The following is a 72,089-nucleotide window of genomic DNA, read 5'->3' as shown; positions in this document are numbered from 1 at the left end:
ACAGCTAACGTAGTGTAAAATTATTTTAATTCCATGACTCTGTCCCTTGGAATCCTAGGATTTGTTGTTTGGTCAGGTACAGAGAGAGTTCTGGATATCTCAATCATGTATAAACCTCAGGATTCCATAGGATGTGTCAGCATGGCAGTCAAAGTGATATTAATTTCAATTCCTCAAAAAACAACCAAACCAAACAAAACTCCAATTTATGAATGTGGGATATTGTGCTTCTGTATCTATACATAATTCAAGATGCCAGGAAACCCATGATTCAAAATGCCATCATCAACATTCAGGCTGCTCTTGGCTACATAAAGTGTGGTATCCCTTTTTCCTGCTAGCAATGAAGGCATGATATGTGTAGCAATATCATGCCTTCATTGCTAGCAGGGAAAAGGATACCAAACTTTGCGTAGCCAAGAGCAGCCTAAATGTTGATGATGACACTCATGTCAGCAGTCAAGATGGTCCACAGGATATCCTCTTGTGCTCACTGCCATTCACAAAGAGACATCAAGGAAGGGAAAATCCCAGAACCTGTCTCTTTTTTCACATGTTAACTTCTCACACAAATGCAAAACAATTGTCTGGATTGTTCTTCCACATGTTCTCTAGCATTTCCAGTGCTAGAGGATCCCAGAAGATAATCACATGATCTTTAATGTGGTTGCTGGGGAACGGAAGAAGTAAGAACATCTGGGATGTGGTTGCAGCCCCTCTGTGCCAAAATATTTTAAGTGCTTCTTTGGACTTAATGAAACGGCACAGTAGGACCATCCCCAGACACAAAGCAAAAAAAACACCAGTTTTGTAGCTTAAACAAGTGTGCTTCTGAATATTTGTTCTGCATTCATTTTTAAAATATATACAGTCGTGCCCCGCTTTACGATTACCCCGTTTAATGATGAATTGGCTTGATGGTGAGGCTTTTGCAATCGCAAAACAATGGTTTGAATGAGTTTTTTCCGCTTTGTGATGATCGGTTCCCTGCTTCGGGAACCGATTTTCGCTTTATGATGATCAAAAACAGCTGATCGTCGGGTTTCAAAATGGCCACCGGCTGAAGAAAATGGCCCCCCTCTGTGCTTAGGGACGGATTCCTCACTGCACAGGCACCGAAAATGGCCGCCCCCTATGGAGGATCTTCACTGGACGATAAGTTTTCAGCCCATTAGAATGCATTGAACAGGTTTCAATGTATTTCAATGGGCTTTTTTATTTCACTTTAAATCGTTTTCGCTCTAAAGGGATTTTGCTGGAACGAATTAATGTCGTAAAGCGAGGCACCACTGTATTTAAAATATTTTCCATGATGGTATTTTTTTAAAAAAAAAATATTGTCATGCCTCCATTTTTATTGGATACCTTTCCATTTGTGGGTATTTTTGTTTTTTTCCTACCTGGCAGGTTTGGTGTGCAAGCTGAAGTGTGCAACCATGTGAGTTTCTGTATTTCCTGGAGCGCTCAGTAGCCAGGGTGGCTCAGAATGTTGAGAAGACAGCCGACAGGAAGATTTTCACCAGCTGTAGCACACTGACACCCTGGAAGCTACCCATGCCAGAGAAGTCAAGAGTAGTAGAGCTGAATGTTTTATGTTGACCTCTCTGTCCTGGCCATAATCTTGACAATGAGTCATACCTTTGGTCTGTTTAGCCTGGCATTGTCGGAACTAATTGGCATTGTCTGTTCAGGTTTGCAGGCACAATTCTTTCCTAACTTTAGTGGGAGATCCCTGGCCCCACTCTGTGCTCACACCAGAGCACAGGTTGCTGTCCTCTGAAGATGCCGGCCACAGAGACTGGCGAAACGTTAGGAAGAACAACCTTCAGAACACGGCCAAAGAGCCAGGAAAACCCACAACAACCATCAGATCCCCGCCGTGAAAGCATTCGCAAATACATCCCTGGCATTGCTTGGTGATTCTCTAACCAGGATGTAACTGAAACTAGTGCTACCTAACCTCTAAAATCAGATACGATCAGGTATCTACAGGACAATATAAAGGCACTCACTAATGGTTCTCTGAAGCTGGGTGAAATGAAGGCAGCAGTTTTTTTCAGAGAACTAACCATAACCCACCTCATACTGCTTCCTCAGCTAATTTGAGATGGAACAGGCAAAATCCACTTAACATTATTAACAGTTAATAGAAGGCTGGTGTACATCAGAAATGTTTAAATAGCAATAAAACCCAAGTATTACCTTCATTAGAATCATAACTACATCAAAGCTGAGGCAAAATAAGGGGGAAGGGAACCAACTCCCATAGTGCATAATAGCTCCACAACCACAGGAAATGTTTATTGCTTTAGACATCCTCCCTTTGATGTATTGATCAGTTAAAATGTGTTAGTTCTGCTTCACAGTCTTACACAGATACAGTGCAAAGCGACATCCTATTTTACATCAGTGACTTAAACCTGATACCCTACTCTTTGGATTTTGGGAACACTCTGAGAAAAACACAATCAACTTAGTATTCCAGTTCAGAAATGTATCTTCTGTTGTGACTCTCCTCAGGCTGATAGAGTGTCTGTAGCTGTATTCAGTGTGTCAGCTATGGCATCCAGGCTTGAAACAACATCCAGATAAAATGTGTGCTCGTGAAAATAGTTATTGTTAGAAAGCTATGCCTTGGGTTTCAAGGAAGTAAGCAGTTGGCCAGAACTTGGAAATCCATTTTTAAAAATAATTTTAAAGTTACAAGATCTCAAAAGTAATTAATTGCTGTAAATATTTCAAACTTTAGGCAGAGTAATTAGTTTAATTACTAATTATCTCTAATGTTACTGTCCCATTACCTCATAATTACTTCTTAGCAAACAATCCATCTAAACAACAGGCAATTCTATAAAATGTTCCCAAAGAACATTTTAGATCCCCCAGAAAAGTTACAAGACAAAGTAATGATGTGTACCATGGAAAAGTAACTGTGTTATCTATCATTCATTACATTTTTTTGCAAAAGAACATGGTTGTGCCTTCTTTATCTACGTATTGTAGATAAACATGTAACATCATTGTTTGTGATATTTTACTTTCAAATTCTACAACTCATCAGTGAAGCATAGTGATGGGACACACACACATTGCTTTCCTTGTGCTGAGTTGAAATAAACTTCCCTGCCATCAGCAAATACCTCATGGATTTGATTGAAACCGGGCCCTATTGCATCCTAACAACACAATTTCCCAGCAGCAATATCTTGTGAGCTATTTTTGATGTTCGGACTTGAGTTTTCACAAAGCAATTCCTTGGACTTGTTGTGTTGTTGTTTAGTCGTTGAGTCATGTTCGACTCTTCATGATCCCATGGACCAGAGCACGCCAGGCCCTCCTGATTTCCACTGCCTCATGGAGTTTGGTCAAATTCATGTTGGTCACTTCGATGACCCTGTCCAGCCATCTCATCCTCTGTCGTCCCCTTCTCCTCTTGCCTTCACACTTTCCCAACATCAGGGTCTTTCCCAGGGAGTCTTCTCATGAGATGGCCAAAGTATTGGAGCCTCAGCTTCAGGATCTGTCCTTCCAGTGAAGGACTCACTTCCACATAAACATGCATCAGGGCTCATCCTTCTATTGATGGTGTGTGCTGTTTGCTTCAGGAGGTGGAAGGTCAGGACTGATACATCTGCTGCTCCTGCTGCCTCAAAGGACTACCACACACAACTCTCCAGACAGATTTCTAAGTGTCTCGCTCTGAGGGTCCACAGAGCAAGATTGTGGGAGAGATAACCATAGTGCTTTGGAACAGACAACTCTCCTGGCCATTCCTCCTATAGGACTTTTCTTCTGAGGACCGCCCTGGGGCAGAAATGTAGGCAATAACTGTCCCTATGTAGGAGTAGCCTCTGGTGGTGGTGGTGGGGATCATTGGCGCAGTACAGTCAGGGATCCCAGGGTTGAACTCTAGTGCTAGGAGATTATCTGCCATCCCACTTGGACTTCCTTATTCCTTCTGAGTTTAGTTACAATCCTCATAGCTGCTGGGGCAAAATGAATTTCCTTAGTAATAATAAATTGCTGACGTGTTACCTCTGTTGTAACACAAAGTATTGGAGGGTGATTTAGTCTTGAATGGGCACTTAAGAGCCATTACATTTTCAAAAGCTCTGCTCTTCCTTTGTTAATATAGATTAATGCAACCTTTTTGTATTATTCTGGGAGAGGGGAGGGCTTGCCGGCTATGGGGGCTGTCACAATGAACTCCTACACTTCCAAATTTACCCTTGCACCACTGGTGAGGATGTGTGCCCTCTTCCTCTGTTGGGGTGTTGTTGGCTTCTGCCACTTCCTCCAGCAGGTGTCTGCCTTTGCCACTGATTCATCTTTTTTCTCTGGTCCCGTCTCCTCCTCCTCCTCTGCTGAGAAGGATATTGCTACTACACATGTGGGCTGAGTGAGCTGTTATGTTGGTCTTAGTGCTGATGCATGTTTCCTACCATACTTTCCATCTCAGGCACTGACATAACATGGCATGCAAAAATTACACTTGAGTGGCTTTTACATATGTAAGAAATGGAAACTCTGCATCATTCCCCACACCCACCCACGGTCACAGAAACCAATGCAGACCCTCTGCATCTTGAAACATTTTCAGGCTCTCTTTTCTATCTTCTGAAATCCATGGACTTTTATCACCAGTACATCTCAGCACATCCGCACGATAAAAACTAAGCCACAAATGTACCAACTGAAGCTCACTTGCATTCTACCCAATCAAGGGAGGTGGGAGGCTCTTCTTTTGAAGCCTCTTAGCAGGCTAACCTCTGTGTCTAATTAACATGGCCCAAAGGTAACAGATAGCTTTGACCTTTTGTTCCTTTGTTTTCCTTCGCTCCAGCAAGGCACATTTTTCTTTTTTTCCTGCTGACCTCCTGATTCCCTCTACATTTATATGGGTGAACTCTCAGGTTTGCCAACAGGGATGACACTTGACATGATTAGCAGCACATGGAAGTCAACAGAGGTCCAGAGCCGTAGCACTGGGAACAACAGCTCAGTTTTGTGGTCCTTTGTAAATCTTGTTGGGAGAGAACAGTACTGCTTCAAATGTCCCCTTGGAGCTCAGGTGGAGACAGCAAACATTTGCAAGGAAATTGCAAATCAAAAGAGATAATTGCAGACAGGGCTGCATTTCATGTGGTTTTCAAACGTGATGTCAAGTCATTCCTCCCTCAGCAGAACAGGAAGCTTTGGTCAGCAGGTGATTTACTAGGAATGCTTTTTCATTTGTTTGTTTCTTTTATGTTCTGCCTTTCCTCCTCCAATATGCTCTGGTTGGAATCCTTGACTCTTTTCCTCCCTACATCGTCCTAACAAAAGCCCTATGAGGTATAGAAGGAGAAGAGAGTGGAACTAGGCCAAAGTTCCTGAATGGGGATTTGAACCTCAACCTCTCCCAAGTCCCACCCTAAGACAGTAACTACCACACCATACAGTGGTGCCTCACTTGACAAGGATAATCTGTACCTGCAAAATCACTGTAGAATGAAATCCTTGTCAAGTGAAATGAAAAAGCCCATTGAAATGCATTGAAAACCACACAATGCGTTCCAATGGGCGAAATACCTCAGCGTCCAGTGAAGATCCTCCATAGGGTGGCCATTTTCTGGTGCCTGTAATGCGAGGAATCGTCCTAAGCATAGCGGGGAGCCATTTTAAACAGCTGGTGGCCATTTTGAACCCCGACGATCAGCTGTTTTCTGATCGTCGTAAAGCGAAAAATTGGTTCCTGAAGCAGGGAACGGATCATTGTGAAGTGATTTTTCCATTTAAAACATCATTTTGCGATCAAAACTTCATCGTTAAGCAATTTCCTCATCTAACAAGCTAATTGTCAAGCGGGGCACCACTGTACTGACTCTCCAGCATACAGGCTGGATTAAGTAAGGATTACATTCCCTCCTTCTGTAATAGTTTCAGGACCAGCCATTGCATTAGGAAGTTGAGGTGATCACCTCAGAGGGCAGAAGGAATAGGCTTCTATGTGTCACACAACCTGTCTTGGGCCTCCTGTCTCAGCTGTGATGACAAACGTTGTCCCATATCCAGTGTTGCCTACCATTCAGCTGTCAGTTCAGTGAGCTTCAGATCATGAAATGAGGAGGGGTACCATCTTGAAGCATTTAAAGTATCTCAGACTGACCTTGATAATTCTACTTGTAGAACTGAAGTTTCTTATTTTTGATTGACAAGCAAAGTGAACATTTTTAACATGTTCGCTATTTTCATCAACTCACTCTTTCTTAAGAAATCCTTTTCCCTTCTATAAAAAAAATAATTTTAAAAGTATCAGGTGGGCAAATCCAACCCATGTTCTAGCAGTAGATAGCTCAGTGGTTTAAATACCTGTCTGTGGAGCTGTGGGTTAAACCGCAGAAGCCTCTGTGCTGCAAGGTCAGAAGACCAGCAGTTCTAAGATCGAATCCATGTGACAGAGTGAGCTCCCATGGCTTGTCCCAGCTCCCGCCAACCTAGCAGGTCGAAACATGTAAAAATGCGAGTAGATCAATAGGTACTACCTCGGTGGGAAGGTCACAGCATTCTATGTCAAGTCACGCTGGCCACGTGACCACGGAAACTGTCTATAGACAAACACTGGGTCTACGGCTTGGAGATGAGGATCAGCACCACGCCCTAGAGTAGGACGCAGCTGGACTAAATCTCAAGGGGAACCTCTGTGGAGCCAGAGGTTGGCATTCAATCCCTAGTCCATTAATTATGACCTATGCAAAGGGACGTGGTAGCGCTGCGGGCTAAACCGCAGAAGCCTATGCTGCAGGGTCAGAAGACCAAGCAGTCGTAAGATCGAATCCATGCAACGGAGTGAGCTCCAGTTGCTTGTCCCAGCTCCCACCAACCTAGCGGTTTGAAAGCATGCAAATGCAAGTAGATAAATAGGGACCACTTCAGTGGGAAGGTAACAGCGTTCCGTGTCTAAGTCGCACTGGCCATGTGACCACGGAAGATTGTCTTTGGACAAAACACTGGCTCTCTGGCTTGGAAACGGGGATGAGCAGCACCTCCTAGAGTCAGACATGACTGGACAAAAATTGTCAAGGGGAAACTTTACCTTTTTACCTTTATGCAAAGTAAATGGGATATTACATTAGGATAGGACATCAAGCAGTTTCTTACTCATGGAAAATCTGGGTAAAGAGAATGAGAATATCTGTAGTTCATGGAGGAAAAATAAAGGTATAAAATAGTTGAAAACACAATTTCATAAATTCGTTATTTGTGTCTCCTTGACAGGGGCTGACCTCAGTGGTATATAGGTTCCCTACCAGTTGTACGGTTCTACAGTTATTGTTATTATATTAGTCTTGTCTATTAGCAGGAATGAAGTAGGGCAGCACAACAAACAAGATATTTCTTTTAAACCTTTCCTTTATGTAATTCTCTGCCATATTTTTACACACTTAATATCCATGTTTGTATCAAAGAAAACACCAATAAGACTCTCATTAGCCTCAGAGGTTAGTACAGTTATTTCTTCCACCCTCTATTGGCTAGAATTTCGCTAGGCTTAAAGGAAACATTAGCTCATCCTAATGACTGCGGCAGCACCTTAATTTACATATTAGATAAGATAAATATCAAACAAATTAATGCCAAAGATGAGCTTTCCTTCCACAGTTGTATTCTGCAAATACTGTGTGTACACAGACTGTATGCAATTTACATGAAGATGATGGAAATGTATTTAATAAAAAATTCTCTCTCAATCTTTCATTTGAAGGAAAAACAATAGAAAAAAAAGGTTTCTCAGTGCTTCACTACACTTGCTTCTGTCTGCAAAGATGGGGCTGTATCTGTGCATTTCAAATTTGAGTGTGTTACAGGTAAAATAAGTGTTGTAGACAGAGTAAGAGTTCTGTGAAGGAACATCTGGTTATGTCTGTCTAATATAAAGCCACTGTGTGAAAATGCATGCCCACAAGGCTATTAATCTTAATCACAGCACTGAAAGCTCTTGCCATTTGGAACGCTGTGTTCCCTGGGGAGCCATCTGCCAAGCGTTACTAGAAAGCTAGCAGAGTACTGAATTGATGTGAGGGCCCCAATCCTGCTTCTCCTCATGCATTTCAGCCAGGGAGACCGAAGTGTTCAATGTGTGTGCAATCAAATGTCAGCAGCCAAAAAGCTGGGTTGCTCTGGGGAAATGGTGCTGGCTGTCACACAACATCACGTGAGGATTTTATTTGTTACAATTCATCATCCTCATACTTATTGGAGGCACTAAAGACTTCAGAAAGTGATTGAAATGGAAAACAAAACACTTAACTACTTATACCATGAGATTTTTTTGGGATGCAGTGGGGATGTAGGGAGAAAAATCTGACAGAAGCACACAAAACAATCTTTCCTACACAATGGTGTGGGGTGGCAGCGGGGGGGGGGCGAAGAGTAAGTATTTCCATAATTAGCTCACCCAGTAAAGTGCTTTATTTATCTCCCTGCCTTTGCAATTATGAAAGCCTCGGGAAAGTAGCAGAAGAAAATTAGAAAAGTTTCCACCGAGGTCCTGTTAACATCCAGCAAAAACTGGATCCATCATTCTAGGGGCTTGTGGCTCATTTTCAATTCCATTTGGGTTTCTTTCAGCCCCAAGCGATGACTGAAGAAGGACTGAGAAGGCATTCTGTTTTGCGGCCCGAAGGTGTGGAAGGAAAAGGGAGACTAAGGCTGCCATCCTGGGGCCCTTTTACATGTGTTTAACAGGGTCACTGAAATAACCTCCTTGAACAGAGTGTGTGTGTGTGGGGGGGGGGGGTTCAGAGCCATGTAATCTCAGCATTTTCAAGAGTCACAATGACCAGAGATGGGCACAACCCAAACTACGAACAACCACAACAAAAACCCACAAATTGGGCTGCTTTCTGGTTCGGTTTGTGGTTCAAGTCTGTGGATCCTGTTCTGCCAAAATGAAGCACCAAGCATTTTTCTGCTCAATGCTTTGTTTTGCTTTAGCAGAAGGGGTGCCTGTCTCCCCCCCCTTCCTGCTAACCTCTGTTACCTCACTACCTGGCACTGCCACCACATCCTTTTCATCCTTCACCGCGGTCATCTTCAGAGACAGCAGGCACATTTTCCAGAAGGGATGGGACAGAGGGGCAATGGAGGTGTTAGGTTCCCCTCCCCCAGGCATGAATTGGAAAAAAAACAAACTATGAATTAGTTCATTTTTCCGGGGTTCAGGGAGTGGTCCATAGTAGCCACAAACTGCCCTGATTTCTCCATTTTTTCTGGTTTGTGCCCATCTCTACTTATGATGATGCATATCACAAGGGAGGTAAAGGTAAATGTAAAGGTTCTCCTTGACATTTTCATTCCATTCGTGTCCAGCTTTACGGGGCGGTGCTCATTCTGTTTTCAAGCTGTAGAGCCAGCGCTTGTCCGAAGACAGTTTCTGTTGTCACGTGGCCAGCGTGACTAGGGAACGCCGTTTTTCCTTCCCACTGAGGTGGTACCTATTTATCTACTTGCGTTTGCATGCTTTCGAACTGCTAGGTTGGTGAGGAGCTGGGACAAAGCGACGGGAGCTCACTCCATTGCGTGGATTCGATCTTATGACTGCTGGTCTTCTGACCCTGCAGCACAGGCTTCTACGGTTTAGCCCACAGCACCACCACATCACAAAGGGAGACAGGGCAGCAATTATACATAGCTGTGACTCTCTTCTTTATCTGCATATTGTCTCAGTCAGTACTGAAAATAATCTCTGTTCTCTCATATCGTCTGTATGCTACACATAGCAATTTCAGGCAGATTTCAAAGCCAGACGTAAGGGGGTTGTAGCAGGCCACTCTCAAGCCTCTACCCATCCAGGCCTATAAGAGTGCTCATTACCTCTCACCAAAAACTGCTGCCACCAACCTATCCTTTAAATCTAAAGGACAAGGGTTTCTTTCAAACAAATAAAAGGTTTATTGATTACACAAAATAAAAAGGGTGAATCACAGGTATTAAATCAATTAGTCAATCACTGTTTCTCAGACACTAGCTCACCCAGACTTTTCCCTCACTGACAGGCTCTTTCTCACTCTCTAACAATCTCTCTAATCACTCATCTCTCAAAACTGATCTCTCAAAACTTCTCACACACACCTTATATAACCCAGCTCCTCCCACTTCTGCACCACCCTCCGTCCTCTCATTGGCTGAGGTTCCCCTGCCCAGCTGTGACGGACAGATGGCAGCAGAGCTGAATGCCACAGGGGTCAACCGTGCAATCAGAATCGTGAGATTTCTTACAGTGCACAGAAGTGTTTGTATAGGGAGTGTAACATCTGGCCTGGGGCCCATGTACTCCCCCCAACAGTTTTTCTGTCTCTACTACCCCAATGTGCTGCTGTCAAAATAGGCAGCACTGCTACTTCTGCCAAATGAAATGCCCTGCCAACCTTTGATGGCAGCACATAAACAAAGTAATACTCTGCCTTGCCAATCTGCAGGGCTCTCTGCCAGCCTCCTGCCCTACAGAGAGCTGCCATCGCTGCTGCTAAACCCCAGTGACAACAGCTGAATTTCAGCAGTGCTGAAGGCACAGTCAATGGCGGGCTGGGGTTTTCCAGTATGCTCCTCTCCATACCAGAAAATTGCCTTAGGGTTATCGGAAGCTGTTTTATATCAAGTCAGAATTTAAATCTATCAAGCTTGGTAGTTTCCCCTTTGTCTGGTTCACCATGGATTCAGGAAGGATCTTTCTCATTACCTGCACCTTGAAGCTTTTAGATGGAGAGGCCAAGGCAGCTGAGATATCCTGCAAGCAAAGCACATTCTCTGCCACTTTGCTTTTCTGGCCAAGAAAGGAAAACCCCAGAAAGGCTTGTTTCTGAAAATCCGCCATATTTCTACTGACACAAAGAACAATGAATTTGTGCAGATTTGACGGTTGTTCACAATGAGGGTAGAATTGGGGATATGTGTCTTGACAGCTATTGCTGTTCAATTTTCATTTCATTTCTTTCCTTTTGGCAGTCTTCTTAACATTGGCTATCACGCAGGCACTGAAAGCAGCTAGCAAAGATATGAGTGGGGAGGAAAAAAATTACCAATTTGGTATCCTTTTGGTGCCTGTTAGAGATGGTCATGAATTGAATAATGAATTACAAAATTCATCCAAAGAATCACTAATTTGTCAATCTGTATTCACACAAATCAATGCCCGATGAATACAAATCAAATAATTTTTAGCAAGTTTAGATTCATCAATTCATTTGGCTGTAAAATGCCCTGCCAGGTGCCTAGAGACACCAGAATTGCTGAGGGGCTTCCTATGACTGTCCTCTACAATCCCTCCAAGGTTGGGGAAGATGGAGCTTGTGATGTCTGAGTTATACACCCACAAAGAGGGCCTCCCAGTAATGTTTCCCCCAGGCACCTAGAGGCACCTAGAGACACCAAAATTACAGAGATGCTTTTTCCATACTCTTCTACAATTCCTCTAAGTTTGGTGAAGACTGCACTTCCCCAAGCCAGCTACTAAAGGGAACTTTCTGGGGGATTCAATTTATGGATGTATATCTCAGATGTATGAAACCAAATATTCACCAAACTTGGAGGTATTGTAGAGGAGAGTCAGGAGAAACTTCCCTTCAATTTTGGTGTCTCTAGATTCCTGAGGGAAGTTTCCTGGGGGTGCTCTTTGTGGGCATATAACTTGGATGTCCAAAAGCCAAACTTTACCAAACTTACTGGGCTTGTAGGGGAGAGTCAAGGGAAGCATCCCTGTGTTTTTGGTGCCTCTAGGTGCTTGGAGGGCATTTTTATAGGGTTTTAAATGCCAAAAATGTCTGGAGACCAGGGTTCAAATCCCAACTCAGCCATGGAAACTCTCTGGGGGAAAGGAACTGGTAAAACCACTCACTTACCTTGAAAATTGTTAGAGTTGCTTTAAGTCAATTTTGACTTTGCAGCTCATAACAACAACAACAACAACAACAACAACAACAACAACAACAACAACAAAGAATACTTAAAGTTACAATGCTTAATTTTCACTGATAAATTCTAGATATGTGTTTCTCTGCCTTTATAGACTGTAAGCTTTGCATTTTTAGAATGTAACTTAAAACATTCTCTTTTAATATTCTATGAAACTATAGGTAAAAAAAGTACAGGATGCAACACCAAGCAGGAATGATGGCAACCACTGCAACTTCTTTATGCCTTTCACTGCCTGTCCACTAGTGGGGTGTGTGATTTATCTCTACACCTGTAGATTAAATGGTTATCTTTTACTCAGATTGTGGGTCCATTGACCTGGATCTCCTTGTGCTGATTTCTATGAACTGCTGTTCCAGAAGCAGTTCAGTGACTTCCTAGCATGCTCCTGGCTTGCCTCAATGATCTCTTCCTCATTATTCTCAGGCTTGGGCCATGAAATTTTAGGGACTGGGATGTTACATGGATCGTAGTATTAGTATTAGTATTAGTATTAGTATTAGTATTAGTATTAGTATTAGTATTAGTATTAGTAGTAGTAGTAGTAGTAGTAGTAGTAGTAGTAGTAGTAGTAGTAGTAGTAGTAGTAGTAGTAGTAGTAACAGCAACAATCGCAATCATCATCATCATCTTTGCAGCACAGAGCTGGAAGGCACCCTTTGGATCATCAAGTCCAGTCCCTGTCAAGGAAGGATAGTGGGGAATTGAACTTTCAACCTCTGCCTCAGACACCGAGCTATCTAGCAATTCACCTTTAATTCACCTTTGAATCACACCTTTTCTCTCCAAAGAAGTAATAGGCACTAGAGATGGGCAGGAATCAGAAAAATGGTGATTTGTTTTGATTGTCAAGGTCGCCAAATCGCAAACAACGAATTTATGAAATTTTGTTCTCAACTATTTTATACCTTTATTTTTCCTTCATGAACTACAAATATTCTCATTCTCTTTACCCAGATTTTCCATGAGTAAGAAACTGCTTGATGTCCTATCCTAATGTAATATCCCATTTACTTTGCATAGGTCATAATTAATGGACTAGGGATTGAATGTTTCCAATAGTACCTTTCTCTAACTTTGAATTTCTTATCAGTCATTTTTGCTGGTCCAGACATAGGAATCTTAATGCCTGTATTTCCCAAAGATGACACTGTATCGTTACAAACTGCTCCCTTTCACCTGCTATTTACTATCACTGTAAATAAGTTTACAAATTATAACCAAAACATTCATTTAGTTGCAAGATGGTTGACCTTGCTTTGTCAGAACTAGCTAATTGTTTTGAAAAAATGGCAGATTGTTTTGAAAATGACCATGTTCAAGCTGCACTTTTAAAAGAAATTTCATTTTCAAAAGCCTTTTCCCCTGCACCCCTCATAATCATTTTAACACTCTTCAACACACAAGGTTTCAGACCCTGACACCATTCCATCATGAATTCATTCAGCTTCAAATATACCTTCCTTATCTCCAGCTACCAACGGCCAATGTTGTGGCCACTGGATGGTAAGGAAGTGCACAGCTGTTCCATAAATTCAGCCCTTTGACCTACAGATATTCTATATGTTGTAACCACAAATCTAGTGCTTGTATTCCCTATTTTCCTCTTCTGTCCCTATCCCTTTTTCTTTCATATAATGTTTTTTGGAAGGTGACCCTGACATCAAATATCATTTTTCTGAGGGCCTCTTTTCTTTTCTTTTCTTTTCTTTTCTTTTCTTTTCTTTTCTTTTCTTTTCTTTTCTTTCTTTCTTTCTTTCTTTCTTTCTTTTTGGAGCTGGGTTTAAATATAATACAATAAGTAAAGAACAGGGTTTGACTTGGTGGGGGGAAATAAATAAATAAATATTGGCGTTTAGTTAGAAACAAAAAGGAACCCTGTTGGATCTGTGCAGAAGGCCAACTAATTTGGTACCTTGTTTCCTATACTGCCCTCCTTCTGAGAAACTACAATAGAGCATTAAATAGGAATGGAAAGATCTGCCTCGGTCTTGTCTGGTTCACTTTTGTTGAGTTATAAGAATGCACGCACAGTTCTAGAAACTTGTTTAGAACTTATTAGTATTCAACATAATTTGCTCCTTTCTGCACACCTTTTACCAAAAAAAACCCCAAGAAAGTCTAAAAGTGGGACAAGATGAAACTGAAGGCTTTATGTATCTCCTTCTTAAAAGTCTGATTTTTTAATCCTGAATAAGCAAGACTGAAAGAATTTGAGATTTATAATGAAATAAATGTTGGAGAAAGCAAAACTTCCTGGTTCATCCAATCTCAGTTCTATCCCATTTCATATACTTAATAAAAAAATAGTGCATTTCACATTGAAACAGAATTATAAAGTTCAGTAAACTGTGAAATTGTCCAACTCTAGAATGTAAGCAATAGCCTTCCTCCTCAATTGTTTGTTTCAGCTGTTAGATCCCTCTGTTTTTTGAAAGGAGACAATTTGCTCTTAGAAGGTTGAATGAGGTTTGGTGGCCGTTTGATTAATCAGAATCGATTCACAAAATTGACCAGTCCCAACTTTCCCTTAAGTCATTGCATAGTCAGCATTTTGCCCTGTATCTCTAGGCTGACTGTTTTTTAATATGAAGACGTTATTCATTTGTAAAACTTCCCAGAAAGAAAGTGCTTGGAATCTGCATTTATCATGTCAGTGCTCAAATGCTGTCAGACATATATAACAAAAATGGAAAGTTGGCAGTGCATCCATAAGTTATTTCTGGTAACTATGCAAAGCAAATATTTGACTCCAGAAAGAGCCAAAGGGCTATGTGAAAGTCAAATCAGGTAACTAGGCCATAAAAAGATGCAGCACATCTTAAAGATTCAAAGAGTTGTTGAATTTTCCAAAACGAAATCAAACCACAGAAACCCCCTAGATTTATCTGAATAGGGGATGAAGGGTTAGCTGTTGTGAAGGCCTTAATAAACATCAATACAGTTGGAAGTGGGAAATGTTCTCACTAAAATATTGTTGAACCATAAATGTATTGCATTCATGGATACTGAGGGGGATTTTAAAATAATATCACAATTACAGTTACAGACATGTTCCATTGTTTGTTGTTGTTGTTGTTATTTGCTGTCAAGTTGCCTCTGACCTACGTTGACCCTATGAATAAGTGATGTCTAAAATATCCTTTCCTCAACAGGCTGATTCTTGTAAACTCAAATCTGTGGGTTCTTTTAGGAAGCCATCCCATCTTGTATTTGGGCTTCCTCTTTTCTAGCTCCCTCCCACCTTTCCCATGATCGCAATCTTTCTCCACAGAATCTTGCCTTTTCAGGATGTGGCCAAAGTCTCAGCTTCATCATTTTTGCCTCCAGAGATAATTCAGATTTGATTTGATCTAGGACATGCTTGTTTGTCTTTCTGAAAGTCCAGGGTATCTGCAAAACTCTCTTCCAGCACCATATTTCAAATGAATCAGGTTTTTTCCCTCAGTAAGCTTTCTTTACTGCCCAGCTTTCAGACCCATACATGGTGATCAGGAATACAAGAATTTGGATGATCTTGGTCTTGCTCTCCAGGGACACATCCTTACACCTGAGAACTTTTTTTCTAATTCCATCATTGTTACCATTCCAAGTCTCAGTCTTCTGATTTTTTTGGCTGCAGTTTCCATTTGGATTGATGATTGAACCAAGGTGTAAAAAAATCTTTCACTTCAATGTCTTCATTGTCAAGGCTAAAGTTATGTAGTTCTTCTGTAGTCATGATTTTTGTCTTCTTAACATTCAACTGCAGTCCTGCTTTGGCACTTTCTTCTTTTACTTTCCCTAACAGTGGTTTCAAGTCATGATGGACACAAACCGTCAAACTGGCAGTTCATGCTGGTTCAGTTCTTCAACTCTTCCCAGCCCTATCTCATCCAGTGGCCACTTACCAAGAGACAGTGCCTTGGCTTCCCTGTCCTGCCTCCTCAAGGCACTGTCTCTAAGTGGGCGCCCAACAGAGGAGGCAGGGCTGGGAAGCACCTGTTCAGTCAAATAAGGAAACAGCGCCACTTGGGTGGTTTGTGCCCTTCTCTAGTTTCAGGTCATTACTGCTTTCTGCCAGTAGGATGGTCTCATCAGCAGATCTTGAATTATTGATGTTTCTTCCACCAGTTTTCACATCTCCTTCATCTGAATCTAGTCTGGCTTTCCATATCCAGAGGAAGATGTTGGCGTTAGAGATCAGATATTCATATTCATGAATGAATACGAATATCCTGGGTGCAGGTAGCCAGGATCCCCAGTCCCGCCTCCCTGAACCGAGCTAGCGATTTAAAGGGTGCCAAACAGCATGCGCGGCTGGCAGCCTGCTTGTCGGGTTAATCTCCGATGGAGCCCAGTTGCTGCTTTACTGCCTTCCTGCTCTTCTGGCCACTCAGCAGCTGAGCAGGGAGTCTCATCTTCCCGTTCCCTGACCAGGAGTGGCCAGAAGGGCAGGAAGGTGGAGATGTGGCAGCCAGGCTTCGTTGGAGATTGGCCCGATGAGTAAAATGCTGGCCATATGGGTTGCACGGTGACGTGCAAATGGACAGGTCAGTAGCAGAGATAGAAAGAACGCTATTCCCCCCACCCCACCCCACCTACCTCACTGACAGAAACTAAACAACCCCTCATTATTTTTAACCCAACACATTTGTATAGTTTACATAGTTAAGGTTGACTTCAACAGTTATACTATAATCACATGCCATTTAACAGAACTGGTCTTCTACCTACTGCTTTGACATTGACCCAAAGCAAGAAGGCAGACAATAGTGAACCCAAACCAGCACATGCAAACACATGTGGCCAACCTTCACCTTACAGATGGATTAGGCCACATCTCCCACCATGGATTATGACAGCAGTAGTCCAACTGGTAAGGCAGGCAAGTTGGGGAATGTTGTGCCAAGCTAAGTATGTGAATTACATGCTGGTCAGATATTAAAATTATCTGTGAATTATGCTTGCAAATTAGGCCATTATCAGCACTTGACCTGCCTCTAGGTTGCCCCACCTTTGTTGTGCAGGTATTTCCCCTTTAGCTGGCAACTTCATATTTTTCATTGCAGAGAAAAAGCTTCCTATTTTTTAAAAAAGAGGACTGTGATTGTTTTCCCCAGCCTACATGACAGATGTTGCAGATGTCACAAACTATCAGAGACAGCTGAGAGTGATGATAGAAAGCATGGTAATAGCTTTATGCTGCTTTTATGTTGCTTTCCCATTCCCTAATGTACTTACTTCCTGTTCTAGAATGAATCCGGCCATTGCCTTAAAGAGACACTTGTGCTGGTTAACGCAAATGTTGCTACAGTAATTAAATGGGTTATTGCACATTAACGTTGATGGCAAAGATGTAAAACCAGAGCACATTTTTAAAAGGTTGCTGGATCTGTATTTATAAATAACCGCTGTGATAATATTTATCTTAAGAATAAAACCGGAGGAAGCCTTTGAAATTAAATATTTGACACAGAATGATTACAGCAGAGAGCATAAGTTGACACAAAGACTATGAGCTCCTCTCGTGTTTATGGGCAGAAACCTGTTGATGTCTCATAAGAAGGGTGTCTTTTCAAATAAATAAGAAGTGCTGCCAGCACAAGGTTGTGTGCCATTCTGGATAGTTCAGTGGTTTAGGCATCTGGTTGGGAATTTGATTCCCTCAACGGTGCCTCCTTGACAGGGCTGGACTTGATGATCTACAGTGGTGCCCCGCATAGCGAGGTTAATCCATTCCGGATTAACCTTCGCTATGGGAAAGCATCATTAAGCGGAACGGGGAAACCCAAACAAAGTTTAATGCGTTCCAAATGGGCCCAAAACTCACCATTCTCCGATGTTTTCCCATGTTCCGGCGGCCATTTTGGGTGTTCCGACGGCCATTTTTGGTGTTCCGTGGCCATTTTGGGTGTCCCAGTGGCCATTTTGGGTGTTCCGGTGGCCATTTTGGATGTCCGGCGGCCATTTTGGAACCGCTGAACAGCTGTTCCCCCATCTTAATGCGAGCATGCCCTCGCATTAGCGATGGGGAAATCCGCATCGCAATGTGGATTCATCGTTCAATGGTGCGCTCTTTATGCGAGGCACCACTGTATAAGGTCCCTTCCAGCTCCACAATTCCAAGATGTATGTGGAGAGGGGGCTTATTTTATGTACTTTCTGATTTTTTTTCCAAAATCCTCATTTGGAAAAAATATCAAAATGAGTCTGTTGGATGCATCTGTTGGATGCTTTTTGAGGAAAATAGAACTGGGAAGGCCTAATTTGGGGGGGGGGTTCCTGTGTGGAGGGGCACAAAAGTGGCTTCAAAATCACATATTTTTAAAAGCATTCCTGGTTGTATTGCAATTCTGTCATCCTTTGTCACTGGCTAAATTGTCTAGCATTGGTTAAAATTATGGTCCAGCCACAAGTTGTCTATATCTGACAGAATGAGGTAGTATCCATCAGTACAGGAGAGTCCACTAAGAGATCCATAGCTGCGCAGAATGAACATTTTATTTCAGAATCTAACAATACTGCAATTCAGCTCCATATGTTACAACTTTCTAAACATTGTATCATTTGTGCTACCTATCCTGTTTCCCCGAAAATAAGATCTAACCTGAAAATAAGCCCTAGTATGATTTTTCAGGATGCTCGTTATATAAGCCCTACCCCAAAAATAAGCCCTAGTGATGTGAAACCCTGCCCTCCACCATTGTGCAGCAACCAGAAGATGATGACATGACTGTATTTGAATAAATGTAGATTGTTGTACCGGAAAAAAAATAAAACATCCTCTGAAAATAAAATTTAATATAAGACCCGATCTTATTTTCGAGGAAGCACAGTATGTGGTCGAAATGAGGTTGTCCAACAAGCAATGACCATTCACAGATAAGTATTTAAGTGTACTAAGCAAGTAGGTAATGGTAGGTAAAGTTCCAGTTGTGTCCGACTCTAGGGTGATGCTCATCCCCATCTCCCAAGCCGTAGAGCCAGCGTTTGTCCATTAGCAGTTTCCATGATCACATAGCCAGCGCGACTAGACACAGAATGCCGTGACCTTCCCACCGAGGTGGTACCTATTTATCTACTCGCATTTACATGCTTCCGAACTGCTAGGTTGGCAGCAGCTGGGACAAGTGACGGGAGCTCACTCCGTCGCGTGGATTCGATCTTACAAGTGCTGGTCTTCTGACCTTGCAGCACAGAGGCTTCTGTGGTTTAACCCGCGGCGGCACCACATCCCCTAAGGTAATTGTGTGAATTTCATCAAGTGTATGAAGAAAAATGAATTCTAAATTTTATGAGCACCCATGTCAAAATTTCTATGTTATGTTAACTGCATGTAAGGAGAAGTGAGTTTTAGGGTGGAACCAGATGTGGAAATAACCCATGGTTTGGACTGCTTGTGGCATGTCCTGGTGTGGCCTCTTTTCTGGCAATCACACAATACACAGGAGATCACAAACTAGCGTGATCCTGCTACGTATGCCCAAGTTGAACTTTGTTGGCCTACTAGAAGAGAGATATCTTTAGGGGAGATCTCCTCCAGTAAAGCAACACTTTCTAGTACAATTAGACACAATCCTTTCCTGCCATCTGATTGCACACTCAGCCTCTGCAGTCTTCAGGTTGGGCTATAAAAGTCTTCTCACTGAATCCATGCAGAGTAACTGCCAGCCAGAGCAGACAGAACTGAACTAGATGGAGAACTGGTCTGACTCTCCCTAACACATTGTCATTGTTTTCACTCAAGCAATCACAGAATCCTGTCTGAAAAAAGAGGAGGTCTTCCTGATGCAGAACTGTGAGATACTGAACCAACAACTGATGGTACTATGGAGAGAGAAGGAAAGAGATTCCAGTAACCTGTAAGGCAAATAGTGCTTACTCTGCCAAAGGCAGAACATCCCATTTTAGAGAAAGTAAAATGGAGGCTATCTAAGTTCAAAGGCAACTTGTTTTTAACCAGCTTATGTGGGGGCTGCACTGGCTGTAAAGGAGCATCTGGGACCTATTGAGAAAAATACTTTCCTCTTGGAAGCAATGAGATATTTTTCTGAAACTTCCAACATTCCCTGGATTCCATCTTTTGCCCACCAAAAGACCTTTTTTCCACATCCAGGCCCTTCAGAATCTTTGGGTTCATTGCATTCCTTCCCAAGGGATTCTCATCACCCCCGGATGACCCGGGTTCAGTGAAGTATACAAGACACCCTCTGACACGAGCCTTTGTTATCTTGACCTGAATTCTTCCACTTACCCTACTTTACATTTTCTACAGCTCATGTGACCATCACACACAAATGTATTGTGATAGTGGAAGAGAAAGTTTGTTATGGAAGAATTGTGCATCTGTTGTATTTTCTGCCTACAGTTGAGTGTCTCTTCAACCACAGCTGAGCACAAGTGTTGAAATTTGCAGCTTTGACAAAGAGAAGGACCATTGAACGGTGAACCAATCTGAAGGCTTATCTCTGCTTTTTATCCAATGACTGAGTATTAATCATACTTCAGTCACTGAATGTTAGCCTTTAAATCTTCAGAGGAGAGTGTGGATCCCAACCTACTGGCTTAAGGCACAGCTCAAAGAGCTTGAGCCCATCTCAAGACATTTTTCTTCCCGAGGCAGATACAAGATGGCACTACGTCCCATTTTCTATTACAGAAGCTCACTGGACTGGCGCTTGAACATTTTTTTAAAAAAAAATGATGATGTGTTAGTATTTTTCACCACTTCTGAAGACAGCTTCTAGCTTATAGGATGTTTAGGATGTTTGCACACATCTCCCTCCTCCCAAATCTTGTTGTATCCTATCAACATATGCTTCGAGAGGTGACCACTTTGCTTAATGGGAGAGTCAGGCTGGGCTCATCCTTGGGAGCAACGAGGCTGTGCAGTCCCTGAGGTTCTCTCAACAAATCTGGGAAACTGTCTAAAGCTAAGTCTAGGGATGGATACATCTGTCAGTTTTCTCCACATGCCTTTCTAAAACCAAGAAACATAAAGTTCTGGTTATATTATTTATTAAGAAATTTGCCAGATTTTTGTATGTTCTTATTTCTAATACCCCACCAATGAAACTCATCCATGACCAAATACAATAGGTACAGCAATTCTCAATATAATGAGGGCCATGTTGCACCTGCTTATGTACAATTGTTGAAGATGAGATATCTGTCAGAAAAAAAGAGTGCACATATGGTTGAATATGCCATATTATCGGCAAAAGGACTTATACTGTCTAAAGACCACAAACCCTCTTCCTGAGTAGATAAACCGGTCAATTTTATTTTCTACCACCCATTTTTGTGTGTTCTTTTATATATAAATCAGGTTTTTTTCCATCCTGTTTATTGCAAAAGCTCATGTTATTTCTGTCTTAAGTGTATATATACATACTCATAACAAAATTCACAACCATCCCTATCCGTAAATCTGTATGTACAGAATTTTCAGTGGGAGAAAGGAAACAGAAGGAAGTAAAGTGGGTTAAGGTACCTTAAAAATTCCCTGTTCCATCTTGGTTCATGCTGCTTGTGAACAATGTGTAAAACAAATATATTTGGTTTTTTTTCTCTCCACTCACAATTTTTGTTCTCTTCCCAAACATTCGAACATTACTACCACTATTCCTTACTTTTGCTTCTTTGCATCTTCTTTCCACTACGTGCCTCTTTACATTTCCTAAAAATTATTATTAAAAAGCACATTTGTGCAGTGACATTAACCTCTCACAATCTTTCAGAAGCATTTTTATATTTTTAAAAATTGCCAGTCTTCCTGGTTTCCTGAGCTTCTTGAAGTTGAGTTTGGAAGCTTAATACAAATTTTATGCTCATTGGTAAGCTTCTCTTCGTTATGAAATCTTAAATCCTATCAGTGATTCTTCCCTCCACCTGCAGGTAACCATTTTCTTTCACATTTTCAGCTAGTTGTTCCAGATCAGTCAGAATAAAAAATGTGACATCCCAATTTTGCTTTATCTACTGGAAAATGATGTTTATCCACAGTGTGGGTCAATAACCTGCCAACCACATTTTGTGTTCCCAAATAATAAAAATCCTAATATTTATTTCTGCAGAGTTTATTACTTGTTGGAAGAATGGTGGTTGAGTTTCTCTGCACGATTGGATGGTTCTCAGTAAATGTGTATTACGATGTCTTTTGAGATGTCTTCTCTGGTTCTTCTCTGTACCCCTTCCAGAAGAAGGGTTCCTAGGTTATCTGTACCTGGAAAAGTAGTAAGAGCCTTTTTGCACCTTTGAATAACCTTTGAACTGCAAAGCTGGGAGGGACGCTATGGACGACCATCGACTCCAGCCTCTGTCAAGGAGGCCCAGTGAGGAATTGAACTCTTAACCTCTGGCTCCATGGCTAGAGACCTACTAAGACACAAAATGCATGATCCCATATATGTTTTAATCTTTAAAATGCTACAAAGAGTGAGTTTCAGAAGTTCATCTGCCCATACCCCCACTGTGGCGATCCCCTCTGAAGCTCCTATTCCCTCAGGTCTTCACGAGGTTCTCACTCTTCTTCTTTCTTCACTGCCACCAGGTATTGCTGCTTCAATACCATTCAATCAAGGGAAGTTAACATATGATTAATAGTCAATAGGTAAATCACAGGTTGCTAATCACTTGAATCTGAATCAATTCTACTTTAACTTTAAAGCTCTACCAACTCTCTGTTCCATTCAGCGTCCTTACAGATCTCTCACTCACTCTTAGTACACTCTTAAGTTTCACACAGTCTCTCACTACCAGAATCTCTCACTCACAGAATCTCTCTCATACACCATACACCAGCCTTTATATTCAGCCCCCTCCCCCCTTGGCACCGCCTTCCGTCCACTCATTGGCTCCTTCTCCACTGCTCAGCTGTGACAGACAGGTGAGGGCAGGGCTGTTCGCTACACCCACTTTGGCCTAGAGAAGAGGAATTTTATGTTTTATCTCTTTTAGACAAAATTTCACAGCTGCACATGTGTTCGACATATTGCAACCTATATATGATGCCTCTGATAAGCTTTTAGCTGTGAGGGACTGGGGTTGAATGTCAATCAACAGAACAGCAGCCAATAGTTCTCTCTCTACTTCATATTCTTTTCCCACCTTTTTGCCAATCAGGGTTCTGTCAGTGTTAGCAATAGAATCTGTCAGAAGTGGACAATTAAGAGTGAAGTGTTCCATCATCTATAACTGGTCACTTTCTCAGTAATGAAAAACAAAAGACAAATACATGATAGCACCTTAAAAACTAACTTTTATATATTTTTCAAATGATTTTTCGTGGACATGAAAACTCACATTAAAAAAATATAAAAGTTAATCTTGCCACCATGTTTTTCTCTTTTTTTAACTTCTTATTTTTATTTTCATCTATAGCAGTTAAGCTCGGTGATGTAACAAGTTAGCCTTTTTACACAATATGATGTTTGGCTTTTATAGATGAAGAACTGTAAGTAAACAAAAAGTATTTTATTTTTCTCATTACCAGAGTGGATTGAGACAATAAGTGTCAGCTGAGTTAAACTAACAAATACAGGGTGGTCTGCTGAGGAAGATTTGAAGCCGATCTGCTCTGTCGGTTCCTGACTGACCTATTTTATTCACTGTGTAATTACAGGAAGTTTAATTTTAATAAAACCACACTCACTTTGCTAATATACTCTGCTACCAAACGGCATGTGTGCATACGTACAAACACATAACACACTTGATACAGTTGTGCCCCGCTTAACAATTACCCTGCATTACAACGAATCCACTTCACGATGATGTTTTTGCGATCGCAAAATGATGTTTTAAATGGGGTTTTTTCGCTTTGCAAAGATCAGTTCACTGCTTCGGGAACCGATTCTTTATATTACGATGATCAAAGCAGCTGACCGTTGGGTTTTCAAAATGGCCGCCGGGTGCTCAAAAGGGCTCCCTGCTGTGCTTAGGGACGGATTCCTCACTAGACAGGCACTGAAAATGGCCGCCCTATGGAGGATCTTTGCTGGACAGTGAGTTTCTAGCTCATTGGAATGCATTAACTGGGTTTTAATGCGTTTCAATGGGTTTTTATTTTTGCTTTACGACGTTTTCACTCTACAGCAATTACACTGGAACAAATTAACGTCATTAAGCAAGGCACCACTGTAATGTGAAAATAAGAAAAAAATGTGCAAACAAGTGTTCAGTTTAAGAAAAGTATTATAATATGTACACATAATTTTGAAATATGATAAGAAGTTACACAACATTATAGAAAGCAAAGATGGGAAGGAGAGGAATGTGAGAGGAATTCAGACAAACAATATAAAATTGTGAATGAGAGATTCTTCCCATTCTTAAAAACACTGGATGGATACCTCAGTGAATTAGGTATGTTGACAGTAGAACAAATGGTCAGGCCTTTGAATCCTCACTAGGCCTCCCAGAAGAAGAACCAGCCTGTGTAGCCTAGAGCAACACCCCCCCCCAAAAAAAAAAGGGACTAGTAAACCACTCTTCAGTACTCTCTACCTGGAAAAATCCTGGAAAGGGCCACCATAAAAGTAAGAATTGACTTGACAGCATGCAATTTTTAAGTAGACCCCAAATGAACTTGCACAAGATGATCTGGGTTGTTATCACTCACTGTGGTAGAAGCAAAAAGCCTGCATTGAAAACACACATAACTTCAGTCTACCCACTTCTTCATAAATACACTTACGGAGGATACATTTTATAACATTACACATTGTTAAAATGTATTGGAGCACACTGAAATACCAAAGCAATTTTAGTTAGAATCTTATTGCGTCGTCTCCTTGACCTCAGCACCCTTTGGCATCAAAACTAATGGTTCTCAGTTGACTAAACATTAGATCAGCTGCTGAAATTAGCAGGAAAAAAATTAGGTTGGGCACACACCCTACATTAATACGGCACTTGAATTTCCTTCTGGGTCACCACCCTTAAAGCTTACCCACTGTTAATGGTGTGCACATTTACAGCAAAATTGCTACCTCTTTAATTAAGTTATTATAAGATTCCCCAGGTTTTCATATGAATTAATTCCTTTCACCTCATAAATGATTCTACTTCTTCGTGTTTGCAAGTTAATTTTAATGTGTTCTTGTTTTAACATTATTTTATCATGCTGGACTTACCCACGTAGCCAAACACACCTTGTCTAAAAAAGTCTGGTATCCCTTTCCTTCTTTTTCAAGGAATAAACCAGCATCAGTAATAAATGTTCAACTATTCAGGATGTGTTTAAGGAAATATGAGAACTTCATTGCTTGTCACATCAGCTGGACAACTTGGCACAAACAAATATCACTGTCATCCTTTCACATCCAAATACTCTGAGAGAGGGCCGTTTTTATGACTTGCACGTTCAGATATTTTGATTCTTCTCTGAACGATAAAGTACGACACAGCTCAGTTAGGAATTGGCACAGTGGTTAAACCGCTGTACTGCAGCTAAAACTGTGCTCACGACCTGGGGTTCAAATCCCAGGTAGCCGGCTCAAGGTTGACTTAGCCTTCTATCCTTCCGAGGTCGGTAAAATGAGTACCCAGCTCGCTGGGGGGGGGGCAATGTGTAGCCTGCATAATTGAATTGTAAACCGCCCAGAGAGTGCTTGAAGCGCTGTGGGACGGTATATAAGCAGCACACTTTTTGCTTTGCTTTCTTTGTGGAAACGTTATGTGTTATTACATGATGGGAAATGTGTGGCCCTCCAAATGTGGGACTTATCTCCCATCATCCCTCACTATTGGCTAAGTTGGCTAGAGCCGATGGGTGTTCCAGGCCAAGCAATATCTGGAACAGGCATACATTCCTACTCTTGCATTATTACCATGCCCAATTCCACACTGTCTAATAGCATTGACAACAGCAACTCGGGTGTAATTTTTATTCTATTTTTTAAAATGTTTTTGTATCCTACTTTTCTCCTAGAACTGGGTTTCGCACCATCATTAAAAATATATAAAGTACAGTAAATTGCAGCATGAAAATGTAATTTAAAAAATTACAGTATAATCAGCGACTTTTTAAAACATAAGTTTCAGACTTTTTTTGTCATTTAGTGTGGAATTTTCTGAAGGGACCTGGATTGAGGTAGGCTGGCCTGTGGCATGATTGAGGCCTACTCAGGCCTTCAGGAAAAGGATAACTAGTGTATATATGCAGGAAGTGGGTTCATGCTACCATCCCGGCCTTGCTTGTCCCTCTGTTCACAAGGAATGACAGTTCCTCCTGTACATCTATCTAATCTCCATGTAAAATGAAGAAAATGTTCATGAGATAAATCATTCCTAGTTGCTGATTGTATGAGAGGATTCCCATATTCTGCTGAGTTAGCAGCATGCCTTACTGTTGCAAGTAATGGAGAAATCAAGGACAGCTGTTAAGGACACTGTGATGGTTGCCCAGTCAAGGTCCTCCCTCTATAGCCATTCAACCACACTACCCTTCTTCTCCTGAGGTGTGTGAGCCTAGATAAGAGCTAGCTGGAGAGCAGACTATAGAACCTGACTGAGATCATGTCTCTCCCAAACACTGCTGTCTACTCAGCCTTGGCAGTACTTCCTAGAAGTACCAAAATTAACAAGGCCAGGCACTTAGAAGCCAGTTATCTCCCTTGCAAGGCTAATGCTGTCACCATACACACAGAACACCAAATATTCCATCACCTTGATAAGCCATGATCTGGTTTTAGTACCACAACCATCAGGGTTTTGTATTTTATTAAAAGAGGGAAGAGCTAAAGGAGAAGATGCAAATGTTCCAAACAATTACAAAAAGGTTTTATGTAATATTGGAGCACAATGCAGAGACAGTCTTAAAGCCATTCAAGAGAAACATACCAGAAAACCAGAAAATCTAAGCCAGACTACCTAACACTCAGCACAGAACATGAAGAAAGTGCATCCCTTCCTGGTTTGGCTTTATAGGACAGCAAGCAGATGACAGTTAAGCAAAGCTCCTCCTTAGAGACAAACTAGGCTAATTAGTTTTCCTAATCCCCTTTATACAATAAATATTCTATTCCACACCTGTCTCATAATCAGCATCTTAATCCCTTTTCATATTCACTCAAAACAAAAAACAGAACAGAATAATAATAAAAAAACCCTTCCTCCCCTTCTTCCTTTCCTGAAGCTGGAATTTGCATGACTACCAGAAAGGGAGTGAACTGGTTTTTGAAGTCAAGAGTTAAAGTGGAAGCATTAGATACCTTTTGGTGCTATTTGGAAATCCCCTCTGAAGTCTTCTTTAACAGGAGATCAATTGAAAGTGTGAATTGTCCTTTCGTTCATTGCCAATACTGACATCTGCCTTCTCAGTCAACTTCACAGGCACTCACAAAAAAAGCACTGATGCTTCTAGTAAATGAATTTTATGGTCTATGCTCCCCATTTCCTCAGTTCCTTCAAAAACACACACGTTTAATCAGATTTGCCATATGAGCTAATTTGTAAGAATATTCGCAAATAAAATGAGTGGGGGACCTTACATCTTTTTTTGTTTGTTTGTTTCAGTATGAACTCAGGAAGTAATTAAAGATGGCCAAGAAAAGAGGAATGTTCTTCTAGATGATCATATTGGCAGATTTATATGGCTTTAATGCTCACTACCTGCCATTCCATTGCTCTTCCACTGCATTCTATCTGCAGCAGCAACATAAACACAATACGAGATTCTTCTCTAACAAGGAGTGAGGGACTTCTTTTAGCTTGGGTCCAAACTCCAGGGACATTCTTGGGAGCTGTCACACACACCCCAGTTCCCCTGTTTGTTCTTCCACACAACCCAGGTTCACTTTCGGGTATGACATTTACTTTTCAACCTTTTTTGCTGCCACCAGAGAATTTATTCCTCACTCTGTCAAAATGACTCTTAAATCACAGTTATCCAATATAACAATGTTTATTTATGTGTTTATTAGTAAATCATATAAAGTGAATCATGGATGGTCTTATTTTATTCATTCAATAAACTGTGCTTTGATAACATTTATATTTGCTTATGAAGAATCATTTCAATCAAGGTATTTATTCATTTCTTATCTTATTCTGTATTTCTCTATTACTCTTCTCTAACACATTTCTGGTCCTAACTACCTAAACTGCTTCTCTACAACTGATATCCCTAACTGATATGCCTCACTGAAGTCCCTAACTCTAAGTCATATCCCTAACTGATCTTTAACTGTCTTCCATTCTTCTTATATTTCCTTAGTTCCGCCCCTTCTGTTCAACCATTGGTTGCTACATCAGGGTTCCATTGTGATGGACAGGAGTGGTTACTGACCTGTCCATCACAGGGGCCATATTCCAATGGCAGGTAGAAGAAAAGAAAAAGGGGTGGGGCCACAAATGCCAACATATTTTAGCCTGAAACTCTTAATGATGGTAAAAAGAACTGGCTGATAGTGCACTCTTGCGGTTATGAGAGTATGACCCTTCAGTTGCCACATAAGATCAGAGGGCCAGATTTGCCTTACACTGTCCCCTGAAGAATGTGAAGGCTAAAGACAGAGAGTATCTTATGCTAACTAGAACTTTTTGTCAAAATTCTCCACATGCAGGAAAAGTGGAAGAACTAGGGATTCCATTAGCATTCCACAACCAACTCCAAAAATATTTCTTTTTTCAGATTGGGGTGTGGGAGTCGTGTCACTGGCAGCAACCAAGGAGCAATAGTCCCTCCAACGTCTCCAGTAGACCAGACTCCAAAGACCTCAATTCCCAGGCATGAATGTATGATTAAAAACAATGTGGCAGAAACGAAAATCATTCCATCATAATTTCTCACTGTTCTCTTTTTGACAAAAGCCAAGCTGCTCTCATGAATACACATTCCCCCCCCCACTAACCTTATGCATTATGCATTATGCTGTTCTAAGAGAGCAGGGAATTGCTTGTCCCTACTAAAGAGGCTTTGAAAGTAACTGTTTGGTAAACACACCAACCCCTATGAGTGGTTTCCATTCTTTCCATACTGAATTAACAACCATACTGTATGGGTGGGTGGGGGGAGGAGAATATGACATTCTTTAACTGTGCTTTCCAATTCCCAACCACAACAGGTTTTCTTCATCAATTTGTATTCCCATTTCTAATTTCATGCTCTCCGGGGACATAATGCAATGAAAATAGATAAAGTCCTAAAGGGAGAGGAAGGAAGGAAGGTGGTGGAGGGGGACATACACGCTTTACATTGCTGAAATGCATTTGGAGCAGTATGAAATAGTAGTGTTTATGACTGGCTGTTTGGCAAACTGTCAAGAGCTTTTACAAACAGCAGGCATCTGAAACTGGATTAATAGCATTTTGGAGCTTTAATCTGTATTATAATCATACAGGGAGGGTTGTTTTACAATCTCTCTAGAAAAGCTGTTCAGACCTTTTATTGATGGCATAGAAGGAGAATATGAGAAGTATTGTGAAAAGTAATCGCCCTTGTTCTTTTGTGGATAGATTGTATTCTACCATAAACTGTAGCAGAGATACCAGCTAGATAATTAATTCCCAAACAAAGGCAAAACAAGTCACTTAAAATGATTTTATTTGGGGCAGTTGCCATTCTAAGACTCATCTTAAGGAACCGAAAAGTATCTCAAGTAATGATCAGTTATAAAGGGTAAGTTATATGTTGCTTGAAATTGCTCAGCTTTTCTAAGTCACTGAAGATGGATAGACCTGGCCTTCCTTTTTAATTTGTTACTGAGTACAGCTTGCATAGTGCAGGTGTAGGCAAACTGCACCATCCAAGCCATCATCCAAGCTCACTGCTCAATTCCAGGAGAGTTTAATACTACTTCCAAGTGTAACTGTTTTTTTGGTTTATGATGTCACTTTTACTCATCTCCGCTCAGCTTGGAACTTCATCCCAGAAAGAATAAGGTCTGAAAGCAGAGAGCATGTATCCAGCTGAGAAGAACTTTTCATAAGGAAGTCTTCAGAAGAGCTGCTATGCAGACGATGGAGCAGAATTGTTCTCTGATTGTCCAAAGGCCAGGACTACAACCGAGGAGCAGAAATTGCAAGGAAGCAGGTTATAGTCATAATTGGGTGACACATCAGTAACATCTGTTTGGCATTGCCGTAAGTTTTTCTTGGGAAATGATTCCTTCTTGTTTATTGGAGATATCAAACAATGGCAAAGTAGGAGGTTTCGCTAGATGACCTCTACCGTTCCTACGAGTGCCGGACAACACTAGCAGGAAACCTGGAAAAAAAATAACCAGAAAGAGACTTTCCTTTTCATGCTGAATGAAGAGGCCAGCATGCAAAAAATGTCAAAACAAAACCAGTGCAAAAATCTGAAATGAAAGAAATACTAAATTTTTAGCCAGACGTTGTGTCTGGTTGTGCCTGGTGCTGTTGCCTCATAATCTGTTGTGGCTTTAAAAATAGTAACTTTCCAAGTTCGAAAAATGCCAATCAAAGCTTTCCTTCTTCTCATAGTAACCAGATTAAAACATATCTCGGTCACTTTAATGGATGACTGCCTTTAAATATATAATCTGTGCTGACATATGGCCACCATTTTAGATGCTGACTGCTAACGTATGCGAAGAAAATAAAAGCTAGATGTCAATAAGTTGCAGTCGTTAATGACATTAACTCTGGTGTTTTCTGTGAACCACAAAAAGGCCATCATCGAACAAGAGATTCACAGATTCATATACAGTAGTCATGGAAGTGTTTACGAGACAAAAGTTCCAAACTCAGAATTCTGTTGAATTCATGACACTGTTTTCACAGCTGAGGCCTGCATTTTGCTTCCTTTGGACCTTAAGAGACAGGATTGAAGCACATTTCTGACTAGAGATAATTTTGTCATCCACAAATCCATAATATCAAGGAATATTAGCATCTGAAGAAGAAGCATGTTGTACTTCTGGATGCTTTGAGACACATGGCTTGTATCTGCCAACAAACTGAAGTGATAAAGTTAATGCAATTATATTTTTTTCAGATAAATTGCAGAAAAGAATGGAATGAAGGGGCAATTAAAATAAATATACTGTATTTTTCCATGTATATGACAATACTTTTATCTAACATCTTTAGACTAAAAATTGAGAGTCGTCTTGTACATGGAAGTTAAGGCGGAGAGGGATCAAAGCACTGCAGGATCGCAGCCCTTTGATCCTGCAGCCCTTTGATGGCTGTTTTCCCCGCCCCGTCCTAAGCCCCGTGGGACTTAGGAAGTGAAGGAGTAAAGCAGCAATGAAAGGGTTGCAGGATCACAGCCCTTTGATCCTCCTGCCCTTTCATGACTGCTTTACCCCTGCACTTCATAAGCCCTGCGATCCTGCAGCCCTTTCATTCCTGCTTTACCCCTCCATTTCCGCAGCCCTTTGATACTGTTTTTGCAGGGTGTAGGAAGTGGAGGGGGAAAGCAGCGATCAAATTTTCTTATTTGGGGTTGGAAAAGAGGAGGTCGTATTATACATTGGGTCATCTCATACATGGGAAAATATGGTATCTACTCCAGATTTGTCTTTTCCAGTTCCGAGAGGACTGATTTTTTTAAAAAATAAATCATTGATATCACTTTTTACAGTTTTTGGAAAATAATTGCTATTACTTCTTCCAATACTCAAAACAGAATTTGTACTGCATGTTGTACTGCTTGAGTATTTTTAATTTAAATTTTTGTTGCAGCAGTAGAATTGATAAGAAAATGGCAGAAAGCTTGTCAAAACTTTTCAAAAGTTCTCTAAAAATGTCCTTATAACTAACTTTTGAAAGTAAGTATAAAATATTACTTATACCAATAAAATAACTCTTCCTGTTTCTGAGGTTACTATGATAAATAGACAGTCTATAGACCTCTAGGCAAATGTGAAGTAGAGGTGGAGGGGACAGGATTGCAGCTTCTTAAACATAATTGCATTACACCCTCATTACCCAAACAGTAACAAGCTACGTCTCTTTAATTGTCATTTATTACTTTGAAGTTTTGCCTGTTGTTCGCTATTAGGCAGGGTTAGACAGCTACCTCGGGCAGCCAGTTTTGAGTATCATGGAAATTATATGAATTATTAGCCCTTTAAAACTAAGTAATTATTATTTCTCTATTTTACTGCCAGAAAGATTGAGAGATACCTGTGGGATTTTCTGCCTTGGTCTCCTAAATAACTTGATTGGCTTTGGGTACTATGCACTATGACTTTGTAGGGAGGTACCATTCCCACCTCAGACAGGATGATGGCTTGGATTGGGCCTGCCTATCCTGTTATAATTGCGCTTTTTTTTTTCTAGGACCAACTGAAATGCTGTCTTTTGGCCAAAAATGGTGCACAAAGTCTTACATTTACTGCTTATTGAAGTTAATCATAAAATAGGCTTCTCTTAATTACTGAGTTTATGAATATTGATTTATAATTTATTGGGGAATGAAATATTTAAAATCTGGAATTTGAAACTGTACATCTTATTATAAATATTTCCCACAGGTCTCAATACTATGGTAAAAAGACAGCCTATGGTCCTCCAGGCAAATGTGAATTGCAGGTGGAGGGGACAGGATTACAGTTTGAGACCAATAAATACAGTCAAGGAATTTCTAATTACTTTTAACAAGTTCACATCTCCAGGGCCTGTTGAACTGTAATCAAGGGTGTCAAAGGCACTGGCACTACACTATTCATTACAGTGGGGTCTCGACTTACGAACGACCCGACTTGCGAACAATTCGAGTTACGAACCTGCCCTATAGGGAAAGTAAGGACTCGACATGCGAACTTCCCTCGAGTTACGAACAGGGAAAAAAGTCCCCCCTCCCTCCCCTTAGAGGCTTCTGGAGGGGGGGAAAGGGCCAGAAACTTAAAAATAAATACTGTACTGTTAAATAAAGTCACTTACCAGGCCTTGGTAGCCCCCAAACCACAGGAAAAAGAGCAGGAAAGAGCTAAAAGCCGACACCCAGAAAGAGCCTGGCAGCCATTTTGTGGTTTTCCCCCGCTCCTCTCCCCGCCTAACAGCTGATCGGCTGGCTCTGAGCAGGCTTCCGGAGGCTTGCTCAGCACCTAAAAAGCCTGCCTGAGTGCCTTTGTGCTGAAAAAATCAGCACAACATGCTTTAAAACATTATTTAAAATTGGCTTCGTTTTTTTAAAAAAAGAGTTCTAAAGTGCTGCCTTTAGTGTTCCCTGCCTTCCCTGAACCTAAGGGGAAAAAAGAAAGAAAATATCCCCCTCTAGTGGCAGAAGGCAGAATAGCAGCTTCCCATTAGTTTCTATGGACAGAAAAGAGCAGATACGGATTAAATGGTTTTCAATGCATTCCTATGGGAAATGCAGATTCAACTTAAGAACTTTTCGACTTGAGAACCACCTTCCAATACGGATTAAGTTCTTAAGTCGAGACCCCACTGTATTTTCTTGAAATCATGGAAGGTGAGTGAAGTGCTGGAGGATTGGAGAATTATCTCTGTCTTCAAAAAGGGCAAAAAGCCTGACTTCAGTCCCAGGAGGTGGGGCTTATCAGCCATGGAAGGCAGCTCATCTAGGAGAAGGAAAACTCCAATTTCAAACCTCCAGTGCCTTGCGGCTATAGTCACTCATGAAAAAGGCTTCAGGAGTTAACTTACAGGCAAAATCCAGAGCTGGAGTCCCGGAGGCAGTTCGTGTCGTTCTGCCAACTCCTGCGACATTGCTGGAACCAGTTGTATTGGCTCTTGCCTTTCCATTGGACCATTTCAGCAACGTGGAGAGGGGGGATTTGCTGCGTGGGTAACAGCCTATTCTCCATACTACTTTACCCAGGCTTCATGCTCTGGAGAGGACACTTCTGGATACAGAACACGTTACCATAGTCTCTTGAGACTGAAGGATGCCTATGATGAGTTCCAGGAATATTCTGGAGCAGGTTATACTGGTCACTTTGCAAGCACCTTGAAAACAATATAGTAATAACTGGAAGCTAACACATATTTGTCAAGAACAATTTTTTTCATCAGGTAACCTTCCTGGTAGATGATGGGAAAGTTGTAGATGTAACATATCTTGATTTCAGCAAAGCTTGTGACAACGTGTCCAATGATACTCTGATTAGCAAGGTGTGGGCTGGAGAGAACTGTCAGTTGGATACACAGTTGGTTACAGAATTGTACTCAGGGAGTGCGTATCAAACTGGGGGGAGGTGACGAGGAGTGAGGTACCACAAGGCTCAGTCCTGGGCCAAATACTCTTCAGGTCATTTTTATGAATGACCTGGGTGACAGGGTACAAGGAGTGCTTATCAAATGCTTACTCTATGTCTATGGGGGGGGGACAAACAAATACACAGTTATAAGATGGGAGATATTTGGCTCAGTAATCCAGTGAGGAGAAGGTATCTTGGAATTCATCAGAAGCCAGCTCACCTTGTTTATAAGAGAACAGATCATCTACACAGGTAATACTCCTGGATACCTAGCCCACAATGACTTGGTTATGAGGAAGACTTTGGAGCCATGCATTAATGAAAGAAGGTGGTGAGAGCAGAACACTCTTGCATGTGTTCATCTGGCTCCTTTTTCTTCCTCTTTATTTTTTGCCATCATTGGCTGCTTCTTCTTGTAATATGCAAGGGCTTTACTCTGATCCTGTAGTGTTTCTTGTGCCCATACAATGTTTTGCCAGATTGTGTGTGCTTATTTCTTTGTTTATGTACTACAATTTATCCACAAGTATTGATAGCCCACTTAGAATGGGATATTTCCAAACTGTGTAGAATAATAACTTTAAAAGTAATCAGTAAACACAAAATCATAGAATAATGAAGTTAGAAGGGGCCTATAAGGCCACCAAGTCCAACCCCCTGCTCGATGGAGGAATGCAAATCAAAGGATATCTGCCAGGTGGTTGTCCAAGTTTCCCTTGAATGCCTCCAGTATTGGAGCACTCACCACCTCTCAAGGTCATTGATTCCATTGCCATACTGCTCTGATAGTTAGGAAGTTTTTCCTGATATTCAACCAAATACCATGTTTAGTTGTCCATGAATAAATGTTAGATTGGAATATGCTGCAAAATCAGCATGTTTCCAGCAGGTGACTAAAACTACAAACTGTTGGCATGTGTTGAATTTTTGAGGAAAGTGTATTCTACAGAGTGGGTGCCCCTATGATAAATGTTCTTATTTGAACATAGCTCAGGTGTATGGACCCCAACAAGTAAGGCATCTCCAGATGCCCTTAAGACTTAATGGATCTGTAAAACATTCTCTCAGGTAATCAAGTACCCACCTGTTTTCTTTTTCATAGGACTTTCACAAAAATGAGTCCTGGAAGGAATGGCATTTTCAGAATTTGTGAACTATACCCCCAAAATGTATGCAGGAAATCCTGCAGTAACCCTTCTGGTGGCTTTAATCAAGCAATTAAAGCCCTAATCTGTCTTTTTGTGTTCTTTTAACTAATGAATTCATACTCTGGCATACATGTTCATCTTGTGGAGAAGACAATGACATGGCTATGACATAAGCTATGTGGAATCTACAAGGGATTATGGGCCTGTTAATTTTTTTGATGGGCTCGATGGGCAAAGCTTAATGGACAGAGACTACAAAACCCACAATCCCCTGCAATATCCACACATTCCCCAATATCCACCTAATATCCACAGTAGACAAATGGCTAGCAGAATCTGAAATCATCAGCTGTATGAAGATACCTGTTAGAACTTCCTACAGAGTTATGGGGGCTTTAGTTCACAAATTCTGAGAAAACCATGTCTAGTCCCTGAAGCAGTATTGTAAGTATAAGTAAATGCATTCACACTCTCAGTAAGAATGCCCTTTTAGCAATTACCAAAAAAACCCCCGTATTTTCTATTTATAAGACTATACTTTTGTCTAAAATTTTTAGATTAAAACTTGGGGGTTGTCTTATATATGGAAGTAAGCTGAGGAGAGTGCAAAAACAAGTGGAGGGGAAAGCAGGGATCAAATTGTGCCTGCAGGCCTTTGATCCCTGCTTTCCCCTCCACTTGCTAATCCTTAGCAAAAGGAAAGCAGGGATCAAAGCTCACTTTGATCCCTGCTTTCCCCTCTGCTTGCTAAGTCCCATGGGGCTTAAGAAAAGGAGGGGGGGAAGAATCAAAGCAATCCCATGGCTGTATAAGGGGGAAAGGGATCAAACTGATCATGCAGTTGCGGGATTGCTTTGATTCCTTTCCCCCTCCTTTTGCTAAGCCCTGCGGGGCTTAGCACGAAGGGAGAAAGCAGGGAGCAAAGCAATCCTGCAGCACTTTGATCCCTTTCCCCCTACACTTGCTAAGCCCCACTTAGATTTCTTAATTTTGGGTTAGAAAAGTGGGGGGCGTCTTATACATAGGGGTGCCTTATACAGAGAAAAATATGGTATTCCCATAGTAAAAATGACTCTTCAGCACTGAGTGCTATCCATGTAAAATATTGCCCTTGCTGAAGAGTCCACTTCTTTCCTTCGAGCCACACTGGTTTATGTCTGTACAATAGAAATGTCACCTGTGTGCCTGATAAAAGATTAATAACTACCTCTGTGATGCACCAGATGCAAGCGCCTGAGCTTGCAGACCCAGCGAGGTGCAGCCGAAGCAATTGAATCCATTGGAAAGGGACTCTGAAACCAACCTTTTAATTCCACAGCAACTTGCAAGGCAAAGGGGCTTCGGCAGCGGCAATAAGATGCCAGCAGGGATTTAACTAAAGGGTGTACAGAAGGCTTGAGTGATGCACCTCTCTGAGCAACTTATAAAACTGACAGTCACATCAGTGAGTACATTTATTTGTTTATCCTCCACAGAGGGTGTCTGGCCTGCCACTGCAGATCTTTTGTTCCGGCAGACAATACATGTGTCAGAGAGGGGAAGCCGGTCCTTTTAATACACCACAGAGAAGAGCCACGAAAAGTGCATCAAGCTGATGTTCCCGAGAAAACAGCAACAAACAATAAATAGGGCACATGAATGCACTCTTCCTTATACACCACAACCCGAAAGCACAGGCAGTATTTATAAAAGGAAAAAGGAAAAAAGAGAGAGAGAGATGAAATAAACTTGAGTCTTTGTCTTTCAAGCAAATGCCCTCCTTGCTTGTTTTATGTCTAATGAGTTCTGGCAACATAATAATATTTTGTGCAAAAGTAATATTATTATTTTTTTTAAGCATCAGATCTTATGGTCATGCCAGAAGGGAAGACAGCTCATCCTTCCTTCTCCATTAGACACAGAATCCCCCGTGGATTGGTGACCAATTGTTTCTTTGATTCTTCCTAATGCTTCTTTTTCTTCTTCTTCGTTTTATTTTAATTGTGCAATCCCCTGGACTGCAAAGAGAACAAACCTATCCATTTTGAAGGAAATCAACCTTGAGTGCTCACAGGAAGGACAGATCCTGAAGCTGAGGCTCCAATACTTTGGCCATCTCATGAGAAGAGAAGACTCCCTGGAAAAGACCCTGATGTTGGGAAAGTGTGAAGGCAAGAAGAGAAGGGGACAACAGAGGACAAGATGGCTGGACAGTGTCATCGAAGCGACCAACATGAATTTGACCCAACTCCGGGAGGCAGTGGAAGATAGGAGGGCCTGGCGTGCTCTGGTCCATAGGGTCATGAAGAGTCGGACATGACTTAACGACTAAACAAAAACAAATTTTAATTACGCCCACCATGTCTGAAAAATGTAGAAAAGTGGGATGAATTCGTTGTATAGACCCACACCTTTTGGCCCATTGGGCGCCTTGCTGCTCCCTCCTATCACAGAGCCAGCATTCAGACCCTCCTCCATCCCCATGTCTATTGATTCCATTCAATCAGGTTCAACAACAACAGGATTTATTGGAACCGGGGAAGGGGAAGCAAGAGGTGCAGGAATTCATTCCACTTTTACAGTCCTTCTTAAGAGCAAGGTTGACAGAAATGCCCCAACAGCGCCATAGGGTGGTCCAGACCCCGAGTTCACTAGGGCCTGAGAGTCCTTAGTCTCAAAGGAAGCCTCCACAGGGGCCTGAAGGTGAGTCTTCAAAGGAGGTATGGCCAAACCAGAGTCTGGGGCTCACTGGTGCCGGTTGCTGCAGTGGCCGTGGCGACAGCTGTTGCTGTTAGAGGCACTGCTCCCTTTTGTCTTTTCCATTGCCAGCATCACCTTTCGGTGGGCATAGGGCCAGCTTGGTCCAGCACAGGCTCGTAGCAACAATTATAGCATTGAGGTGGTAAGCAAATGGCTGTGCAGACTTCTCGAACTGGCTGAATTGTCCTCAGTGGACCTGAAGCTGGACAAGAGCCCCATCCAAAGGTCATTACAATAACTATAGCCCCAGTCCTTGCTTGAGCCCCAAACATCATCCACATTCAAGACCTCATTCCACTCTTCTCTGGCATCTCCCCATGCAGCCTCCTCCCCTGGGCTGGAGGCTTCTCCTGCCAGGTGCAGGTGTCCTTCATCTCCCTCTGGTTCCCTCTCATCCTCCTCCAAGGTCTCTTCTATGCCCTCCCCAGCTATAGGGTTTCTCCATCCCCCTTGCGCTTCACCTGGTGGCTCTCATATGTGGTGGCCTCCTCCCTCTCCCAGGCCTATCGCCCTTGACTACCATGTGCCTGTCTCACACTCAGAAGCCACTGGGACCAATGACACTGTCCGGATTCTTCAGGAGGGGGCTAATGGCCTGCTGGGATGCCCTTGGTGACCCCCTTACTCCCATGAATAAGATAACTGCCTTTGGGGTGCAAGGCTATTAGCAAACTGTACAAAGAACTCTAAGAGGCAAAGGTAAAGGTTCCCCTTGACATTGAGCCCAGTCATATCTGACTCTAGGGTGCGGTGCTCATCCCTGTTTCCAAGCCATAGAGCCAGCGTTTTGTCCGAAGAGAGTTTCCGTGGTCATGTGGCCAGAGCGACTACAGACGGAACGCTGTGACCTTCCCACCAAGGCAGTGTGATGAGATGGGTTTTTAAGTTAAAATCTTTTAAGGCATATGGGTTTTGTAATTATGAAGTGAGCCAGAGAGGTTCCATTTTGTTTCTTTGTATATAGTATCTGTGCTATGCTGACAAATTGTTTTCTAGGCGAGCAGAGAGAATGTTATTCTGAAGGCCTGAGAAGGACTCTGTGTGATTAGATAGATGGGAATTGTTGTGACTCTTTGATAAACCACCGTAACCCAAATAACATCTGCTGTGTATGAGAAAGAATTCATGTGATGTAACAGGACTGTTTGCCTAGTAACGAACTCTGATTGGATGACATCGTGGGAAGGTGCATTAGGCCCTTGCCAGTTACTCTTGAAAAAGGAACTTTTTACCTATGGACATTGTCTTTCCAAGACCGACCTTTCAGTGATTCGTGACCTATTCTTCAGCCATTTGGGACTACCTACATGGACTGGTTTCTATGCTTTGCTGGATTACTTTTGGACTTATGGGATTTTTCCTAAGGACTATGCATGGACTATTTTCTATGGACTGTTCTATGGAATATTCTTTATGGACTTCTTTTCTTGGAATACTCCATATGGACTATGCTCTTGTAATTTTGTAAGGACTATGGTATATTTACTGGATTTTTCTTTTCTAAGGACTATGGGACATATAATGGATTTTTACTTTCGTTTAGGGGTTTTTATTCTATAGGATCACTGAGGACTATAGCCTTTTTATAACCAACTTGGATTATTTTGGTTTTTACTAATGAATTCTTGTACTGGAACTGTTTTGATTCTTTTTAATGTCTTTTTGTATTTTTAATAAGATTTTTGAACTCTTTTATATTTTTCATGTTTTCTTTGCCTCACTACATCTGTGTAACTAAACAGCACAATGCTAGTTTATTTGTTTTGGTTTAATTTGGCTTTGAATATTTAGTAACATGCTTTTTCTTTAATAAAATAAAGATTATAAAACTCATTTGGTTTCCTGAACAGTACACTTGTCATAGGGTCATCTGAGAGTGCTGCCTCGGCCTAGCTTACTTAGAGTCCTGTCAGTGGTGCAAGTTAAGTCTAAGGACTACAAAGCCCACTTGACCTTTTCACAATAATATCTGAGAGTACCAGGGTGTTCTTATGTGGGCAGACCTGCGAGAAGGAGTGTTGTATCATGGCTGGCTGAATTGGACTCTTTCAGCCCATTCTAGCATGTGCAAACTCCTGATTGCTCTCTGTCCAAGCTTACACGTGTGTTTTCGGACCCGTGTTCGCCACATGGTGGCAGCGGTGGGATGGACCACATGCTGGGTTTTGTAGTACCTCAGGATGACCAATTTTTGTTTTATCTGGCAGCTTGAGTGACTCTGATCCACAAGCTAAGTTTTGATTGCAGTGGGACACTGAGGCTTCAAGGAGCTAGGTGCTTCCCTAGGTGTAAACAGTAATTTCCTAGGAAACGCTGTTTGCCAGCAGTTAGATCTAAAGGCTGTGGTGAGAGGTGTTAAATCTTCAGGCTGTGGTAATGTGTGTTAGAATCTGGGGTGCTCTTTTAAGAAAGAGATTCCCAGTGGGACAAGCAAACTGTTAGGAAACAATTGGATTTAATCAGTAGGCATGTGCAGGTTGTTACAACGTTGTAGTGAAGAAATTCCAAGATGCATGTCCTTTATTTTTAGAGTGCTTGCACTCTGTAATAGCAGCAGGTCATTTCACAATCTTAGGATTGCATAAATGACTCTGACTACATTGTTTTGGAACTTGCATCCAAGTTTTTTGTTTTTGTTTTGGCCTAAGCGTACTCCTATAATCTTAGGATTTGCCGGAGCACCTGGCCGTGTTCCAGCCTAGCTCTGGGTCTCCCCACTACAATCTTAGGATCTGTCAGGAGTACCTAGTTGCATCTGGCTTGGCCTAGAGTCATGCCCTATGATCTTAGAGGTATCTATCTGCACCCAGTTCAGTCATTGATCATCTCTGTAACTTTAGGGTTCACAGAGTGATCACAGTTTTTCTTTTCTCTTCCTTTTGGATTTTTCAGTATTTTGGTTTGGCAGCTGTCTGTCTTCTCACAGATCTTAGGGTCACAGAAGGGACAGCAGTTGGTCAGAAGTGCAGAAGAGATTTTTAATTTTATTTTGGTTTGGCAGCTGCTTGTTCTCTCGCCTATCTTAGGATAGCAGAAGGGACAGCAGTTGGTCAGAAGTGCAGAGGAGATTTTTAAATTTTCATTTCTATTATTAGAAGTTTTGTTTGCTGACCCAGCCAAGGCTAGATTGCCAGCAGAAATGGAGGAGAAAAACCAGTCAGATACCGTGGATATACTCTTGGAAGTGGCTTCGGGATTTTTCGAGCAAGCCAAGCAGAAAATTAGGGAAAGAGATTTCCTGATACGTGAGCTTTATCAGGAAAACATCCTTTTAAAACCTGGCTTGATGCAAAGGTTTTTCCAAGTTCAGCAGGGTTCCTTTGGGAATTACTGCAACGAGACGCTCCAAACAATTGGGAGCAACCCTGAGATGCAAGATGCTTGTGTGGAAAGAGTTAACGAGGCCCAGTGGAATTCTAATGAGCATTCCAGAGAAGACAGCGATTTATCGCCCGTCCAAACAAAGGATTTACAGGCCCTGGAGCCGAGCGCAGAGAAAGGAATGCAGGAGAAAGTTTGCCGGGAAATAGCATCGGACGGCGCAAGGGAAAACTGCAGTGCTCCAGAGAATGTCAGTGCATTGGAAGTCAGCTCAGCACCAACCTCAGCTCTTTCACAGAGCACAGGACAGGTGAGAAATTCTGAAATAATTCGGGATGAGACTGAGAGCCCTCACATCAGCTTAGATGTAATAGAGACTCAGCTTAATTCTTCGCTAGGACTTGTGTCAGCAGATCTTGATGCATGTCAGATCTCAAACAACCCCCCTTCTCTTAGCCCAGAGGGAACAGCGAAAGCAGACCCTGTTAGGTTGGCAGAGACCCCGTGTACTTCATGGCAGTTCGGAAGTAAAGAAATATACCAAGGGGGTGGCCTACTCAAGGTACCGGAAAAGTCAGCTGAGAAAGCTGGAGGAGTGAAGGTTTTCTCAGAGTCTTTGCCAAGTGCCATAGGAGGTGATAGTGGAGCAGTTTTGCAGCATGGACTTTCACATTGTTGCAATAGTACAAATGACTCTGTAAACTTGATTAAAAATAGAAAGCTGCATTTGAACCTGTCAGATTGTGAGACTGTTTATAACACAACCAATGAAGGGGGAAGCGCTAACTTTTTGGGATTACCAAGTGCTGATGTTTCTCCAGAGACTGAAATCAGATTTGGCCCGGTACCACAGTTGGTCTTCTCAGGAAGATCTTTGGAGAGAGAAACAGAGGTTGGGGACCATTCTTATTTTCAACAGCCTATTTTCCAAGGAAGTGGTGAGAATGCTGATACTGTTTCTGAGGCTATGCAGAGTACTCCCGAGGAAACTTTGATGCAAAAGCGGCCTCTTGTGACCAAACCTGATAGCACAGCTAATTCAGCAATACATGTGTCCAGAGGTGTGACATTTCTGGACCAAGGCGTGGAAGGCATTGATCAATTCAGCCCAGGGCAGATATTGGAGTCTGTGTTAGCTAATCCTAAAGTGGAATTGGATTTTAGCCAGTTAAATAAGTTCCCGAAGACTGAATCCATCCTTACAATTGATGTTGAGATGTTGGTAGAAATTGTTGCAAACGCTGATTATATTTCTGTGATTGGAATGAAAGGAGGGCTTTATCAGATTTTAATTAAAGAGGAACATCGCCCTTATACATCATTTACTTGCCCTCAGGGAATTTACCAACACAGAAAACTAGCACCTGAAATGAAGAATACCTATGTTACTTTTCAGAAATTGGTTGATGAATTCTTTGGTGATTTATATTATGTGATTGGCTATGTAGACAACCTTGTAATTTACAGCCCTGATCCAATTCAAGCAGACCAAAATGCTTTGACATTCTTAGAGAAGCAGAGACATCGAAGCCCAAGATTAATGCAGTGGTATTTCAGATTGCAAAAATATGATTTTGATGTAAAACATCTACTTAGAAAGGAGGCTTTAATTCCCCACTGCTTATCTCGAGTGTTTAGTGCAGATGCAAGGGGAGAAAATGGCTAGAATTGATAAAGCTCTGATGTTTGATTTTCTTCATATTTTGTATGACAATGTTCCTGAGCATACATAGAGTGTTTTCACTATTATTACTTCATATCAGTATATTGGTTTAACAAGTTATTATGATGTTAACCCTGGTTTCACTATTTTGCTGTTTGATGACTAGAGTATTATCTGAGCATATGCAGAGTGATGTATTTGATTAAGTATACTAACATGTTTATGCTTCTGTTTTTCAGACTAGTAGAAGGTCTAACGCAAATTTCTCTCATGTATGGTAAATACTGTAATTATAATAGTTCTCATGTAACAATTGTTTTGCTATTTTAGAACCATATTTGAAATGTATTACTTTATGCTCATGTTAATATCTTTCTCTATTTTGTTACTGCTTAATTAAGTCATCTCATCTTATTCAGTTATCAAAATTAAAACTTAAAATTGTTTAGGAATTTTGTTAATCTTCAGGGGGCTTGTGATGAGATGGGTTTTTAAGTTAAAATCTTTTAAGGCATATGGGTTTTGTAATTATGAAGTGAGCCAGAGAGGTTCCATTTTGTTTCTTTGTATATAGTATCTGTGCTATGCTGACAAATTGTTTTCTAGGCGAGCAGAGAGAATGTTATTCTGAAGGCCTGAGAAGGACTCTGTGTGATTAGATAGATGGGAATTGTTGTGACTCTTTGATAAACCACCGTAACCCAAATAACATCTGCTGTGTATGAGAAAGAATTCATGTGATGTAACAGGACTGTTTGCCTAGTAACGAACTCTGATTGGATGACATCGTGGGAAGGTGCATTAGGCCCTTGCCAGTTACTCTTGAAAAAGGAACTTTTTACCTATGGACATTGTCTTTCCAAGACCGACCTTTCAGTGATTCGTGACCTATTCTTCAGCCATTTGGGACTACCTACATGGACTGGTTTCTATGCTTTGCTGGATTACTTTTGGACTTATGGGATTTTTCCTAAGGACTGTGCATGGACTATTTTCTATGGACTGTTCTATGGAATATTCTTTATGGACTTCTTTTCTTGGAATACTCCATATGGACTATGCTCTTGTAATTTTGTAAGGACTATGGTATATTTACTGGATTTTTCTTTTCTAAGGACTATGGGACATATAATGGATTTTTACTTTCGTTTAGGGGTTTTTATTCTATAGGATCACTGAGGACTATAGCCTTTTTATAACCAACTTGGATTATTTTGGTTTTTACTAATGAATTCTTGTACTGGAACTGTTTTGATTCTTTTTAATGTCTTTTTGTATTTTTAATAAGATTTTTGAACTCTTTTATATTTTTCATGTTTTCTTTGCCTCACTACATCTGTGTAACTAAACAGCACAATGCTAGTTTATTTGTTTTGGTTTAATTTGGCTTTGAATATTTAGTAACATGCTTTTTCTTTAATAAAATAAAGATTATAAAACTCATTTGGTTTCCTGAACAGTACACTTGTCATAGGGTCATCTGAGAGTGCTGCCTCGGCCTAGCTTACTTAGAGTCCTGTCAGTGGTGCAAGTTAAGTCTAAGGACTACAAAGCCCACTTGACCTTTTCACAATAATATCTGAGAGTACCAGGGTGTTCTTATGTGGGCAGACCTGCGAGAAGGAGTGTTGTATCATGGCTGGCTGAATTGGACTCTTTCAGCCCATTTTAGCATGTGCAAACTCCTGATTGCTCTCTGTCCAAGCTTACACGTGTGTTTTCGGACCCGTGTTCGCGACAGGCAGTACCTATTTATCTTCTTGCATTTTTACATGCTTTCAAACAGCTAGGTTGCAGGAGCTGGGACAAGTGACGGGAGCTCCCTCCGTCGTGTGGATTTGATCTTACGATGGCGGGTCTTCCGACCTTGCAGCACAGAGACTTCTGTGGTTTAACCCGCAGTACCACCACGTCCCATGTCGAATTCTATAAATCAGTAAGTACCAAATTTCTTTTTAATAAAGTGTTTTCCTCAAATAGTTTCATGGGGTAGCTTCACATTGCAATTTACATTATCAAGCCAGAGGGTCTTGTTCCATGCTTCAGTCCCTCCTGATAAGAAGATGACAAAGAAGGAAGATAAATGTTTTCTAAAGTTAATTCCAAGTATTTTTGCAAAAATCAGACAGACGGAGCAAGAAGGCAGGAACAGGGGATATGAAAGAACTAAAGACATATTATTGTGAGGTCACGGGAAAGATTTATTCAAGCTGAAGAGCAGATATGTGGCGATTTGGGTCAAGGTGTACATGAGAGCTTTGCATCAGACAATATCTGATATGAAATGATATCTGGAGTGTGTAATCCAGTTGACTGAAATGGAAGAGTGTCAATAAAAACAAGAAACAAGGAGACAGCCATCCGTTCTCACAGAAAACTGATCAGAAAGCCAATTATCAAATGTTTATCTCAGTATTTGTGACTATGTTGTGATGGCGGCTATTCCCTCTCCAATGCTGGTTCTGGGGCACTGGGGGGAAGGCAGAATAAGAGCCAGGATACCAATGCTGTTGCTGTAGAAAAAGGAGGGACAGGGTGCTGAATTTTCTGCAGTTGTTCTCCATCTCTTTTGTGGTGGCCTTCATTCCTGTCTGACTTGGATGCTCAGGAAACCAGAGAGCAATGCTCTCAAGAGGCTAGATTCCATTCTGAATCTGGACTCCTAGCAGAGTCACTCTGGGGAGAATGGCCAAAAATGCATTCAACCTCTTCAGGATTTACAATCACATCAGCAGAAAAGAAAATCCTGGAAGGCAGCTACTGTGCAGCAGTCGTGAAAGCTGACACTGGCAGGGCATCTTTTGGAGAGAAAGCTAACTCTTGTTAGCTTTCAAGCTAACTCTTGTTAGTATTGCACAGAAGGTGGCAATGGTAAACACTTCTGAACATTTCTTACCTTGAAAATCCTATGGTGAAGCAATCCAAGGTGAAACAAGAGATAATGCTAGAATATAAGATTCCCAGGTTTGAAGGCACTCAATCAGTTACTGGGGAAGAACAAACAACAGATGTGAATATCACTGTCACTAACTATGCAACCAGAAAGAATGTCTAGTGGATGACATACAGAGGTGAAAGGAAAACTCAGCGCTGCATAACACATACAATTGCAACATGGAATGTGAGAAGGATATTCAGGGAACACGAAAAACCCTAAAGCAAGAAATGGACCTTTAAACATTGCTGTACTTATTTTAGCAAGCTAAAGTGGACTGAGAGAGGAACATTTTCAGGCTATTACAAAGTATTTTCCTCTGACAGTGGTAAACTCAGAAGACATGGTGTGGCTCTAATACTGAGGAAAGATCTAGCACAAGCAGTAAGGAGCTATAATGTAAGGTCTGACCAAATAATATAAACAGACTTCTTAAAAAAACTTCTCAACATAATTTGCTGGCTCTGAAACTGAAGAAGGTCATTCAACATAGAGGCGATGTCTGTTGGTCGGAACTCTTTGTAGAGTTCAATATTTGAGTTTTCTGTGAATTTAGGGTTTCAAATCTTCAATGCTGTAGACCCCTGAAATTCCAGGACTCTACAGGTTTAGTTATAGTACACATCCATGCTATTAAATTCTGGCTGAAATTGGAAAAGGGGATAGGATCGGATCTAGTACCGGCTGCTTTTAAAGAGATGCTAAATTTTAACAATAAGACGATTTTATCATAGGATCAGGAAATTGTACAAATTATCGATATGTATCATCTTTCTCATGAACTTTTAGGTGTCTTTAATTTAGAAATGGCAGTACAATACTTGAAGTCCCATATTTTAAAACATGATTTTCGAGCTGACCGAATTTCTGCCTTTCTGTCAAAATGAGCACCCTGGTATGCTAAGTTACCTATTCAAACACCTTGCCCACCGTATTTAACTAATATATCACATTTTAAATGGAGAAACGCTTTTACAGCATTACGTTGCCAGTCTATGAGTTCCGCAGTGGTTGAAGGACGTTACCAACGGATTCCGTCGGAGGAAAGAGTTTGTTCAGGTGGAATTAATGCAGTTGAAGATCTAACCCACTATTTAATTGACTGCCCAATCTATAAAGATCAGAGAGTAGCTTTGTTCCAAGAGTTAGGTCTCACATTTGGTTGATCTGGTGCATATTTGATACATTTTCTATTGGGGGATAAGGTGCCATACATTTCTGAAAAGGCGGCCGGCTTTGATTTTAGAGCAATGGTTTTAACAAGGAAGTTCTATAGTCATAATGATCATGCTTTAACTGAGGATTGAACTGTTCCACATGATAATGTTGATTTTAGATGGTTTTATTTGTATACAGTATTTGATATTTTATTCTATGCAAACTTCTTTTGTAATGGCAACAGCTATGCACACATAAACTTGCTTTACTTACTTACTTACAGGTCTAGTTAAAACAAACATGTTCTTGTAAAATGGCATCTTGCCAGATATGATGTAACAAACCTCTGAAGTTACAAACTCTGCTGGTAAAATAGAGATTTCCTTTTTTTTTTTGGACTCTAAACTCTTAGATTTCCAAACCTTGTAGATAACATTGTTTTAACTGATTCATTCTTTATTCACATCAGAGTGTGGCACAATTTAAAATCATGGGCATATATGAAATGTAGGCAAAGTTCAAACAAATTTAAAATGTTAAAATAATTGGACTATGTTTGACCAGAGATGGTTTACTTCAATAGTGTTATCTCAGTCATTTATTAGATCTTCTTAAGTATACGTGGTGGAACATAAATTACATGCACATAAATAGGGACGTGGTGGCGCTGTGGGCTAAACCGCAGAAGCCTGTGCTGCAGGGTCAGAAGATCCGGCAGTCGTAAGATCGAATCCACGTGACGGAGTGAGCTCCCATTGCTTGTCCCAGCTCCCGCCAACCTAGCGGTTCAAAAGCATGCAAATGCGAGTAGATAAATAGGGACCACCTCGGTGGGAAGGTAAACAGCTTTCCGTGTCTAAATCACACTGGCCATGTGACCATGGAAAGATTGTCTTTGGACAAAACGCTGGCTCTATGGCTTGAAGAGCGGGATGAGCGCCGCCCCCTAGAGTCGGACACGACTGGACAAAAAATTGTCAAGGGGAACCTTTACCTTTTTAAATGCTGTATTTCTTGAATTTCTCCACATTCAGAGGAAATCTATGCTATATTCAAGTAGTCCCATTTTATTTGATTATTCTTAGATCTTCCTACTTCATTCAAAGTCTATTAAGTGACTTCCAGATGGCCGAGCCAAAATCTTATCCAGATGGGAGACACTCACTGACACTCATCCATTTGTCAAGGTGTGTTGTTTTTCTAAATCCACAGATTTAGCCTAGCATCGTCCGGTTTACCATTTAGAACTTGAGATTTGTTTATTTATTTTTATGTCTCTTTCCTCCTTAAAAAAAAAAAAGATCCAATGTGGCTTACACAATTGAAAACACAATATTAACAGCTAAAAACTATTAATTATTCAAATAAAAAGAAGAGTTAATAACAAATTTAAAAGGTTAGATAAAAACATTGCTAAAAACAGATTTATTGTAGTGGTTAAAGTGCAGTACTGCAGAGAAGACTCTCCTCATGACCTGAATTCAACCCCAGCTCAAGTCCTTGGCTTGAGGTTTACTCAGCCTTCCATCTTCCAAGTTTGGTAAATTGAATACCTAACTCTCTGGGGGTGGGGATGTGTAGCCTCCATAAATAAGTTGTAAACCACCCAGAGAGAGCTTTAAACTTTACGGTGCAGTATATTAGCAGCACACTTTGCTCTCTCTCTTTTTTGGCAACCATCCCATTTATTGTCTCCTAGACAGTACTTTTCTATGATTTTAGCTATTCTCCTGGTGGTTGGTGTCCATGAAGTAGACTGATTTGGTGCTGTATTACCTTATTTTGTTTATCTGCTAGTGCTTCTCAACATGCTTCCGGAGGGGCAATGTCAGACAAATAATAGACTTTTTCAGTGGGAGTGGGTTTTAGACAGCCAGTAATGGCCCTGCATGATTCATTAAGAGATGTGTCCACTTGTTTGGCATGTGCTGATGTATACCATACAGCACTAGCTTTTTCTGCTGTGGAGTAGCACAGGGACGAAGTTGTTGTTCTTATTGTTTGTGGATGTGCATCCCACTCTGATCCAGCCAGTTTTCTAAGTACGTTATTTCTGGTGTCAACTTCCTGTTTAGTTTTCAGACTATATTTTTAGTAGGTCAGTGCTTGATCCAGAGTGACACCCAGATACTTTGAAGTGGGCAATGTTCCAAAATCTTGCCTTCCCAGCTAACTTGGAGCATCCTCTCTGCTTCTCCATTCCTTAAGTGAAAGGCACGGACCTGTATTTTTAAAGAATTTGGTCTCGTTTGTTTTCATAATATAAGGAATGATCTTCTATTGTAGGGGGTAACTGGTGCTCAATGGTCTCAGAGGTTTTCCCCTGGACTGTTTCCGAGGGTTACAATAGCCGAAGTCCAATAAACCAGTCCAGGGTCAGAGATATCAAGAATGCAAAGCCAAAGTCCAGAAACCAACTTACAGAATGAAGTCCAATGTCAAAGTCCAGGGTCCGATACACAGTGTAGTTCAGGGTCAGAGTCCAGAGGTCAGAGCCCAATGCCAGCATTGTCCAGGGTCAAAGTTCAGAGTTCAGAGACAGGAACAAGATGCAAGAACCGTGGATGCAAGCCAAGGTTTTGACTCTTTGTTTCCACGAAGTTTCTGGCTTCACTGGAAGCTTGTTTTATAATGAAACAGCTCCTTGAGCTGCTGGAAAGCTTTCTATCCTGCTAATACTCAGGACTAGATGAACGTAGGTCTCTGTGGAAAGCCTTTGAGCGATCCTCTGCTCTTCTCGTCCTAAGTCTTTCCTGAAGCCTGCCCCGAAGCCTGTCTGCTGTGGAGGGAGAATCTGGAGGCGGTTCAGGTGTTTCTGATCTCTCCACATTCTCTTCAGCCACAGTTAACCCTTCTGGGTCCAGGTCTTCGGAAGCACTCATGACAACTGTCAAGGCACATATGAAAATCCTGGTGTATGGGAATGTTAGTTGATCATTTATGAACATTTATTAAAAACTGGGTCAGAATCTGTTTCTTCTCAGCCCATTACATCCTATTCCAAGCGCTGCTTTCTGACAGTATATTTCCAAAAGGTTTGACCGTATTTCTCAAGAAAATCAAGACCCTGGGGTTGTCACCAGAACTGCTGGGTTCAATACCCCTATCCCAGGTATTCCATACAATCAAAAATAAAGTTCTGGATTTTGAGGGGCAAACCCTGCATAGCATTGCACAAAGGGTCTGTTCCCTGCTATATTTTCAGTTGCCCCTCACCCATGGCAGAAGACAGAATTACTTCTATCTCTTAGAGCATCCACAAGACAAATGGGCATTCACCCTTGCTTGGTGCAATATTGTACCTTCATACTTAGCACAGGGCAGATATATGGGTTTACCCACAGAACTGAGACTCTGCCCTTGTGGTCAGGGAGGGGATGAATCCTTGCACCATATGTTGTTTTACTGTATCTTGTATAAGGATATCTACCTGTCTTATTTGAGCACGTTCCTTTCCTCCCATTCTGGATGGGATGACCCGAGAAAAATTTGACACCTTCTAGATGGCACTATTAAGGAACTTACCCTGATAACAGCCAGATACATCTACTCCATCATGCAGAAGTGACATAGCGTGCTGTCGCAGAATGCTGAGCCCTAACTATGTTGCTCTCCTGTTCCCTGCCACATATTAGATGTTGAATGTTTCCTTTGCATCTTAGTGTGTTTAAATTTTGTATGGTATGCCAATAAAGGTTTCTCTCTGTCTGTCTGTTAAAAAGTAATGGTGCAGGAGGCTACCCTGTGGAACACTGTTCCAGCCATTTCTCCAGCAACTGTGCCTCCCTTGAAATTCAACAAAGAATCTTTGGTTTTGAAATAGAATGGCAACACTTTCTGTTAGTCCATGATGAGGAGGTAGGGCTTGTTGAACAACAGTTGATGTGGACACTATCATATGCCACTGCAAGGCTGACAAGGGCTGCTCCACTTATTTTATGTTTCAAAACCATTTTATGTATGCTGGGTTAGATTTAAGATTTGAGCTATACAGCTTTTCCCAGGGCTAAAGCCTGCCAGTTCTGGAATTAGAAAAGGTTCAGTTTTAGAGGAGAGTGCAAAAAAAAAAAAAAAAAAAGTCTGAAGTTCAACATAAAAAAAAACTAAGATTATGGCCACTGGTCCCATCACCTCCTGGCAAATAGAAGGGGAACATATGGAGGCAGTGACAGATTTTACTTTCTTGGGCTCCATGATCACTGCAGATGGAGACAGCAGCCATGAAATTAAAAGACGCCTGCTTCTTGGGAGGAAAGTGATGACAAACCTTGACACCATCTTAAAAAGCAGAGACATCACCTTGCCAACAAAAGTCCGAATAGTCAAAGCTATGGTTTTCCATGTTGTGATGTATGGAAGTGAGAGCTGGACCATAAAGAAAGCTGACCACCAAAGAACTGATGCCTTTGAATTGTGGTCCTGGAGGAGGCTCTTGAGAGTCCTCTGGACTTCAAGGAGAACAAATCTATCAATTCTAAAGGAAATCAACCCCAAGTGCTCCCTGGAAGGACAGATCCTGAAGCTGAGGCTCCAATGGCCATCTCATGAGAAGAGAAGACTCCTTGGAAAAGACCTTGATGTTAGGAAAGTGTGAAGGCAAGAGGAGAAGGGGACGACAGAGGATGAGATGGTTGGACAGTGTCTTCAAAGCATCCAGCATGAATTTGACACAACTCCGGGAGGCAGTGGAAGACAGGAGGACCTGGCATGCTCTGGTCCATGGGGTCACGAAGAGTCAGACACAACTAAACGACTAAACGAATGAACAGTTTTAGGAGCTAGACTATTTAATATAATTTTCTCAAACACTTGGTATGAGTGGCATAGTAGGAAGTTTGGCATGTAGCTTTTGAGATGCTATTAATCTTTGGTTTCAGTATAATGATTGCTTTCATCTTCTGCCATGTGTTTTGGAATTTGTCTGCTTATCTAGCGGTTATTAAAGAATTGAAAGCATCATTCCTTCTTGGTGTTTTGGCCAAAATGTCAAAGGCAAGGAGCAAAGGTTGCCAAGAGAGGGGTAGAATTCTGCTGGAGGGTGGGTTTAAGGTTTTGTTGATGTAATTTTATAATTGCTTATGCTCTGGTATCTATTTTTACTTATATAAGCTTCTTAAGATATTTTTTCCTAGATGTGGCTTAATTGAGAGTTAAACATTTATAAATTTAGGGAATACATTTTTGTAATATTTTTGTGATTTATTTTTAAGCACCATATTAATTATGCTGGAGCATTTTAAGTGTGGTTAGATTTGTTACTTACATTCCTTTATTGAGTTCATTAAGTTTTTTATATTCTTATTTCTATAATTATTTTTTGTAAAGTTTTTGGCTATACCACCATATCCTGCTTGTATATTCCTATTCAGCCCAAAGAAGAAAAGTAGAAAAGTGTTTGGACTTTCTCTTACATGGGGCAGGTATACTAAAGGATATTCAGAAAAGGGGAAGATTATACAAGATACAGAATATCCATCTGGGTCACGTTGGATTTAGCCTCTTTTTAAATCTATGTCAGCTGTGAAGAACACAGGTATCTGAGGTCTGTAAAGGTCTAGAGGATTCTTAAGGAGGTTCCGGCTTCGGGTTATCTGATCTAACAGAACAATTAGAAAAAGACAGGAGAAAAGAAAGCAGACAAAGAAAACAAAAAGAGAGAAAAAATAAAAAGGGGATGGAATATATTTTGAAAAGGGCAGCCAAATGGTGTAAACTGTCAATAATATTTTAGCTGCATATATGTTATGGACTCCTGGATCCCCCTAGCTTTCAGGTTGCAACATCTACACCTCCTAATCCTCCATGTTTAATTGCATTTCTTTTGAACTTTTGGCTGAAGAGGAGATCTATACTTAATGATGAACTCCTATTTCAAATGATTTTTGAGATATCTGACAGTTTCACCGGATAGCTGGGACACTGAATTTTCCAAGGGCTTTAAGAATGTGCTCCACTCATCGATGAATTTCTGAGTCTTATTCAAACTGTGCAGCTATTTTATTTAGTTAATCAGGTTGCCGGGAGTTTCCATTTTACTGACATTGCTTTGCTTCACCATCGTTGGCCTGTTTCTCCAGCCGCACTGGCAATCATCAGGGATCATCCAGAAGCCCGAGCCACTCGCTTTTGAGAATTAAATAAACAAGAGTAAATAGTTCCATTTTCATTTTAAGGGTACAGTGGTGCCCCGCTTAACGCTTACCCCGCTTGATGATGAATCCCCTTCACGATGAAGTTTTTGCGATTGCTTTTGCGATCACAAAATAATGTTTTAATGGGCAAAAACCACTTTACGAGGATCAGTTCCCTGCTTCGGGAACCGATTCTTCACATTACGACGATCAAAACATCTGATCGTTGGGTTTTCAAAATGGCTACCAGTTGCTCAAAATGGCTCCCCGCTGTGTTCAGGAAGGAATTGCTCGCTGCACAGGCATGGAAAATGGCCGCCCTATGGAGGATCTTCGCTGGATGCTAAGGTATTTAGCCCATTGGAATGCATTGAACGCATTCAATGCGTTTCAATGGGCTTTTTTATTTCACTTGACAAGGATTTCGCTCTACAGCGATTTCGCTGGAATGGATTATCTTTGTCAAGCGAGGCACCACTGTATGTTGAATTCCTTGTTGTTTTGTGAGAGCTACGTACCTTCTTGTGCTGCCATTATTGTCAAATGATGTCACTTCCCCCTCACGTGAGTCCTTTTGAGGAATCAGTATGCTTCTTCTGTGCTTGCTGTCTATGTGAACATTTTGCTCTTCAAAGAGAAATGACATTACAGTAATTCCGTACAGAAGCACTTTGTATGAATTGGGGAGAACTTAAAGAGAATGCTCCTTTTCTTGCTCCCACACAAGAGGCAATCCTCTTGAGTCCAAAGTTTCTCATTCAGGTGTTTCATTGTATTAAGTCAATAAAAATGAAAAATCTATTCTACACAGCCTTACATTGTAGTGTATCTGAGACCAAGGAGACCAAGATGTTCCAACTCAAAGGAAGTTTTTCTTTCTGTATTTCTCCCCTTATGATTAAAACCTCCCTTTCTAGGAAGACTTTTTGATCAGAATTTGTAGAAGGAGTAGCCATGTTGGTCTGTGCAAGCATTATAAGTGAATACAAACTAAAACTAAAACTAAAACAAACAAAACATGATGGCACCTTAAAGACTAGCTTTTATATTTTTTTTAATGTGAGCTTTCGTGGATAAGTCCACTTCATCAGACATAAGGCATAAGTTATTAAAAACTTTGTTGGGCTGAAATCATGTTTTCCATGTATAAGTCGCCCCTGTGTATAACCCCCCCCTTTCTAACCCAATTTTTTTTTTAAAAAAAAAATCTAAACTTAGCTTGGAGTATTCAGCCCCTGGGCTCAGAATGCTCGGACGTGAATCTGAGCACTGCCTACAGGCTCCACCTCCAATAAGGTGCGTTTCAATTGGTTTGTACACCATCAGCTGACATCAGTTGCATAAGACTCCTGATTGGAGGCAGCTAAGCCTCCTGACTGAAGGAAGCCTATTTGCTGAGGCAAGGTATGGGCCATTTTGTTCTCTCCTCAGCTTACTTCCATGTATAAGACGACCCCCAATTTTTAGCGTAACAATGTTAGGAAAAAGTAATGTTTTATACATGTAAAAATACAGTACTACTCTAAGCAACTTGAGTTCAGCCAACACTTCTTTGTCACAATTTGTATATTACATTTGTTTTAACTCTCATTTGGCATTACTTTCCTTTAGTCTTTTCAAGAGTCTTCAATAAGACGATATCCTTTCTTGAGACAGGTATCCAATCATATGTCTTATTTTTAATGATACTTGTTGACTTTATCTACTCTGGGTTGTTAATGGTTGGTCTTTAGATCCATTAAAATTTATTTTTAGTTCCTGTACTAGACTGTTGTAAGTCTTAATGGGATCATTCTGTATATTATAGTCCAGGTCTTCAAATTTAAGAATACAGTGATCTTTGACCGCTATTACTTCTCTGAACCTGGATTGCATTAGTGCAGACCATCTCACCCTACGAGTTAGTATTTGCGAGCCTTCACGTGAAGGCTGATCAATCATAGTATGAGTTGTAAATAAAGGTTTAACCTGAAGCAGTAGGTGGAAATGGTCACTCTCTAGATAGGGTAACACTTGAAAGCTGGTTATCAGCGGAATTAGAGAGGCACAAACTAACATATAGTCAGTAGTACTGGAACCTTGGCCTGACATGTAGGTGAACTCCGCAGGATGATCCTCTGGAAAAGTGCCATTCAGAAGGTACAAACCCAACTTGGAGGCTATCTTGGCCAAATACAGTCCTGCGAGGTTTGAATATGAATCCTTGAAAAGCCTAGGGAGGGGAAGAAGTTTATGTAAACCATCCGGATTACTGAAAAATTCCTTGTACTTGGATTCAAGATTAGTATCATCAGGGCCAAAGCGTGCATTAAAATCTCCTAAGAGTAGCACCTTTGCCTTAGGGTGATCTACTAATAGGTTTGCTATATATGTTTCTAGAGAGCACCATGCTTCCGTTATTTGTAGTTTTAAAGTGAGTGGGGGGATATATACATTTATTAAAATTAGGCTATCTTCCCTACTTTCCAGGACTACTGCCATAGCCCTTGAATCCATGGGAGGTTTCTCTTTACATTTGAAATTTAGGGTATCTGAGATTAAAATTGCCAACTCCTCCTTTCATCCTACCTAGACCCTCTCCCCTTCTGGCTTTCACCCAATAGTTATTGAACCTTTGCAGGGTGATTTCTTGGTTGGTCCAAGTCTCTTGAATTGCTATAATATCCAGTTTCTGGCGGGCAAAGGGATTATCATGTGAATTTGTTAAACAGCGAAACCACCCTGCAACATTCCATGAGAGTATCTTAAGCGTGGAGGTTAATATTTGTCATTCTGTTTTATCAATGTTATCCAGGATTTTTTTGGCATCATTGAATACACACCCAAGCCAGTCAGACTCGGACTACTGTAACCAATTGTTAATTGATCAAAATTGGATTACTACAGAACTGGTAGCGAAATTTTGGGCGGCATGCCATAGTCGCCAGAATAGATAGCCAAACTTAGACATTGGTCTTACATTATCATATTTGTAGTTTTATTGTCTTTTGCTTATTTGACTTGGCTTTTTGTAGTATATGTCAGTACTTGAAGCTCTGCATTTAATTTTGTTTTATTTATATGGCTCGATGCTGTAACAATAAAAGTGTGTGTGTATCTACTCTGGGTTTTTGTTTTGTTTTAGACTGTTAGCTGTCTTGGATGCCAAATGAAAGGAAGGATAGATATGTTTTGGCTGTATGAATGGTCAAATTAACACCTGATTCCAGTTGTGTGCTTGTATTCGTGCACGTTTTATAGCATCATGGAAATAAATTTTTAGAATTAGCATCGGGTAGTTTTCCATTGTGCAACCAGATGTACAAGTGGTTGTTCTGTCCCTTGGACCAGCAATTGAGCAATGGCTAACACTAGCACAATAAAATGTAGTCATGCTTTTTTGCTTTGCTGGCATCCTGCTAGTCCTCAGCCAGCATACTTCTATTCCTAAGTGGAATGTTCTGGGCATTTGTGACCTACGTCTTCAGTGCCATTAGTCAGTAACATAGATAGTGTAGTGGTGAGTGGCAGATGATCCATGGACTCGCAGCACTCTTCTGAGGACTGTGCTTCTACCACTGGCTGATTCTTTCTGCCATATAAAAATTTCACCAGCAGTGATTTTTCCCACCTCTGTGTTCCCGAAACCTTTTGAAAAGTTGATCTCCGTGCTCTTCTATAGGTGGTGGAGAAAGGGAACTTTCTAGCATTCTCCTGTACTGTAGAGATCTCCTGCAGTGGATGGCACATTTTGGTGGCAACTACAGTCCTGAAGCTTTGCTCCTGGCATCTTTATCCCATCAGAAACTATCCCAATTACAATATTTCATCAATAAGATCTGGGTTATAGCTTACAAATTTCTGACAAGAACTGCAGACCTAAGCACTTATTTCAAAGTAATCTCTTCTCAATGCTTTCCGGGGAAACTTGTAAAATGATTGCATGCTACATATTTCCCCTTGCCAGTACAACCTTTTATTAAGTATGAGAGATATAAGTGGTATTTGATATCCCCCTAATAGGGTGGATATAAGGTCTGGGATCTTGTTGCTTTCCCCCACCATCTCTTAATAAAACGTGTTTCCTTTGCCACAACGACAGGTAAAGGCTGGTGTATTTCATAGCATTTCTAGAAACAAAATGATTCTGTTCTCTGCACCGGCCATCTAAATGAGTTTCCTTCCTGGGGCAACACAAACAAGCACCTGACGTTTCTATATTGTTTAGCCCTAACAGAGCTCACACAGCTGGCTTAATGTTGTGGAGTGGGGAGATTGAAAAGCTTCTGGGAAAATAGTTGTGTGTTTCAGATTTACATATTTATTCAAATTTCTTTTTCTTTCTTTTTTAAACATTTTATTAGTTTTTTCAATCTATCTACATTCAATTCATGCTTTTTAAACATTGCGTTACATGGGTTGCTTATAGTAACTATTTATGTTTTTTTGCAACTTGGTGTCTTCTTAGTTGTCCCTTCTTAGTTGTCCCTTAGTTTGTAGGGTCCCAAACAGGATGGAATTCAGCCTGAGGGACCGAACTCAATCCTCCTGCTGCTGTCTCATCACAGCATCAAGCCGGAAGTCCTCAAATTTCTTTTTTAATACCTTATCTTGTAACTTGAAGAGTCCAGTGTTGGCAACATTATTTTATTTACATATACATTCAATAGGCAGCTGGGTAGCTTAGTGAGTTAGGCAGAGGCTGGGAGTTCAGTTCCCGTTGCGTGTTTCAAAAGAGCCAACCTCTGTAGCCTTGGGCAGCCTGCAAATTCCAGGGTGCCCCAGAAGAAGGGAACAATGAACCACTTTTGAGTACTTGATACCTAAAAAACTCTGGAAAGGGTTGGCAAACATCAGGATTTACTTGATGGTATGTGATAATTATTTTTACATTAAAAAGAAGAAGAAGAAACTGAGACAGATGATGTTTTTGTTTTAGCCAATAAAATCACAAGTAACCAGACTGACAAAATTAGCCTTCCTCAATCTGATGGCCTAGACGTTCAATCCAGAAGTTCCCACTGACCATTACACAGTCTGACAAAGAAGCAACCAAATTGATCTTCTGGAACTAGTGGGCAAGGGGGAGTCAACTGTAAAGCCCCTTCCTGCGGACTGAACTGCATGTTACTTCAAAAATGTTGTTGTTTAGTCGTTTAGTCGCATCCGACTCTTCGTGACCCCATGGACCAGAGCATGCCCTCCTTGTCTTCCACTGCCTCCCGGAGTGTCGACCAATTCATGTTGGTCTCAAAAATGTAGGTAATATTAATTAGATAGTAGTTCTGGTTATTGAAGAACTGAACCCATCTACCAAATGTCCCAGTTTTGTGTTCCCTGATTTATTCAGAGGAAACTGGTAGAATAAGACTCCAGAATGGACCCAAATAACATCTTTTTCTCTTTAGAAAGAGCTCTGCCTTCGTCTTTCATGCATTCCACAGATAAAGTTTCCATCTGCCCTTAAAAAGGCTGTTTTGACATGCTGCAGAACCTTAGCTACTGACCACACAGTTCCCATTTCTAATCCATCTTCCTATGCTGTATTATTTTACCCTCTAAAGAGATCTAAATCAAGTTTAATCCACTTCCCTTTCCTTTCCTTTCCAATGTGGCGTAAAATAAGAGGTCAAGATAAGCTTCACATGTGGTAAGAAATACTGAATGTTGGATAAGGTTTTGTTGCTTTTCTTCCTGGTCCCCCATTAAAGCTCCTGTCTCCCTGTTTATATTTGGTATTGCATTTCAGTGTGATGTCTTTGTTAATGAAAAAACAGCAGGAAGAGAAACAGAAATACTTGAACGTTAAATTGTCAGTTTTACAAGTGTGAACAGTGTTTTGCAATGCAATATTAAAGTTCCTTCTTCAGTTCTTATTTTATTGTACAGGCAAGGATTAGAATGTGAGATAGCTCTCCATTTTTACATTTCCAGTTCTTGTAATAACATACGGCTTCTGTCTGTTGGAATCCAAAATACCCCATGACCAAAAGGCACTTCTGTTGATCCACTGAATGGGTTTTTTATTTCTAATATCACACAGGCTACAATCTCCTATATCTTTCATGACATTTTGGTCCTCTCATTAATACAAGAGCTGTAGGAAGGATATGACGGCCTGTCTCAGGAATCACAAATGTGAAATCCAGAGTTTGCCCATTTAATGCTGTCTGTGGCCCTTGGAATCTTCCCATTGAGTTGCAGCTTGTTAGAATGAAATGTTAACACTATTTTTCTAAAAAAAAAAAATCAACACTATGATCCCTGCATATAATCTTTAAGAAATACCAATCTTCTCTTTAATATAATAAAATCTTTTTAGAAATTGCACAAAAGTATTATACAATTAACATTGACAGAGCAGACACAATAAACAGTTCCCGCTAGGGGTGGACAAACCTGGCCGTTTTGTTTCTGTCATATCCAAATGTTATTTTATAACATCTAATAAAAGTAAGGGGAGAACTGAAATAAAATTCTCTCTTTCTTGAGCAAGAACAATAAGAAAAACAGAGAAGTGACATCTGGTTTGTTTGAAAGTTGCTACATTCCCTGCCTCTCAAATCATCCATGTGAGGATTTCACTGAGGTCACTATTAAAAAGTCCTGCTTTCATGATATTAGAGGCCAGCTTTCTTTTTTGTCATGCAAGTAACAATGAAGCCTCTTCGGAAGGGTGTGTATAGGAGAAGGTCATATGTTCTCCATATAGACTTGCAAGATAACACTTCAGCTGAATTAACCTGATATGAATTGTGAAAAACCAACTTTCCATCTCTTTCCAGCAGGAGCAACATGCCCTCTGTTTGCTATTACTTCAGGATAATCATTTGATTCATCCAGAGTGACAACTACCTTCAACTATATGGCCTCTAGTCAATGCTGTAAATCAGTTTATGATGGTGGGTCATCTTATGATGAGGTCACTCACCAACCATCACCAGACGTACTTCCTTAAATTACATAAAGCATAACATTTTGACTAGATTTACAGTTTCCTATCCAGTTTCTACTGTACCCTAATGAAACCCAAAGCATACAACCCTTAGATTTGCAATATTTGAACATAAAGAAACGGGCACATCTGCTTTCCATATACAGTGGTTTAATGCGTTCCTATGGGGCCCAAACTCACCGTTCAGCGAAGTTCCTCCATAGCGCCGCCATTTTCACGCCCTCGTTAAGCGAGGGCAGGGCGCGAAAACACTTGCAGTGGCCATTTTGGGCACCCGATGGCCATTTTGGAACCGCGATCAGCTGTTTAAAAAAACATCGCAATGCGAAGATCGGTAAGGGAAACGCTTATCGATCATCACAATGCGAGTTTTTGCCTATGTAAACATCGCAATGCGATCGCTTTTGCGATCGCAAAAGCTACATCGCTATGCGGATTCATCGTTAAACGGTGCGGTCGTTAAGCGAGGCACCACTGTACATTGACCTGAATTATCACTATGGGACAACACACCATGGGAGAAAAAGAAGGTTTAAGAGCCATAGTCTAAAACTTTTATTAATCCAGTTTAAATCTGTTAGATCAAGAGAGATAATTCAAATGGCTCTGTTCTAAGAATATTTCTGGGAATTCTGCTCTACTTAGAGCTATATTCTGAAATAACTTAAATCTGAAGTCTTGCAAAAATTACATCTGCTGAGCTCTCAGAGACATCTTCGCTTTTAGCTATTTGTTCAGCTCCCAAAAGTCTCATCTTAACTGCTAATAAATATTTACAAAACCATAGAAGTAAATACAGATGAGTCACACTTTGAAACAAATGGGGTGAGAACACGGATTGGGAAACATGTGATCTTTTAGATATTGTCAGAGTGAATTCCCATTGTACTTGATCATGTTCTATGTTGGCTAAGGCTGATAGAAGTTGCGGTTGAACAACATTTGGAGGAGCAATTATTCTCCACTATAACCTAGAAAGGACAACAAATTGCCATGGTGCAGATAACATGCAAAAGGAGAAAAATCACACGTTAAAAAATATTCACAGTATTTGCTCTTAATAACTTTGAATCAACAGTCAGTAGAATGGGTTTATCTATCTATCTATCTATCTATCTATCTATCTATCTATCTATCTATCTATCTATCTATCTATCTATCTATCTATCTATCTATCTATCTATCTATCTATCTATCTATCTATCTATCCATCCATCCATCCATCCATCCATCCATCCATCCATCCATCCATCCATCCATCCATCCATCCATCCATCCATCCATCCATCCATCCATCCATCCATCCCTCCCTCCCTCCCTCCCTCCCTCCCTCCCTCTCTCTCTCTCTCTCTCTCGCTAGCTAGCTAGCTAGCTAGCTAGCTAGCTAGCTTATATGCCGCCCACACTACCCAAAGGTCTCTGGGCAGCTTACAAAATGGATAGTATTCTGCATTCAGTTTTATTTTCAAAAAACAAACTTTCTATACTTCTTAACTACAGTTAGGCATCCTTCAGTCTCAAGAGACTATGGTAATGTGCTCTGAATAGAGGTCTTGGAGCAGCGTCTAGTGTGGCTGAGAAGGCCAATTCGAGAGTGACAATCCCTTCCACACAAAAGACAAATACAATCTGTACCCCGTTTAGTTCCCTGATTTTGCTGCTTTCGTGACTGCCTCTTTGCCTCAGCCTGCTGGGCGAGGGTCTCTTCAAATTGGGAGAGGCTGTGATGCAATGCCTGCCGCCAGGCTGAACACTCCGATGTCAGGGTTTCCCATCTGTTGAGATCCATTTCCAAGGCCTTCAGATCCTGCTTGCAGATATCCCTGAATCGCAGCTGTGGTCTCCCTCTGGGGCAATTTCCCTGCACTAATTCTCCATACAGGAGATCTTTTGGAATCTGACCATCAGCCATTCTCATGACATGCCCAAGCCAACGCAGATGTCACTGTTTCAGTAAAAAATGTGCAAAAGCAGGTAAATGTTCCTACCCAGACACAAAATGCCTGCTTTTCATTGGCCAGATTTAGTGGGTACAGCTGTGCCTGCCACAGGCTGTCTTTTGAATGTTTAACTAAAGGAAAGTTCGGATGTGAAGACTTCTCACTAAATTCTTTCTCCTCAGAAATATATGCAGCCTCGACTTGACAACCTTTAGGCAAGGTTCCGAAAAGCCTTACAAGATTTCTCCTAAAAATGAAATAAGATCCACTACATTCCATGCTCTTGTCAGTTAAAATTGCTTCAAAAGGATGAGACACCTCAATGAGGCATTTTTGAGGTTTCCAGGGTTTTTCTCCTCCAACCAAGAATGAGGCAAAAGTTTTATTCAGGTGTTACCTACATGATCATTATCGGTATTTCCTTTGTTGCTTTCATCACACGGAGAGAAATGGATCTGAAGAAGAGAAACCCCTGCTTGTGTGTAGTGTCCACACACAAGCAGATGGTTCTCCTCTTCAGAACATCATCAATTGATGGAAGATAATGTTTTTTTTTAAAATCCTGTATCTTCATAAGCAAATGAAACTAGCAAACCACACACACTGAGCAAGCGAATGTATGTGTGTCATAATTCTGACTCTTGAGCAGTAAAACCTCTCCTGCATGCCACCGTAACTTACATGACATAATGCAAATTAAAAGTTCATGACAACCATTGTTTTATTGCAAAAGACCATAAGGACGTAAAAAGAACAGGATGTGTAGTAGATTAATCAGTGGATAATGAGGATGAGGAATCATTACCAAATGAATCCTGATACCCCATTTCAACTGTAACTTCTGTACCATTTTTGGAATGAGGACATACAAATCTATAATACTATGAAACCTGAATCCACTGGCAAAGCAGGCCCTACTCTGGTTATATTTCTCCCAGCTAAGGTGTGGCATTATTCTCTGCTTCCCTGCCTTATTTTTAAAATTGCATCTTCCTTTTTTCCTTCTTCTGGTTGGCCTATGTATGAAAAAGAATGCCAGGTTAGATATTCCGTTCCATTTGCAAACGGCCTTTCAAAAGCTTCTATAGTTCTCTGTGGAACCATTAGCAGAATGCAGTGGGCTAATGGTTTGGGCCTGCCTGCCTGCCTGCCTGCTGCCTGCCTGCCTGCCTGCCTGCCTGCCTGCCTCTCTCTCTCTCTCTCTCTCTCTCTCTCTCTCTCTCTATCTATCTATCTATCTATCTATCTATCTATCTATCTATCTATCATCTATCTATCTATCAGCTAGCTAGCTAATCTGTCTGTCTGTCTATCTATTTATTTATCTGCCTGTCTGCCTCTCCGTCCGTCCGTTCATCTCTGTCTGTCTGTCTGTCTATTTATCTGCCTGTCTGCCTGTCCATCCGTCCATCAGTCTCTGTCTGTCTGTCTAGCTAGCTAGCTAGCTAGCTATCTAATCTATCTATCTGTCTGTCTGTCTATCTATCTATTTATTTATTTATCTGCCTGTCTGCCTGTCCGTCCATCTGTCCCTCTCTCTCTCTCTCTCTCTCTCTCTCTCTCTCCATCCATCCATCCATCCATCCATCCATCCATCCATCCATCCATCCATCCATCCATCCATCCATCCATCTATCTATCTATCTATCTATCTATCTATCTATCTATCTATCTATCTATCTATCTATCTATCTATCTATCTATCTATCTATCTATCTATCTATCTATCTAACTAACTAACTAACTAACTAACTAACTAACTAACTAACTAACTAACTAACTAACTAACTAACTAATAGTTTTACCCTGCCTTTCTCCTTAAAAAGGACCCAAGGCAGCTTACACAATGAAAAGACAAAATGTAAAGTTAAAAACTGTAATTATACAAATACTAGAAAAGAATCATGCAAATACCACGCTAAAAATGACAAACAAAAACAACACCAAAACCGCATTCAAAGCAGTTAAGGCACCACAATTTTTAAAATTCCACTTAGGAAGTCAGTCACCAGAGATGTTGGCAATCTTTTGGATCCAAGCCTGAGTCTTTGGGACCAAGTCCTGAATCCAAGTCCCAAGCCCAAGTCATTGAAAAATAAACAAACCTGAGTTCAAATTGAGTCACTGGTGAGATTTAATGTCCAATTTGACAGCAAGTCCCATGACTCGAATCCCCCATCCCTGCCAGTCACTGAGGGAAAGCTTGCCTGAAGAGAAAGGTTTTTGCTTCCTTCTGGAAGAATAGCAAAGACGGGTCCAGCCTGGCCTCCTGTGGAAGGGAGTTCCAAAGTATCGGAGCAGTCACAGAGAAGGCACTCTCATCAAAGGCACCTGTGAAGATGCTGAGACGGAGAGAAAGGCTTTAAAAAGAGTAATTATTTTACTGAACAAAGGATTAATTACTCAACAAAATCCTTTCAGTTAACAACAACAGTCAGAATCCTTTTACTGATTTGTGTACAGTTTGTGTAGTCTACTACAATTAATTCATGAGGTGCTGGGGTGCGTCTTGGCTACGTGAATTGTCATGCACCAATTGTAGAACCGAGTTGTGCCTTGGTACCTGGCCAGTTAGCTACAAATTAGCCACAGCAAGTTACACAATCCTCACGTGAAAATTGTGCAGTCCTCATGCTTCCAATTTATCTTTTGATCCCTGCCTTTCTACTTCTTTCTCTCTAGGGATAAATATTACTCATCCCAAAGGAAGGGACTGTTTGTTCAACTGCAGCTTGCTCTTTCCCTGAAGAACGTCCTAATGTGGAACCTTCACCTCGGCAGGTTTCATGATGAAGACCTTTTTAATGCCGTGAGTCTGTTGTTTTGCAGCCAACGTAAGCTCCCCATTCCAGGACAGACTGTAGAAGAAACGTTTTCGCTGAGTTGTTATAATATATTATATAATTACTCCTAAGCTATCCTTTCTGTGTGCATCTAATTTAAATAATGAAAGCAGCTATCATTAAGATTCAAATCAATCTCTTCGTTGTTGTCACATTTTTCAGAAACGGCCCGATTTCATGCAGTTCCCATGTTCATCTGTTAAATATGTTTATTTACATTTGCAGAACATTCACAAATAGCAAATACGGGTGTAGCATTGAAATGCTTTAAGGCATGCTACAGAATGAAAGTGTGTGCTTGGAAAATTTTAATTGGAAGCTTTATTTTGAAAGAAAGAGACAGAAAATGCACCAGCTAATTGGAAGAATTTATAGGAAGTTTTTTTTCTGAAATCCAACCAATAAATTAACAATTTATCTGAGTTTATACCTGCTCAACATTTGTAAGCTGGACAAGGAGTAAGCTCAATTAACTACACTAAAGCTATATATTATCACTGCATTAGAGTGCAGCAATGACATTTTGCTGCCATGGCAAAAAAAAAATATTCCATAAGGCAATCCTAAAAATGGGGTCACCCCAAACAAAACATTATGATGTTAAAAACCAAAGTTGGTCAGCAGCAAATTTGGCATGGTAGGATTAGACAGTCTGATGTTGCTCTACACCAAATTTGGTGTACTGTAGACATGGTTTAAATGCAAACATGATCTACTGCTCCTTATAGACGCCAGCAAGCTTTCTCTCCACCAGAGAAGAATTACTGAAGGGTATTACAAAAAAACTAGCATTTTTTATTTTGAAATAAGATTACTCATCTAGCCCCTTTTTAATTTGAAGCAAACCCATCCAGTAGTAGTAGAAAAAATGATAACTTAAAATGGCTCCTTCAAACATGAAAAGAGCCATTTCATAACATTTGATCATGCTCAGTAGAATCTTGCTAGAAAGAGCATTGGTTCACAAACATTTGCGTGCCCCTTACTTTCTGCATAGTCACTCACCAAGTGCTCATAAAAGTCCAAACACTGTTTAATAGTCACCAAAGTTATTTTAAACAGGAAGAAATTTAACCAGAGCAGTACTTTTTTAACCCAGAAGGAAGGCTGGCTTTTCCTCCTGTCTCCTCTCTCTGGCTTTTCACTTTAGAAAATCAGTTCTTTTGAAAATGCTCCCTGTCCCTTTTTTTCCCTTGTTCCCATCCGTCACCTTCATGATCACATACTTTTGGACTCTGTGTGTATCAATATCATTTTAACCTGTTAGAATTAATGATTCCATCTTTCTGGGTGGGTTTCCTCAAATGTGAGAGGATGGCAGACTATAGCACATGGGGAAGGATAAGTTCAAGAAAAGCTTCTTAGGCCAGGTTATGAAATTAAACTCTGGCAATGGAGTTCCACACATGCCCTCCAAAGAAAGAAATCACAACACAATTGTTGTTGTTTAGTCGTTCAGTCATGTCTGACTCTTCGTGACCCCATGGACCAGAGCACGCCAGGCCCTCCTGTCTTCCGCTGCCTCCCGGAGTTCGGTCAAACCCATGTTGGTCGCTTCGATGACACTGTCCAACCATCTCGTCCTCTGTCGTCCCCTTCTCCTCTTGCCCTCACACTTTCCTAACATCAGGGTCTTTTCCAGGGAGTCCTCTCTTCTCATGAGATGGCCAAAGTATTGGAGTCTCAGCTTCAGGATCTGTCCTTCCATTGAGCACTCAGGGTTGATTTCCTTCAACACACCACAATAGCTTGAAACTATGTTTGCATTTCTCCAATTACCCATTAACTTGCATGTTTTTTCAAACAAACTAATCCTTTACCTTGTTATTGGAGTGGCAAAAACATAGATCAAAATAGTGACAGTGGCCACCTTACCTGATGGTGATACCCAAGAATTTCTTGAAAAAACTGCCCTGTCACCTTATAGTTGGAGCTGTGTCCCAAGGAGTGGTTTGGAGGAGCAGAAGGGTGGCTAGAGAGAGAGTCTGAGTGCAGTCTATAACATGAAATATCCAATATTTATCATGGGAGAAAGGAGCACTCTTTTCTGTAACTGCATCACTGCTACGGAGTCGCTGGTTAACCTTCAGGTTAGCATTTGTCTGTGCAGTCCTGGGAAGAGTGCTAGATAACGTTGCCACCCATCACTGTAAATGGAAGCTAGAACTACCTCACAGAGTTGTTGTGAGGACCTCCGGCAACTCTGTGGAAAAGTAGAATATGCAATGAACCAAAAGGAAAACATATATTCTTTTCTTTTCATGCTTCTTTAATTTTATTTTATCTTATCTCAGTTACTACCATCCATGGAGTGAGTGAGACATGCTAACTGGGTCTGGAATCTGCATCTGTATTTGAAGCATGCAGCAAGGGGCAAGGGAGGAAGGAACACTGTTTTCAACAGAGGTGGGATCACACCTCTGTCACTAGGCTGACCTAGGGTGTAGAACTTTTCTTCTTGGTTATGTGAAAACCATTAGCTGACTTTGCCACCAAAGTTATGAACTGGAGATCTCTAAAAAGTACTAGATAACTACATCCCAACAGCTGTGTATGAGGGACCTCCCCACATAACTTACCTCACAGAGCTGTTGTGAGTACCATAGGTACTGCCTTCAGAATCTTGGAAGGTAAGTGAGATATAAAATGAATCAAAAAGAAGATGTCCATTCATTTCATGTCATATTATTTCATTTTGTCATAATTTATTGTATTGCATCGTATTGTAATGTAACACATTTTGTTGCATCCTATTGTAATGTAACGTATTCCATCCAAGGGAAACTCCCAGAATCGGACTCCTTTTCTGATCAGCTAACCACTTCTCACTCCAACACAAAGTGATGGTCAGGGCTGTTTTCTGACAAGTGAGAATGGCAGTGAGCACAAGAGGGTATCCTGTAGACTACTTTGACTGCCGCCATTGATGTTGTCAACAGTTAGGCTGCCCTTTGCTAGATAAAGCTTGGCATCCTTTTTCCCTGCTGGCAACATGGGCACAATATTGTGCAGCAATATTGGGTCACCTCCTACCTTTTTAAAATGAAAATATCCCACATTCATAAACTGGATGATTTTTAATGAATTGAATATAACTTAAATGATTGCCTGAAAAAGATCATGGCTATTAATGTGACTCAATGAGTGTCCATACAGTTTGATACCCTTGTAGCTTTCATCACTCCATCCCATGCCATCCTTGGATCCGTAGTTTGGCTAAGTGCTAAAAACGAGATGCTCTCCTTATCTGTGGTGGAGAATTCTAAGCACCTCAGCAAGCAGCACATCTCAGAAATCTGTTAGGATGGAAACATAGCAATTAAGATGTTATGATTAAACTGGTACAACTGAGTCGTGAAGACAGGGTTGATCTCAGCTTCTTTGGTGACTGTTCGTCGTCTCCTTTTAAAGGGAATTGAGATGCAGACAGCATGTAGAGTCACTGCATTTTCAGTTATAGTGCTTTAAGCAATGCTTCCCTTCATCCCTCCTGAGTTCAAATAAATTCGCAACACCTTTGCTGCACTTCATTTGGTTTTTAGACTCGATACTTCCAGACAACAGTGAGCTGCTGTGTCATCATATTCAGGGATGCAGAAAGTGGACAAGACCAAAACAAGCATTACCTGTAGGGTTGTTTTGATTGCCTCTCAGTCTAGCTTCTAAACGTTTGTAAAGATAAGTCACCGCTAGTTAAGCAATGAAGATGTTTCAGAGGGTTTCCGTTTCAGAGGGCTTTCCTCGCAGTATAGTAAGTAGATGGTAGGAAAAATAAAGCATTGCTCAACTTAGGAAGGGATCTATTTGGAAAGAGGAAGTGTGGTTGTCTTCGGGTTGACCTGGCTCCTTGTCTATATTCAGATGGTTATTCCTACAGGAATCCAGAGAGCATCTGTTAAATGGAAGTGTGTAGGGAAAATGGAGCCAGAAGTGCCACATTCTAGGAATGTACTTTCATGTTAACACAAAGTTTTTTTTAAAAAAAAAAACTATACACAAAAGTGGCCTTAGTTTCATTTCTGTGTTTCTTTCTTCCTGAAAGAGAGCTTCTTAAACATGAATGCTTTGTGTTGATGAAAGAAAGATAAGTGAAAGTTTCTTTCGTGTGTGTGTGTGTTTCCCTCTTTCATTTAACTCTTGTTTCACCCCTGATCTGTCAGTGAATCTGTTCATCTAATAGTGTCATGAGGGTTGCTTCCAGTCACCAATCAGACTGTCTGGAGAGGGGATGAGATTTCAAAGCTGTAAAAGAGTCTGGATTAGTTGGGACCCCTGTGGGTTCTTTGTTTCATTTCACTGAAATGAAGTGTGCAAACTCCTTCCAGGCACCCTCCGTCTTGTGCTGCCTAGCCCTTTCCTCCAGCCTGAGCCCCAGGTTCCTTTCCTCTAAGTTTTAAGGTGATTTGTCCCTCCTCGTTTCTTTAGGGATTATTTTTGCTGCCTGTTGGACTCAAAGAAAGAGGGGGAAGGAAATCTTCCTAATTTGATATGGGTTTTTGTTTTGTTTTTTGTGCATGATCCTATGTTTCATTTTTGCTTGCTTGATTGGTTGGGTTTTGCGAGACATTTTTTGGGGGGATGGGGGGAGTCATGTACTTGATGATGATGATGATGATGATGATGATGATGATGATTGATGATTGATGATGATTGATGATGATTGATGATGATGGCATTTTTCCTCCCGTATGTGGCTGGGTATACTTTCCCTCTCAAATTCTGTTTCTAAAATTCTTATTTATTTGGTTAATAATTTACTGTGTCTCATTTGCCTTTGTTAAATGTGTATACTTTGGTGGGTTTTGTGGTTTGTTTAGCGTTGATAGATAGATAGATAAAACTTTATTATGGTCAAAGACCAGCCACAAATAAAACATCAAAATATATAAATATACAGAGGTATACAAAAATATTGGGATCAAATGCAAATACTCGGTTCTGAGGTTTAGTGTTGGTGATTGCACTCTTGCTTACTTCTGGAGTGGGTGGATTCTTTGCCTTTGCTTTTTGGTTGGTAGTATTTATGGGGTTTTTTTTAGGATTTTTGGATGAATGCCAGATAGAACATTAATGAGGGGAAATGAAATGGCAGAACACCAAAGAAGCAATTCTTTTGGTTTTGTATGAAAGGACTAGTGCATGAAAGACACAAAAACAAAACAGCCCTGCCTGCCTCCCCCCCAGAACCTGAAACAAAAAAAAAGTCTCTGCCCTACAACACACAATGTAGTTTCATTAATTGTTGGAGTTTCCCTCCCCTCCAGGGCACACTCCATTTTAGTACAAGATGTAACATTCTGTTCTGGACAGCCCTCTCCCAGAAAAAAATGCACCCGAGCATTGAGGGAGCCTCCATAATACAAAGAATGGAATGGAATGGTGAAAATTATCCAGCACAAATGGAAGCCTGTTCCTCTAAGGTGAAGAAGGTACATCATTAATCACTGGACATGTTAGCTAGGGCTGGTGAATTCCAAACACAACTGAAGACCTCCATTTTGCACATTTGTGTTCCAAATCAAAATCACCACCGAATACAATAACCCAAACAAGTTGAACCTGATATTCTCCTAAGAATAATTATCTTATTACATTAGTAAGGGTCATCTAAATTAGTAAAAGTGTCTTTTCCTGAAAAAATCCATGAAACGTGTGGAATATCAGTGCCTCTTCTTATTCTCATTTCACTGTTTTGTTTTTGAGATGGTTATTAGGATTCTGTCCAAACACCTTCAGCAGAATTGACATTGGGCCTTTCTTTTGATTTCAGAATGACATCCTTGAGGTACAGAATTTTCAGTGGTCTCCTAACAGATGTTACTATGCATAAGCATTGCTCTCCGTATTATCAAAGCACAAAATTATCATTCTTAGGCACGCTTTGCCTGGCTTCCAGTATGAAACACAAATCCTGAATAAGCAGGACAAAGAAGAGTTGCTGGAAGAAGCTGATAATGTTGATTTCCTTCATACGAAAATAGAAATATGGAAAGGGGTTCTGTCATTTAACTGCTTCCTCTACAGCTGCCTTTGAAGGTGGGCCTTTCCCCAACCAAAGCTGGTGCTGCTTTAAAGACTGGACGGGCAGTTAGACAGACTGTTGAAGCACTGGGTGGTGAGGAGCAGGAAAAGTGAAGTAAGGTGCAGCGCTACACAGAAATGCCCAATGTGGTCTGGTGGATAGAATGATGGACTAGGACACTGGAGACCTGGTCAAATTCCCACTTAGCCATGGAAGTTCATGGGGGAATTCTAACTGGTATAACCAACTGGGACTCAGAAGACCAGTTTGACGAGTCTGCTTGGGTCTAGAAACTGAAAGTGGGGTGGTGGTACCCGTAAAGCCATTTCTTAAATATATCACTTATTTTGAAAATCCAAATTGGGTTGCTGTAAGTCATATATCACTTGACAACACATAATATCTTTAAAAACATTAACGTCCAGTTGTTGTGCAATGGAGCTTTGTGTGGTCAGACCAGCAACTACCACAAAAAAGAGAAGGAGAGGGATAATGCAAAGTCTGAGCCTTATATCAAAGCCACATGATTTGTTTCCACACTATTACCGCATTCATTTCCCCCAACCCTGTTAATACTAAGTCATGAACACCTGGTGTTTTCTTTTTCATCCGATTCCAGGCTAAATCTTGCTTTGTTTTAGTATGTACATCTTGTAGTACCTGAGGAGGCTGAGTGTTAGTATTGGCTGTGCCTGGGCTTATTTTCATGCCAAAACTATTTGGCATCACTCACGATAATAAATGGTTTCTTGGCGCTTGGCCAGAAAGGATGTTTTCAAGGGAATTGAGGTGGGTGAGGTGGATGTTGAAGAAAAGCCAAGAAAGAGCCCATGCCACTTCGAAGTTTTACTGCTCCATCTGTAATCCTTCAAGGCTGGAGTTTGATAAACAGTATGGGAACCAATATAAACACTGCCGAAAGTTTGGCCTGAAGAAACGCAACTTCAGAGAGAAAGGAATGAGCTTTAGCAGGAGGTTGTCAAGCATGTGGCACTTTGTCACCAAAGTCTAAATTTGGTTGTGTCCTGCATCAGCTTTCTAAATTTAGATTTATATCTAAATTTCATGAGGAGCAAGGCCTCCCAAATATGCTTTGCCACCTGAAGCCGAGGATGAGATGGCCAATACCCAGGCCCATATACAAAAGCTAACTGGATTGTCCGTTAAAGAGTCTGGAACATT

Source organism: Pogona vitticeps, chromosome 10 (genome assembly GCF_051106095.1).
Source record: "Pogona vitticeps strain Pit_001003342236 chromosome 10, PviZW2.1, whole genome shotgun sequence".
In the NCBI taxonomy this organism is placed as follows: Eukaryota; Metazoa; Chordata; class Lepidosauria; order Squamata; family Agamidae; genus Pogona; species Pogona vitticeps.
The sequence above is the reverse complement of the archived record's forward strand: the minus strand, read 5'-3'. Positions refer to the sequence as shown.